The sequence below is a fragment of the Pinus tabuliformis genome, chromosome 9 (assembly GCF_031772625.1).
Source record: "Pinus tabuliformis cultivar Carrire ecotype Pingquan chromosome 9, CPIR1, whole genome shotgun sequence".
NCBI lineage: Eukaryota > Viridiplantae > Streptophyta > Pinopsida > Pinales > Pinaceae > Pinus > Pinus tabuliformis.
The window spans coordinates 1,630,559,807-1,630,631,895 of NC_142307.1; the positions used below are offsets into that span (position 1 = coordinate 1,630,559,807).

The 72,089-nt window shown below is 36.6% G+C and overlaps 1 pseudogene; it reads right to left on the minus strand.

The window, feature by feature from the left end:
* Window positions 1-25,257: 25,257 nt before the first annotated feature.
* LOC149155079 (protein TRANSPORT INHIBITOR RESPONSE 1 pseudogene) lies at window positions 25,258-33,220 on the minus strand (annotated as a pseudogene).
* Window positions 33,221-72,089: the final 38,869 nt, after the last annotated feature.

Here is a 72,089-nt window from a genome sequence, read left to right on the forward strand (position 1 = left end):
TTTATAATATGAAATTACAAATAACTTTGAAAAATACATATAAATAACCAAAAAAAAATTATATTAATTAAAATAAAATAATTTTCAATTAATTGAAAGTTAAAATAATATTATTTTAATGAATAGTTGCTTTCTATTTTCAAAGAGGGTAAAGAGATTTGTAAATATTTTATTTAAACTTTGAATTACAACAAACTTAATAATTTAATAACTTAAACTGCGGTAAATTTGGAGTTTTGGGTGATTTTTCCCTAAACCCTAAGGGTTATAGATCATCTTTCCTTGATAATTGGCAATGTAAAGGCATTGTTTTACATCTGGCACTGTTTCTACCAGGGTAACACCTATCTAAATCTCTGGGAGGATAAAACTGATGCAGATTGTGCAGTTGGATTTTCAGTGGATCCATGTGTTTGGTGCCACATCTCAACCATCAAAGTAATTTGAGAAAGAGAGATGTAGTCATCTGTTGAAACCTGGAAAAAAACAAGTAGGTTTTTAGATTCGAAGTTCCTTGTAATGGAGACATGGTGGGTGCTTTAGATGTTGGTTACATGTATGGCAGTTCAAACCGCTACTGACGGATCAATGGATGTCGAGGTTTCATCAAAAGTCAGTCTTTGACAAAGTCGAGGAAGCCTTCAGATCCGATGCTGGATTTCTCTCACATTGTTGTTGAGCTAAATCAAATATTCAACTTGCAGAATGATTCATCTGATCATTACACACTATGGAAAGGGTCAACTATCTTTCTTCTTGGCCGATCCAGATATTGTGCTAGATCTGGTGAGTAACTCTTAACAAAGCGTGAAAAAACATTTCGTAATTAATTTTAGATTTTTTGGAGTATTTCCATATTAAGTTTTTATTTTTATTAGATTAATTTTTTCATCTATATCTGGAAGATGACAGTGCATGGTTCCAAACTTAGATTTGATATGTTTTAATTATTTAAAACATATTTATTTGATTTTTCTGGAGTTCTCTACGTTATTTATTTCTCTTGGGAGATGAGATCTTCCATATATGTCTTCAAAACTTGGACCAAAAAAACCATTATCCTTTTTCTCTTAAATGTGTTATTTTTTTTGTTGAATTCAAATTGCACATATCGGCAGACATGACATGGTTGCGAATGCAACTTTAGTAGCCATGGAAAAATACATAGGAAAGCATGGCATAAAGTATTATCAGGTTGCTTCTTCGGTGGTTAATCCCATAACAATTCAAGAATTTTTAAAAATAATATTTGAACATTTTAAATGTAATGCCTACATTGATCGCAAAGGAAACCCAGTAAAATTGTTGAACCAATTGACCTCCGTTAATACAATGGAGAATTATGGGTAGGCTCTGGACACAACGGTTATTTCACCAAACAATGTAAGTCATAACCCCATAACAATTCAAGAATTTTTAAAAATAATATTTGAACATTTTAAATCTAATCCCTACATTGATCGCAAAGGAAACCCAGTAAAATTGTTGAAGCAATTGACCTCCGTTAATACAATGGAGAATTATGGGTAGGCTCTGGACACAACGGTTATTTCACCAAACAATGTAAGTCATAACGACTCTGTGTTTCTTACTTGAAATTTTGATGACTATAAGTGGAATTTGAAAAGTTAAAAATTTACTCATGTAAATTTTACTTTGCATATAATTTCTACATATAATCTTTGTTCAAGGAGTAGATTCGTTATTAATTATTGATTCAACATATATATATATATATATATATATATAATGAATCATTGTAAATTGATAGTCATATTTCAGAAAGTGGGGTTATCAAGATCATCTACAAAATATATGTTACATCAACTAAAGCACCTGGAAAAGATCTACGAGCCAGCCACATGCATTCTACAAAGGAAGGTGAATTATGTGCAATGGAGATGAAATAGAAATTTATTGGTGTTGTATTGTTTTAAACATTTTGATTGGCAATCAAGAAGCATACATTAATAATTTTTTTAATAGATTTGTGCATATTCGATACAATTCTGAAAAATTGTTTCAAGAGATCTCTGAATATGAACGAAACAATTTCAGATTTCATGTGAAGATGAATGAGACAGTTTCGAATTTGATGTTAAGATTATCAAGTGGAAAAATTACATTGGAAATATTCATATTCCCTGACCTGGTGAATATATCTTAAATGGGTAAATATGTATTAGTGGATCACAATGGTTGCAATGGCCATGAAGACATCAATTTTCACTTCACTCGGTTCACTATTTCTGGGAGAGTGATGGGGACTGTTGGAGCAGAAAGTTCTCCAGATATAAATGGAGGTCATGCTAATGTGAACGTTGAACTCATTTCCACTAGCAATGATCTCATTAATGATGTGTTTACGTCGCAGGGAGGCAGTTACACGTTTATAGATATTACTCCAAGGAAATATAGGCTAGTTTCTTCCAATCATGAATACATAAACTTCATCAATCCTCGAGCAGTATACAAATATCAGGTCATATCAAATCCCACTACATTTTTTTTTTAAAAAGGAAAGGCCATGATATTTTTCTCTCTTTGCCTTCATTTGATACACATAATAAGTTTGGAGATTCCTTAAGGATGAGTGTCCATAGGACACAGTAGCCCTCCATGAAATCAAATGTGAAGAAGTGGAAAGAGCAGGCTCTGTGAACCAATTGTTAAACAGAGGAAGAATATACAAGCTCATACCTAATTTCGATCCTAGCTAGGATGGTGCTACGCATGAGGTACAATGATTGAGGTTTATAGAGTATATTTTCTATAATATTCTCTTTCAAATATGTGATTCTCATGTTCTCTTAACAATTGTCCAAAGAGGCTCTCCAGAGATGGAGTTGGGCTTTGGAAATCTGGTAGTAGATGACATCTTTTATGTCCCAAGTTATGATATGGATGGCTTAGTTGTTTCTCAGGGTAACCCTATTTTAGGTGTTCATGTATACCTTTATTCATATGATGTCCATGAGGTGAAGTTCCCTCAAAGAAGCTCCTTGGCAAAATCAACCGCTTTGTCATGCAATATCTGATGCTTATGGGAAATTGGCTTGTAATTTTATTCCATGCTGAAAATAAAGGTTTTTTCCATCCTAGAAGGGTGAGAATACAATATTTGATGTTTCACTTCCATCTATAGAGGTTATTGTTGGGCACAGTCATGTTAATATATCTCAGCGATTTCAGGTCACAAGTTTCTTAGTTGGAGGACTTGCGGTGACTTCTGAAGGAGTCTGTTTTGAAGGTGTTAAGATATTATTTGACTAGAAAGAGCTACAACAGATGTCCAGGGATATTACAAACTTGATCATGCAACATCAACACACTACACAATCAAGGCTGAGAAGGATCACTTTGAGTTTAGCAGTTTGGAGAATTTCATGGTTGTCCCAAACATGGCTTCAATCCCAAAGATAGAAGCAACACATTATAATATTTGTGGTTCCCTAAAATTAGTGATAAATGGCTATTATGGCAAGCGTCAAGTTGGCATGAGACATTGGCCAGACAATGTTAAGCCTCAACTAAAGAGGATTTATGATATGGAAAACTTCTGCTTCGAGGTTCAACCATGTTAATATCGAATATCCCCACTAACCACAACAACATAATGTTATTCTGGTCTTCAATTTTCACCATCACATATTGATGTGGCATTAACTAGACCAATGTTTGGCATTGAATTTATAAAGGCCCTTGTTGGTATCCGTGGATCGATAATATGCAAGGAAGGATGTGACTCCTCGGTTTCTATATTAGTTCTCTTGCTATTGAACTCTACGTTCAGAGAAGCTTAACTCTTTAAGTTTAACAAATGAGAGTGGTGACTTCATATTTGAGAAAGTCCTACCTGGTGCATTGCATCTTGAGGTAAAACATGGACCTTCATCAGATTTGTTAGATTGGGATGATGAGTGATGTTGGGAGAGAAAGGTTGTTGATGTCAATGCTGGTGTTTCTGATCATTCAGAGATAGTGTTTATCTAAAAAGGCTATTGGTTGCATATTATGTCTACTCATCCTATGGCTTCTTACATTGTACAACCAAATAAAGAGCTAATGAATTTGTTGGTTGAGAAAGGATGGTAGCAAATATTCTTAGAACTGCTCATGTGCACATGCTTCATTTCTTGAACTCGTGAATTTTATTTGGAATGTCTTCATTAGAATTCAATGTATTGAACCATAAGCCTATATATTTTACTGCTGCAAAATATCTACTGTGTGGTGAAATACATGTTGATTCAAGTTCTTATCCCAAATAAAATGAGTTGTCTCGAAGCATTATTGTAGACATATGGAAAAAGGAGTGTGCATTCATAGAAATGATCAATAATGTCAAACTTGTTTCAAGTGCTAATGGACCAAGCAACAATGTTGTATATCAGTACACTCACTGGGCCAATCTTGAAGATGAAATGGTCTTTGTTCTGAGAGATAAAAGGAATGCTAGTGAGAAAAATAATTTTGAAAAGGTCTTGTTTTATCCAAGAAGTCAACACGTTGTTGTTAAAACTAATGGGTGCGAACCTGTTATTCCTTCTTTTGTTGGGTGCCTAGGAAAGTACATTCAGGTTTAGTGCTGCCAGCAATCCCCAATGTTGACATTAAAATAATTGCTCAAAATGACAATAGCAATGGTCTTCTAAAAAAGGGTGACTTGGTTCTTCAAAATTCGACAGGATCAGATGGTATGTTTTTGGGTGGTCCTTTGTATGATGATACTGAGTACTATGTTGAAGCTTCCAATGGATATCATTTAAAATCACTTGCATAGGACCCCTTTTGAAGCTTAGCAGTATGCTCATCCAATTTGATCGGATGCCCCACTTGACTAGACAAACCATAATGAATATTTGATCGTCAGTATTTGACCTTTTGTGCACTCCCTGCGTTTGTGGTCCTCATTAGAGGAATCACTGAATTTGCATCAAACTGCTGCTAGATATGGATAAAAACTCTTCAATCGCATTGCTTCAAACTACAACCATGTATGTCTGGATTTTAGTATTACTTTCAATGCTTTACAATGAAACCAATGTAAATGCAGGTTGTATGTGGATAAAATATAAACCACTGTAAATGTAGGTTGTCTTGTATGTGTATGCATGGGTATATATGTTAAAATATTTGAGAGTGAATGAGATACTGTTTCAAGAGATTTCATGCTCTATCTTGAGACTCAATATGCAATGTGGAAGTAATTTGACTGTACTGGAAATGGACTCATGTCCCGATAATGCATACAATTTCTTTGTGGACATATTGATTGAGATGATGGGGAGCTTTAAATCATTAAAGGAGCTGGTCATATGTGTTGTGCCTTTTCGTAAAGAAATATGTGTCTTCTAAATTTGTTGTTGGAGAGGCTTCCTAATCTCCGATGTTTGTTAATGGGTGACAAATTTATCTTGGTAAAAACAAAATTCCTGCTTTTCTTTTACATGTGAAATGAACAACATGTTTCAATGTTTATGAATGTTTGCATTTGCTACTTAGTTGTCAGGTATAGCATAATTTTTTTTTTTTATGAAAAGCATATATTGATGTAGCTTAGGTTGAATTTTATGTTTTGGTTCATTATTATGCCTTGTTTGCAGATTCGGTATATCCAATAGATATGAAACAAAACCAAGTAACGACTTTGTTTCATATCTATTCCTTAATGAAAATCTACATTATCTAAATTAAAAAATTTAACCTGCTATAAGATGTGAAAAGACCATAAAATTCTTCCATGGTTTTTTTCCATGATGTTCATAATGAATATTTATGTCTTTCACCTTGTAAATGAGTGCAGAGTTTGCTTATTCTAGTTTTGAAATGCAATGCAGGAACTTTCAAAATATCCCATACCTCGACATCTTAAATCCCCACTCCCTCATATCCCTATATAAAGGTTTATGTAGACATAACTGAATTTCATGATAGGGAAATCAGTGTATTAGGTTGCTTCTTTCAGAGCACCCTAGCTCTAGAGATGATAGAACTTCATTTAATTGATGACTTGAATTATGACGATCCACGATATGTAAATTTTTTGGAGGAAGTGATGTATTTGAATAGAGTTTCAAAGCAAGCAATGATAATGGTATGAGAATCTTCTTTTTAAATACACACTTCAAAATCTTTAAACAATTGAGCAGCAAAAATGATTTCGAGCTTCATTTTCTTTTATTTTTTTCTTTACAGAAGGGTATGACCAATGCAGGTTGTAGGGGGATACGAGGATGAATTCCGCTGTGGAAACAATGATGTGGAGACCAGTGGAATGACCTCCTTAGTCTTGGGCAACATCGAGTATGGAAGAGGATGGTAGTCTCATAGAGTGAGTATGCAACATTTTGCCCTATTTTCATTTTTTTTTATCATTGATTGTTTGCATTGGTTCTAATAGTCAGTTTTAATTATTTATCTTTTTGTTATTTATATCATTAACATTCCATGTTTCCCAGGCATGGTAACATCTTCGGTTGCTTTAGATGAGTAGGCTGTAGGATTAGGATGTTTCGAATGACTTTTGAACATTTCTCCAATATGCCTTGTTGATTTTGGATTGTCATTGTGGGTTATCGCTTTAATTGTTATCTGGTTTGACATTTGATTGACAACGAAATTCCATGATTTTATAAATTATTTGTATGTTAATTTTTAAAAGTATTTAAGAAATTTGTCTTTACTAGCCACACTTCAAACAATGGATTTCACACTACTAGGTTTAAGGTTTGGATTATGTATTTGGTTAAAATTTCCCAAGATTTATATCATATCTCAAGTTTCAAGTTTGGGTTATTTATTTGGTCAAAATTCCCCAAGATTTATATCATATCTCAGCCTTTTGAAATTCATGCATTCATGTCATTCGAATGTAACACATCACAACAAGGATGACCACTATTAAGCTCACCAAATCTGTTACTATGCTTCATGAATCGTAATTCAAATGGACTCTGAATTCGGTTCTTTTCCTTAACTAAACAATATTAAGCAAAATCCTCTCATTCAAACTCAACCCCAAGTCATACTCAAAATTTTGACATGTGAATAAAATTGGCTCTACGAAAGGTTTGACAACCAAGTCCTTGCAAGTCAAACAAGACTGTCCATTTTAAAAACAAATTAATCATATCCTTAAATTGTTAGCCCTTGGACTCCTTCATTAAAGAAAATATCATTCTATGATCTTGATAATTGGTCTATCAAAACGTGGATGGGGAAAAATATGAGTTAAGGAGAAGAGAAAGAATCTTTCCTTGACATTGTCTAGAATATTTTGAACCTTTGGGGGCACATCACATGACACTACCCTCACGACACCAATATTTTTTGGTAAATTTCCACTGCAAGAGGCATCCACTGATTTACGTTCCTCAACCCGTGACTATAAATATGATTCTTCCTGAACATTTTTCCTAGATGATCATAATGATATATAGTCCTTATCATCATAAAGTATGGATTCTCTTTCTTCACCCGTGCTCCACCTTCCCCCTCCCAATTGTATATAAGCATCAGTTTCTCTTGCATGCTTCCCTCCAAATGCAAAGTTATACCCATAACTAAAATCCTCGTCTTGATCTTGGTTCTTATGCTTCTCTTCATCTTCTAAGCTAAGCAATAAGAAAAAAATTACCTCCCTACCACCATAAATAGATAAACCATTTTTCCTACACTCTCTTTCAAGCTCCACAAGAGGAATACTAAACAATTCTTGAGTTGTTGCTCCCTCTCCAATCACCATAGAAACATCTTGATTTGGACCAGATCCATCTATTATGTCTGTAAGATTAGATTAAGAACTATCAGGGTCCTTCAATGGTGGGGCATCTCCACATATTGAATGAAAGGGAGGGACACTTGAATTTCCAAACTGAATAAAGGTAGCTCTCCGTCCATTCACATAAGCATATGAAAGGAGAAACAAGTCTGACCAAACATGGAGAAATTTCATCACTCTCTCCTACAAGGAAGCCATAATATAAATGTAAAAAAATTTACAAAAAGATCCACACAGTCATTACACTAATTATAATATTTTTTTACAAGTAAAAATTACCAGCCGCCTTGCTAATTAATTACCAATAAGGGGCTTGATCCTAATACATGATCTATTTTCATCATTACTATCCTCAACACGTTCTATTATTTAGAATGAGATTTTGTGAATTGGCAGGTGTGTTTTTCCACTTTTCTATTTTTATATCCCACACAATTGGAATCCTCCTACATTTGGCCTCCTCTACTTCCCTAGGCTACATGTGTTAAAGAGGGTACAAAACACTAATGATATGTTATTTTTCCATAATCGCTTCTCATTTTTTGGATGAATTCTGTGGAAATTTTACTCATGCCAATTATGTGGTAGGAAATAATGTTCCATTATTCTTTTTTATCATCTCTTCTTTATGAGTTAGCATGCCTCTATTGTACTAGTTCATTGCGACTATGTCATGTAAAGATCAAGTTGAGTGGGTTTTACATTTGATTTCCACCATAGTCAACAACTGAATATATAAGTTCTCTCTTAGGTTGAATGATGGGACAACACACTTTGATTTCCACTAGTGCTCTCTTTTCCATATACTATCACAAGTACACAAATACAAACTCACTTTTCTTTTTACCTAGATAATAAAATGATGACAACTTTGTATTTTATAGTGACAAGGATAACTATGTATTGGATCTATCCCTTGAGCCCTTCAATTCATCCTTTCCTTACCCAACACGACCATCGCCTATTGGTAATAGAGTTCAATTTCTGATCCAACATTTGTCTTCAATACTATTTCATGATAAAGAAAGAACACAACCATTGTTTGATTTCCTTCGAGCACACAAATATCAAAACCATGTCATTTTTCTTTCCTTGGTTAATATATTGCATCATTGTGTTTGATAGTTAATTCATTATTATTCTATGCCAATAAATCTCTATCAAATAGCAAAGAAGGATGACCTGGCTATTTTAGAGATATATAATATGAATTAATTAAAAATTCACAGGGTTATTTCGATTCTCATCTTTCTATTTCACTTCTTTAGAGAAAACTATATATTCAAATACCAACTCAACTCAAACCAAACTAAAATAGAGAATCCTAGTTATGAATATGTTTCTCTCTCCATACCTTATAATGACATTATTTTTTTGAATTATACTTGAAGTTCACTGATAATAACCTAGATTTATATATTTCTTTTAGCACCAAATTGAAATCATGGTAAAAATACGAATATCCCATTAAATATGACCTAAAGATGATTCAAAGAATATCACCTTTAGTCTGAGCATGTGGCAGAGTAATTTCTAAGGTGTGAATTGTTATTAGAGGCATTGTTTGTTTATTTGTTTTCGTTAGAAAATGGTTTTCTCTTGCTTTTATGCGACTTTCAATTTATCGTATCTAGCATGTTGAGAAATGGGAAAGAATAATGTGTGATATTTATCTTGTAGAAATTGATGTTGAATGAAAGGATAAAGAGTTTGACCAAGCTACAATTCATTTTGGTAAAGGTAGAGGGACATCTTAAAAAGTTACGTAAGAATACACCATATACATAGTTTGAACATAAGTAATATATGGTTTTTTTGTTTGCAGATATGTTCTTTTTTTATCCAATATATCACAATAAAACAAATATTGATATTGTAGAAATTGTTAGAGGACTTCATTGAGGTCAATTTTTCTGATGTTGTACTTGATTGATACATTCTCATGATAGGAAGGCTTTAAATACAAATTAATATGTTACCAAAACAAATTATATTCAAAGTTTATACATATAAAAGATAAAAACAAATGTCAATTCCTTCATTTGATTGTTACTTGACTCTGGTGTGGGTAGGTTACATGAAATGTGATTGGAAAAAGGATGGGGAGACAATATAGAGATCATGTCTTGGATATGATTCATTTGTTGTTGGAGATCCTTCAGGCACTTCAGCCATCGACTTTGGAAATGTTTCTAGTAAGTATTCCTATGGTTTTTAATGTTGTGATTCTTTCACCTCATGGTTATTTTGGGCAAGAAAATGTTTTAGGAATGCGTGATAAGATATCGATGGACAGGTAAACAATTTTTTTATAATTTCAATGTCCATTCCATGATATCCTCTCTTTATTGTTTGATTGTATTTTGAACGTTTATTTTGATTTTTCTTTGTATTTTAACTATGAAATTAAAAGTACTTGGTATTATGTCTGTTTAAACAACCAACAAAGCTTGAAGATGAAATTAATATTACACGATATTGATTGGACTCCTTTTAACTATTTTGTATTGAAAGGTTTTCATGATTATTAGAAAAGTTTACTTTCATGTTGTTATTTGAGAACACATTGTTTATATACTTGACCAAGTTCATGCATTAGACAAAAAAAAATTGTTGCGAATAAAATGACAAGTATTAGACATCACACCTCAGATTATTTGTTTTAACAAGTTATTTACAGCTTGAGCTTTTTAGCATGTAACTTAGTTGGCATGATTGTGCCTAAGCTTTCCCTAAAGGTTGAAAACTATGTTACTAAGGTCTTCTTTTCTATGGTGACTTTAATTTGTTTATACAGGTCATCTAGCCAGATAGTGGCCACTATTGCTCAACTGAAGAAAACTTGTTCGAGTTTCTTGCTCTTATGGGGAAGAATGGTTTTAACATTGTTGATATTGAGGTATATGTAATATAAATAATTTATAGTCTATTTTCATTTATATTCTAGTGTTCATCGTCTTTCATGTCTTACACTCTTCATTCTAGGTTCTTTTCTTTTTAGAAAAGGAACTCAGTATTGATGGTAAGCAGTAGGATTTGAAGAAAGAGGATAACACCAACACTGGAGTGACAAATGCAAAAAGAGAGAGCAGAGAACCAATCTAGCGGTACCCTTAAAGCCAATATCCCGCATAATAAACACACATAGAGACTGATGTTCAAGTCTTCATAGCTGGTGAATTCACCTGCAATGACTTGACATCACAATGATAATGTTTCATATCATGTGATGAAACAACATTTCATGTGTAAATTGTAGTCCAACCAATGTTAAGTTGGAAACTCATATTGTAATAAACGACATTTCATATAATATAATTTTTGTGGTTGAAGTTATTTATAGTTGCACTTGATATTGTTTAGTATTTTAACTAACATATGTAATTTTTAATTTTCATATTAGATGAACCAATTTACATTGTATGATGTTTTTTTAATTTAGTCGCAAAATCATACTAATTAATCTATGTTGATTAATAATGAACACATAAAACCAATCTAAATCTACTAAATTGGTAATTTATATTGATTAATGATGAACACAAAAAAATGAATATACGACTAAATTAGTCCTTTATAATGATTATTAATGAAAATAAATGAAATGAATATAAACTATTAAATTAGTCGTTTATATAATGAATATGAAACTACCAAAAAAATATCAATGACTACTGGAAATGATTAATTTTTCATTAGAAATGACAACTAAATTTTGCATATATACAACTATTATTAGCTAATCTACAGTATCTTATAACATGACAAAAATTTAGTCATATTTCTTTGGTCATTAATTGGTTTCAAACGACGACTAAAATTTGCATATATATGACTACTAGTAGCTAATTTACAGTATCTTATAACATGACCAGCATTTTGGTCACATTTCTTTGGTCATTAATTGGTTTTCTCAGACAATCACATAATAATATATTTTGTTGTATATTTGGTCATTAATTGTGGCAATTAATGAGTAAATCAATAACATAATTAATGACCAAATTTATGACTAAATATACTGCTAGATGATAAAATTGAGACAACCAATTAATGACTAAGCTAAAAACAACTAAAATTTGGTCGCGTTATAAGATACTATAAATTAGCTACTACTGGTCACTGACTGAAAAATAGTCATTTATATGCAAATTTTAGTCATTGTTTTAGTAACTAATTACCCATTTTGTACTAGTGGTACCATACTTGGATCTATAAAAAACCACTGATCTTGCTCCACCAACAGATCCTCCATCTTGAGCTTCCACAACTCAAAACTATGACCATTAAATTTCTCGATTTCTATATTTCCATTGTTTTCCATCTTCTTTCACTACAAGAATCAATCTTGCAGATCTTCCACTGAACAAGGTCTACCACAGGCTCGACCAGACCCCTCAGCAACATAGGCGTCTACTTGAAGCCGAAACAACGTTGATACCAAATGTAGGGTTTAACCTTGTACATAAATTACTTACAAAGAAATTATTAAAACAAAAAAATATACAATGGTGAGAACATAAAACAAATATACACAGAGATTTTCCCCTCAATCCAAAACTGGGACTACCAGATTGATTTTTTATTATATTCCTTTCAATGTTACAATAAATATATATGCATGGCAAAGAATTCATAAACCCCAATCCACTAACCCTGGATTAGAACATAACCGTACTTCCCTTGACAAAATCTACAAAATACAATGGGCAGAAAACCATCATGCCCAAAACCATGCATGAAAGCCATGCACAAAACCACCTAGATTTATTTATTTATATTTATATTTTATTTATTTATTTATTTTTTTTTATTTTTTTTTTTCCGGGCGCTGCCTGAAACCCCAAAAAGGTTATTCTGAGGATAGTCATGGAAAAAATATCAGATATAACCAAAAAATATTTGAGTCCACCATGATTTTTCATGAGCGTGAACCTTTTATCGAGGGGGAAATGCCTCCACATATTCAATGCATGAATAATGGAAACTACCTCTAAGTTATGAGTCACATACTTTGTGTCATGCTCATCTAATTTGCGCGACTCATAACAAATAACCTGTCCTTCCTACATCAAGACTCCAATAAGCCCTTCTTTGTAGGCATCTATACAAACCACAAAAGCTTTGTCTAGATTTTCAATCCTCAATGTAAGTGCAATAGTGGGCAACAACTTAAACTACTCAAAGGTTGCTACACATTTAGTTGTCCACTCAAACTTCTTTCCTTTCTTCTACAAGGATCTAATAGGATGGCCTATCTTGGAGAATTTTTTTATGAAACTTTTGTAGTAGGCTACCAATCCCATGAATGATGTAATATCATTCATGTTCTTTGGTGTTGGCCATTCCATGATGGTCTTAACCTTTTCTGGATCAATTGATATCCCCTCATTAGAGATAGTGTGCCACAAATAGTGTATCTATGACTGAAAGAAATAACACTTCCTAAGATTTGCATAAAGCTTTTGTTCTCTCAAAAACTATAGTACTATAGCTTGGTGTTTCTCATGTTATTCTTCAATCTTCGAATATATCGATATATCATCAACAAAGAAAATCACAAACTTCTCAAAGTAAGGATTCAACACACTATTCATCAAACACATGAAAGTGTCAGGGGTGTTAGTAAGCCCAAGGGGTACCATTACAAACTCATAGTGCCCATACCCTATTCAGAAAGTAGTTTTATGGACGTATTCTTCTTTGATGTGCACCCGATGATACCCAAAGCGCATATCAATCTTCAAGAAGACCGTTGCTCCTCTAAAATAATCAAATAAGTCATCAATTTGTGGCAATGGATACCAGTTTTTAATGGTCATTTTACTTAACTTCCTGTAACCAATGGAAGGTATGAGTGTCCCATCGTTTTTCTTCACAAATAATACTTGAGCTCCCCACACACTTGGCCATATGTAACCTTTATCAAGCATCTCCTTAAGCTATAGTTTTAACTCAACCAACTCAGACATACTCATCTAGTACGGTGCCTTGGATGTTAGTTCTACTCCATGCACCAATTCGATAGAGAAATAAACTTCTATATGAGGAGGTAGTCCTAAAATATTAGTTAGAAGCAAGTCCTTGTATTTCTACAACACATAATACTTCTGTGACACTGCGATTTCCTCTTGCCTAGCACTGCCACTAGATTTTTCATCACTAAAAATTTGGCCAACAAATAATTTGCCACATTTTCAACAACCACACTTAGCTTGCATGGTTGTAATTAGTCTCACTGATGTTGTTTTTCTCTTACCTCGTAAAATATTTTTTTCTTCAACATCATTCAGGCATGCAATTGCCTTATCATAACAATCAACTTTAGTTTTTTGTGTGTACAACTAGTCCATACCCAATAACATGTTGTACACATCCAATATCAACAAATTTAAACTTTTTGTTGTTGGCATATTGCTGAGCTCAAATGCACATGATATCTCCCCAAAACTGACTTTCCTCTTTGTTCCTCTTTCCAACTGAACTAACCATGGTTCTACGTGCACTTCTTTAGTTAATTTACATTTTTCCACAAGGTCCAGGCTGATATAATTGTAGTTAAATTCATGAACAATTAAAATACAATTAATTTGATTGCACAACTTACCTTCCATATTAATAATGGATGCTTGGTGGTATGTCTAATGATTGTCAACAACTGCATAGATTTTGGGTAGACTCTGGACTACATACCCCACAGTACAAGCTTCATGTGTGTTGTATATTTTTTGACATGAATTTTTCTATTTTAGGAATCTCTTTTCCAGTGGTCTCCTTCACATGTGTAGAAATTCAGTGGCTCTTTACCCTCGGACCTATCTTGTTCTCTTTTTTCCCAATGTGCACTACCTTTAACAATTGGACTAGATTTTTACTAAAATCGATTTCCACTGGCTGTGTGCATTCCTTCCTTCTTATCCACACTTTTCTTGGGAAACTTCTTCTTGTCCTTACTATTGTTCCTTGTTTTCCAATCAATTTTGAATTCTAGCCTACACTTTGCCTGTTCATTACAATGTTTTAATTTCTTTATGGAATCATTCAATATTTGAGGTTCTTGAGGCACAATTCAGTTTCTGTGTGCCATATATATCCCACTAATAAATCTTTGGATTTTCCTTTCTCATATCTAAGATATTTCACACAATTTAGCAATTCTAGAAACTTTGTGACATAGTAATCATCCGACGTTTGTCCCATTTTCAACTTATAAAAGTCCATTACCTTTCTATCATAATATCTTTCTGATAAGTATTTATATTTGAAGAAGACATCAAACTTGATCCACGCAAACCTTTCTTTAGATATGCCTTTGACATTCTTCAAATATTCCCGCCATATATTTGTTTTTTCATTCAAACTATATGTGGCCACTTTTACTTTCATGTTTTTAGAATAATCATGGATTCTAAAAAATTTCTTTATGCCAAGAAACCATGCCTCTACATATTCATATTTATTCATCTCTCCATCAAATTTGCGTGGTATAGACTTCTTAAATTCTTCAGGCATATACTCTCTTTCCTTATTTCTCTAATGATGATGATGACGAGAATAATGATGACACCTCATTGTGTAAAGCTATAATGCCTACGAGAGTGATGCCCATGACTATTGGTTTTTCTTGATGGGATGATAAATGGTTAATATCCTCTCACTGCATCCTCACGTTCCCTTTTGTGCCTCTTTCTAGACCTACCACCATCTACCCAATTTTTTTTTATCTTCTGACTTCAAAGGGCTTTGATTTTCTCCATGACTAGTTCCCAGCTCATATTTCCTTTGTCGCTGAAATTTTGAGAGGTTTTACAGTATGATTGCATTAACCTCAACTTAATTCTCTTGAGCCTTTATCAACCTTTTATTATCTCCTTTCAAGCTTTGTATCTCATCCTTCAGGCTTCTTAATGAATTCATCTAGTAAGGAGCATTTTCCCCTCCCCCTTGGCCAACTGATATTTCTTATTCATTTCTCTTGGCTTCTTCATACTCGTGTTGTGACTAATTAGAACTATATTGTACCATTCCCATCCTCATTTCTTTTCCTTTCCCCTACATTTTTCTTATTATGATGTGTTTTTATTCACATGCAGTTTTTAGATGCACGATAATATAATACATATCTATAAATATTGCTATGAACTTGCTTTTACATGCTTGTTGTTAGAGAATTATATATTACAGAGCAATGGAACACATAAAATAGTGTAGAAATATAAACACAAAAAACGCATAAAACAAGAGAGACACATATATACGTGGTTCACCTAGTTTGGGCTACATCCACAGAGAAATAGCTAGTCCTTCTTTTTATATTATCCAGCAAACTTAAGAGATACAACCTACAGCAGATCCACTGTAATTCCCTCTTCGCTCTCAATCTCCTCTCTCTTGCTCACTCAGAATACAGATCTACATAGACACAATACAATTCCATCATATATAACGAGGGGTTGCCTTCTAAGGAAAAAAACACTAAATTAAACATAACTTCTACCATCAGATCTCCGCCTAATGAATGGCCCAGATTGACTATGAAATTACAACATTTTACAAGGCAATTTTACATATGTTCTTAGCTTCGGGGGCGATGCCCCTAAGCTCCCCGCCAGGGGGGGGCTCCCAAAGGTCACAATCGCCCCCCCCCCTCGACCCCCCTTGTAGCGAATATTTTACGGGCGACGTTTCCACCCCATTACGAACTGGGGTCCAATGCGGCAATACCTTTGAATAGAGAAGATAACCAGACTCCACACCCAACAATCTCCCACTTGGAGACTGATTATAGCAACTCCACCGCTGCTTCATTTGCTAGACAATGAATCCACTTTGGACCTGGCTGTTTCTCATCTTCTTCATCATACTTGAAGACCAATTGAAACTGAGAAAATTCTCAGTTTCTCCCTAGTTACAACTTTTGTTAACATATCTGCAGGATTCTAGCTAGTGTGTATCTTTTCCAGCTTCAACTATCCATCTTCCAACACTGACTGTATGAAATGGTACTTGAGCTGTATATGTTTAGTCTTGGAATGAAATGTAGAGTTCTTTGCAAGATGTATGGCACTCTGGCTATCACTGTATAACTTACCCAACTCTTGCTTCTTACCCAATTCATCCAGAAACCTTTGTAACCAAATCATTTCATTACTAGCCTTTGTAGCAGCAACATACTTTGCTTATGTTGTTGAGAGTGCAACAACACTTTGCAGTTTTGAGACCCAACTGACAGTTGTTCCACCTACAGTAAACACATACCTTGGTGTGCTCCTCATGTTATCTCTATCACCCGTGATATCTGCATCAACATATCCCTGTAGAGCAATTTTTCAACCACCAAAGCATAATTCTTGATTTGTGGTACCTCTCAAATACCTGAGAATCCACTTCACCGCCATCCAATGTTCTTTTCCTAAATTGTTCATGTACCTACTTACAACTCCCACTGCATGTGCAATATGAGGCCTTGTGCAGACCATTGCATACATTAAGCTTCCAACTATTGATGCATATGGAACTTTAGACATATGAGCCATTTCTTCCTAAGTCTTGGGACACTCCTCCTTACTTAATTTGAAATGGCTAGCTAAAGATATACTAACTGGTTTTTCATTCTGCATATTAAACCTTTTCAACACCTTTTCTATGTACTCACTTTGAGACAATGTTAATTTGTGATTCTTCCTGTCTCTAGTTATTCTCATACCAAAGAATTTTTTTGCAGCACCCAAATCCTTCATTGGATATGAGTTTGCCAATTTTCTTTTGAGCACATTTATTTCCTGCATGTTAGAACCTGCAACAAGCCTGTCATCTACATACAATAACAATATAATATAGCTCCCATCATTTTGCCTTTTGAGATAAACACATTGATCAGAGTGACATCTAGTATAACCTTGTGAAGACATAAACCTATCAAATTTTGGATACCACTGCCTTGGAGCCTGTTTTAAGCCATAGAAGCTCTTCTTCAACCTGCACACTAGTTTCTCCTTCCCCTTTACCTCATATCCTTGTGGTTGCTGCATATATATCTATTCCTCCAAATCCCCATGGAGAAAGGATGTCTTTACATCTAAATGCTCAAGGTGCAAACTTCAGCTGCTACTAGACTTAAAATAGTTCTGATTGAGGTCATTCTAACAACAGGAGAAAATATCTCATCAAAGTCTATACCCTTTTTCTGTGCAAACCCTTTCACCACAAGTCTAGCTTTATACGTTTTTCTACCTCCATCTTCTTCCTTCAACTTGTAAACCCATTTATTCTCCAATGTTGTTTTACCTGCAGGGAACCTAACTAAGTCCCAAGTCTGGTTATGTGCTAAGGATTCCATCTCTTCTTTCATTGCTTGCTCCCACTTCTTCCTGGTTTCTACTTGCATTGCTTCTTCATAACATTCTGGTTCACCAGAATTAGTCAACAATACATAATATAATGAAGGAGAGTATCGTTCAGGGGGTCTACTTATCCTGGTAGATCTTCTAACACCACTTTTAGGTGTTTAAGGTACTTGTTGATATTGTGGTTGTTCTTCTAGCTGTTGATCATTATGAATTTCAGGCACCATCACTTTTCATGTGATCTCGTCAAGCACTGTTTATTATCTGTTTTCTTTTCCCTGTTTCTTTTCCTGCAGCTGATCCTTACACAAAACCTTTTCATTGAATATGACATATCTGCTCCTAATTATTTTGTGTTTTTCATAATCATGAAAGTGATAACCAAAATCATTAACACCATATCCAATAAAGCTACATTTCTTTGATTTCGCCTCAAGATTTGTTCTATTTTCTTTATTAATATGGACAAAGGCTTCACAACCAAAAGTATTTAAAAAGGAGTAGTTTACCTTTTTACCTGTCCATGCCTCCTCTGGAATACCACCATCCAAGGAACTTGAAGGCCCTCTGTTTATTAGATAAACAACAGTATCTACAACATTTGCCAAAAATTGTAAAGGCAATCTTGCATGCAATCTCATGCACCTTGCATGCTCCATGATTGTCCTGTTCATCCTTTCTGACAGACCATTTTCTTGTGGTGTTCCTAGAACTGTCTTCTATCTGCGGATTCTGTTCTCTGAACTGTAACTATCAAACTCTTTGCTGCAATATTCACCTCCATTATCTAATCTGAGACACTTCAACCTTTTTCCTGTCTCATTTTCAACCAAAGCTTTCCATTTCTTGAAAGTATCAAATACATTAGATTTATTTCGAATACAAGAAATCCAGCTTTTTCTAGTTGCATCATCAATAAAAGTAACAATAATAATGAGAGCAACCAAGAGATGATACCTGAGTAGGTCCCCATACATCTGTATGCATAAGCTCTAATTTTTCGATCTTCTTTTCTTTCCCCACTCTGAGGAATATGAATCTCTTCTGCTTTCCATAAAAACAATTATCATAGAATTTTAAATCAACATGCTTCAAACCTAGCAACAAATTTCTTGAGTGAAGGATCTGCATCCCCTTTTCACTCATGTGCCCGAGCCTATGATGCCACAATGCCGTATCTTCTCTTGTAGAGGTTAAAGCATTAACATAATTATAAATACCATTGCATAAATATAATGTACCAACCTTTCCTCCTTTTGCTATTACCAGGGATCCTTTAGTGACCTTCGAAGTTTTATTTGTGAAAGTATTTACGCAACCTTCACCTCCCAACTACCGTATTGAAATCAGATTTTTCTTTAGATCTGGAACATGCCTTACCTCCTTCAATAGCCACTAATTTCCATTTTGTTGTTTTATGAAAATTGTACCCATTCCAATGATTTTATAGGGTTTATCATCACCCAATCAAACCTGTCCAAAATCTCCTTGAACATAATCATAAAAATGTTTCCTATCAGGTGTGGCATGGAATGGGGCCCCTGAATCAACCACCCAGGCATCAATAATATTTTCTAATGAAAGAATCAAAGCATCTTCCAACACATCACCTGTTACATTCGCTTCATGATTAGTTTCTTGCTGCGCGTCTCCTTCTTTTCCCTTTAGAGACTTGCAGTCTTTCTTTAGGTGTCCTTTATTCCCACATTTCCAGCACACTATCCCCGATCTCGACTTGGATATGCCTTTTCTTGACTTACTGTGATATCCAGGGCTCTTTCCTCTTTCCATTTTTCTTTCCCTAGTCTCTGCAGTCAAAACATTACCTGATGTCTCACCGGAGTTTTTCCATCACATTTCCTCGCTAAGGATTGCACGAACAACATCATCAAACTTTAAAGTACTAGATCCAAAGACAGAGTTACTAATGGCCATAACTAAACCATTCCAACTTTCTGGCAATGAGCACAGAAATAATAGAGCCCTAACTTCATAATCAAAAGTTACCACTACAGAACTTAACTAACTGGTAACTGTATTAGACTCATTTAAATGATCAACAAGAGATCCACCTTCTGACATATTCATATTAAATAAAGGCTTCAAAAGAAATACCTTATTTGAGGCTGAGGGTTTTTCATATAGTTTGGTCAATGTCGACATTAAACCCTCTATTGTCATTTCCTTTGAAATATTAAACGCTACCGACGCCGTTAGGCACAACTGTATTGTTCCAAGTGCTTTTCTGTTGAGAATATCCCATTCTGTGTCTACCATACTTGTCGGCTTATTTGTCTTTCTGCTCAATGATTGGTACAGATCTCTCTGGCACAAATAATCTTCCATCTGCATCTTCCACAACTGGTAGTTTTGGCCATTAAATTTTTCGACCCTAAACATACCATCTTCCACCATTGCTCCCACTCGAACCAGGAACCCTTCTCTCCTGCGAGTTTATCAGCCAAATAGACCTCCGACTCTGATACCATTTGTTAGAGAATTATATATTACAGAGCAATGGAACACACAAAATATTGCATAAATATAAACATAGAAAACGCATAAAACAAGAGAGACATATATATATGTGGTTCACCTAGTTTGGTCTACGTCCACAGAGAAATAGCCAGTCCTTCTTTTTATATTATCCAGCAAACTGAAGAGATACAACCTACAACAGATCCCTTATAATTCCCTCTTCGCTCTCAATCTCCTCTCTCTTTCTCACTCAGAATACAGATCTACGTAGACACAATACAATTCCCTCATATATAGCGAGGGGTTGCCTTCTAGGGAAAAAAACCCTAACTTAAACATAACTTCTACAGTCAGATCTCCGCCTAATGAACAACCCAGATTGACTATGAAATTACAACATTTTACAAGGAAATTTTACATCTGTTCTTAGCTTCATGGGCACTGCCCCAGATCCCCCTGCAAGGGAGGGGCTCCCAAAGGTCACAGCCACCCCCCCTGGACCTGTCTTGCAGTGAATATTTTATGGGCAGTGTTGTTGCCCCATTACAAACTGGGGTCTAATGCGGTGATACCTTTGAATACAAAAGATAATCAGGATCCACACCCAACAGTTGTTATAGTAAGGCCAATTGTGACAAAAAACCATGTTAGCAGCAATGTACAAGCATGCACTTCCAACAAGACATTTCTATCAAAACAAATTGTTAGCTCCTTAATAACAATAAAAACATATCAACCATGCATGCATTCAGCCATTCATTGAGTCAATAAAAAATGTTTGTTTTTTCTCATGGAAGAACCTGGCTGCCCTCATACCACCTATAAAAACACCCTCACTAACCCCAAAACCCAACCAAATACTACAACAAAAAAGGTCATTGGTTAGGTTCATGCCTATGATTTGACTTTAAAGTTCGTCACCAGTGTTGCATATGGTGACAGTCCTTAAAAAATTGTTATTGTAAGTGCATATAGTGATGGTACTTTATGGTTTGTCACCAAAGCAATTTTTAGTGACACTTTTTGTGAGGGTTGTTAAAGGACCGTCACTAATTCTCTCTTTGGTGACACTTCTAGTGATGATCTTTTATTGACCCTCACCAATGTTATTTTTTGTTACTTTTGGTGATGGAAAAAAAATGTTTGTCCTAATCGATCGTTCCATTGAGTTTTTGATGATGTTATGTGACCGTTGCTATATTTTTTATCAAAAGATAATGATTTAAGACCATTGATACGGAACCTTTTTCATTATGTGTTCAAGGCCATAATGGTTAGAGTAAATGAATTTTTCAATAAGTAATTAGTGTTTATCATTTTCCTCAAGTAATGAGAATATATTTTTCCTATGAGTCAACAAATGATTCATCTCTATTACATTTACTATCTAGAAAATTCCCTTAAAATGAAGTTCGACTAGTGTATGTAGGAACCATAATATCTTATACATAATCAAACTTGGCCAATTCTTGACACACCTTGACATACTTTGGCACACACTAACATTCCTTGGCACCTCACATGTCTTGGAACATCTTTGTACCTAGAACATATTTCCATGACTAGGATGCCCAAGCACATGGTGGCATGCCCCAGCACAACATAACACTCCCTTAGCATGTTGTGGCATGCCATGGAACACCTTGGCATCCATTGACATACATTATCACTTGGGATGAATTAGAACTTGGGATGTATTAGAACCAATTTTTAGTGTGTCGAGAATGCCCCTTTTGAAAAAGGTAAATTCTTGATTTATTAACCCTCGTATTTGTTCATTTCCTTGCAATTTAACTTGGTTCTTTGTTATTTTGCCTTGATAGTCCTTAACACATGTTACCACACATTGACACCCTACACATCTCGGCATGCCTTAGAACCTGGCATGTCTTGGAATGCCTTAGCACCATTTGGCACCTGTTAGCACACATTGGAACTCCCTAACACACTTTTTCACTTCTTGACATGCCTTGGTAATTTGTAGCATTCCTTATACTATCTAGAATAGCTTATCACTCCCTCCTTGGTCCACCTAGCACTCATTGACACTCCCTGGAACTCCCTAACACTCCTTCATATGCATTCACACTCTTTGGCACACCTTAGCACTCTTTGACATGCCTTACCACTCCATAGCACGCATACCACTCCCTGACACACATTGGTGCTTGACATGTGTTGGCACTTGATAATTATTAGCATGCTTGGCATGCATTGAGATTCCTTGGTATTCTTTGTCATGTGTTGGAATGGTTTAAGATTAAAGTTGTTTAAGATCAATTATTGGAAAGTAGGAGAGAAGTAAAAATGGAAGATTTGACACTTAGAATGAACTACACTTGGCACTTGGCAGATATTGGCACCTACACTACTACAAAAAGGGCCTCTAGTGGTGGTTTGGCTTGCGGTGGTCATGCCAAAATCGTCTCTAAAAGTGGTTTTATGGATTTAGGGGTGGTTTTTGAAATGCCCCCCTCAAAGTCATGAAAATTAGAATTTTTTTGGGTGGTTTTCAAAATCCCACCTCTAAATTTTTTTTCTCATGACTTTTGGAAGGAGTTTTTAAATTATTTCCCCTCAATATATTTTTCATGGAAAATTTTTGAAACACCCCCCACATAAAAAAACAAGTCATGAAAATTGAACTTTAGGGGGGATGGAGGGTTTCTAACAATTACCTCTAAAAGTGTTTTCTCATGATTTTTTGTTTTTTTGTGGGGGGTGGGGTTAAATGAGTTCTCCGAAATATATTTTTCATGGCATATTTTAAACCTCCCTGTAATATCCCTTCCCTTAATAATACATAATAAATAATAATATAATAATATAATAATAAATAATAAATAATAATAAATCATAAATCATAAATAATAAATGAATTTAAAAATATAGAAGAAAATAAATAAAAATAATAAAATAAAAATAGTAATAACTATACTAAAACTCTAAATAAGAATAAATAGAAATAAAACAAGAAAACTATCAAAAAGAAAGAAATAAAACAAGAAAGCTAAAAAAACAAAAGAAAAGTAAAGAAATAAAACAAGAAAGCTAAAAATCAAAAGAAAGTTGCATGTAGACACATGGAGTGTGTGCATGTGGTTCCCCTTCCAATGTTGTTCTATTTAATAGATGGTGAGGAAGATGGGAGGCATTCCTGCATTCTATCATTCCGAGATTCTATCTTTCATTCTCTTGGGAGAATGGTATACTAAGACTTAGGAGCACTGGCAGTAGTACGTTGATTGAGGGCTCAGGGGTGGCCAGTTGTAGCAAGACGTTGCACAATTGAGCCTATGGTTGGGTGGAGAGTCGTCCCCAAAACCTTGTTGCAGATAGCAGACTTCAACCGAAATCACAGATAAGTGCTCTAATCATAATTTTGAACTTGAAGTTAATTAGTTGAATTGCATGTTGAATATAAATTACTTGAATAATTACATGTTTATTTTGAGCTGTTACACTCCCTCCCCCACCCATGATCTAGATCTTGGGGTCAATATTTGAGAAACTTGAATGTGGAGATAGCAGAAGAAAACACCCAAAGAAACTCTTTATTAAAATAAAGAAACATAGTTAGGAAGCAATGGTCCCTATTGTGTAATGTTCCCTCCTAAGAAGCGTTTGTTAAAAATGAGCCAATCAAGAGAAGGGTTTTTTGTGGTTGACCCATAACTTTGGATTTTTTTATGACTCAAAACCAAGTGTTGTTGACGAGAAGGGTTTTTGTGGTTGAACCATAGCCGTGATGAATTAACATCCAAGAATTGAGATACCTTGTAATGCTTGTGGGTGAACTATGATGCTAATAGAGTGAAACGTAGCAGTTGGACTTAAGTGGAAACGGTTTTGTGTGGTCGACCCATAACCATGATGAAGAAGGGTCCAAGGATAAAGATACCCTATAATTCTTATGCACCAAGTATGATACTGGTAGTGCATGGCGTAACAAATGGACCTCTAGATATTTCACTTGCCAGTTTACTTTGTGCAAATTTGGTGGTTTCTCTTTGCAAATTATCACTATCCAATGAGATGTTATAAAGGCTTCCTTCAAGTACTCAAGTTTGAAATTTTTGATTCCCAATGTTGTGATATGATAGTCCTACAATGAAATTACCTGGGTATCAAGAGGGATATTTTTTTACAGCTATAAGTATGCATCGAGATGGTTAGAAAAGATAGCACAATCACAATGGGTGCCCCTAGCTTCCAAATGCATAGCTAGAAAGGTAGAATACAAAGCTCCAACATGCTTGATCTGGCTTGCAAATAGATAATGTATCAAGAAGTATGATGCTCAAAGGATGTAAATTGTTGCTAACCGACTTAAGGAGGATGATTTAGATGGACATGCAATGCCAGTAACTTTTGAGCCTAACATGTCACAAGCACCATGTACCTCCTGCATACAATTTACATAGTTTCCATTGCCATCATAAACATCTTATGACTTATTTTCAAACTTCCCATCCTTAATTGATGATTTTGTCTTTTTTGTAGAAGCGTTAATTGATAATTGATTCATGCCCACTCATCATTCACCTTTAAATAGAATAATAGCATATCCTTGAATACCACCTGTGATGGGTATAAAATGAAGAGTCCCATGTGGAAGATGCATGGATTAACGAAGACATCGATAATGAACTAACTACATTGGAAAAGTTCATTAGTTTGTTGTAGAAATAAATTTTCTATGTCATTGTCATCATTGTTGTCTTCTTTTATTATTTTCACATTAATCTTGGGCTTGTCCTAAGTAAGGTACCTACAACTAGTAATCGTAAACTTGTAGGAAGACATCCATAATGAACACATGGCTTCATAAGATTCAATACCTTATAGGATGCAAACATTTCAAAATGGACTTTCCCTTATCTCATGCTTCTGAAGCTTTGGACATCCATGTAATACACATTCCATGCCCAAATCACTACTTCCAACAAAACCGACAGACAAGGTTAATAGTTTCGTTACATAAAGACCAATGTAGTCAAAAGCCTTATGAGTAATAAAACCTGATACTGACAATCATTTTAAACCCTTACAAATGTTTACAATTCCACAAAAATCCTCATCCATAGCTTAATTTTTCAAATGATCTGGCCATCATCGATTCATGATACAAAGGAAAATTGCGTTAACCTAGGGCTATTTTGAGCCACTGCAATAATTGTTTCATTTTTCATTTTCCTACATAAATACAAAACATAACTATGATTAGGACATCCTCAAGAGATTGCAAGGATGTCTTTTTCTATGACACCAACTCGATCATGGCCAAATGGTTCCATTAGAGAAACCCATAATTCTGTCAAGTTTTTACAACTTGATTATACAGTTTCCAAACCTTTGTCTCAAGAAATATCAAGAACCCAAAGCCATAATAGATGATGATAATTAAAAACATTCCATACCAACTCTATAATTCGTATATTGGAATAGCTTGAATAAAAAAAGTAAAGTTTGGGCACACAAAATACAAGGCAAGAAAATAAAACGGTGTAACTTTCCAAATCATTGACAAAGTTCTAATTCCTTACAATTTTTAAAAGATTCTCCCAAATCTATATATTTCTGCCAATTGAACTCTTGAAAGAATGAACCTGTACCCATCTCCATCAGCTAAGGAGCTATTACAAGAAGCTGCTTCAAATCTTCTAAAGGAAGAGTTTTATTTTGTTTCAAACTCCTTAGAGAAGTACATATAGCCACAAGCCTCTCAAGGGCATCAAAATTCACCTCAATTTGTAGAGAAGAAAAATTCACCAACAATAGAGAAACATGACTTTTTGGAAAATAACTCACCTAGTAATCACCTTGATCATCCACCTCACTCTCGTGTAGGTCCAACTTTTTCATATTCCTACAATGGGTTGCAATAACTACCATGCCATCAGCGTTGAAGCCTTCACAATTTCTGAGCAAGAGACATGGAAAATTTTAGGGGCTAATATTTGCAAGTTGTTAGGATATTCCGACACATAGGATATAGTTAAGTTCAACTTGGTCTAGCATAGAGTTAGGTTAGAGTTAGGTAAAGTGTGTTTCTTTACCGTTGTACATTTTGTAACTTACAATCCGACGGTCACGATATGTAGTGATCCGACGGTTCACTCTCACCTCGGTATTACCGACACTTGATCCGTGGCTTGACACCCGATTGGTCCATGAGTTCTATTTAAAGCGCATGGAGGATCATTGTTTGGGTAATCCGTGCATGAGAGAAGCTTATGTAAATTTTCATTCTTTGATTAATAAATTGTCTGTACCCACGTTGGGACAGGCCGTGGACTGTTTCCCTCCTTGCACTCTGAGGGTTTTAACCACGTCAAAAATACTGGTGTATTGATTTGAGATCTGGTTGTGAGCGGTGTCCTTTTGGTATTCTTTCTGAGGAACTTACCCTGTAAATTCCTACATGGTATCAGAGCTATTTGAGGGCCGCGTCCGTTGGTGATCCAAATCTGAAGCCGGTAGAACTGCATGCGGCTGTCGTTTCCTAGATCTGCTGTTTCTGACTGCTTTCGGGCCGAGAGGACTGCTCTGTTGCGTTCGGAGCATCTGTTTCAGTGAGGAACCCCTTTCGTTTCACGCGAAAAGGTTTCCGGTAGCCCTAGCTGCGTCATTTTTCAGATCGGGAGGTATACAGTGTTTTTTTGCAGTTTACTGTCATTTTCTCTCTGCTTATTTCGGTTTCGGTTTATTTAGCCTTTTTTTTCCCGGATCTATACCTTTCATTTCTGCGTATGCTCTTTGCCCTGCGACTCTGTGCGATCTGGGCAAATCAGAAACAAAAAGAAAGGATTTTTCTCATGCGTATGCTCTTTTCCCTGCACCTTAGTGTGATCTTGGAAAATCAGAAACATTGAGAAAAATATTTAGTTTTTCGGTTAAAGCTAACTTTGAGATTTTTTTTAAAATTCTAGTTTTTTGGCTAAAGCTAACTTTGAGCCATAAGGTTCGTTTTTCTTTGCATATTCGTGTTGGGTTTTGTGTTTTGTGTTTTGTAGGGGAAAAGAGCCTTCCCAAGGCAAGCACGCAAATCGAGGCCCCCCCCCCCCTCTCTCTCTCTCTCTCTCTCTCTCTCTCTCAAATATTTTGTATAGATCAATTGGTTCAAAGACTTTTTAAGAGAGTAGAGGTCTTGGGTTCAAGTCTCCATTTTGTGGGGGCGGATTTTTTCATTCCCGCACATTCGCGCACTTTGCCGGCAACGTCAACAATTTTTTTTCAAAAAGCCATAACTTCTTCATCCGGAAGCCTTTTTCAGAGCCGTTTTTTTTAAAACCGCCTATTTTTTCGAGATCTATCCATTGGACCACTTACTTTCAGCATCTTCAGCTTCAGTTTTTTTCAAAAAATGGAAAGTCCATGCCAAGTCATTCTTGACAGCACTAACTACTTCCAATGGGTAGCCTACATGGGAGATTTACTTAGAAGTAAAGGTCTCTTCAGAATAGCCACAGACCAAGAGAAGAAACCCAAAGATGAAGACAAGGCCGAAAAATGGGAAAATAGACAAGATCAAGCACGTGGTTTGATAGGAATGTCTGTTTCTCCTGATCTTAGATTCCACATTGCAGAAATTGAAACTCCTCATGAAGCATTAGAAAAACTTGCTAAAGTTTTTGGGATTAAAAATGAAATTAGAGCCCATCAACTTGAGAATGAGTTGCTTACTTTGGATCCTAATAATTTTTCTTGCATTGAAGATTTCTTGTCCAAATTCAAGACCCTTAGATATCTCTTGGAAGGTGTTAAAGTTAAGAAAGAAGATGGTAACCTTATTTATTCCATCCTTACTAAGTTGGGACCAGCCTACTCTGTATTTGTTTCCACTTTCCATTCTACAAGGGAAGCTTTCATTTGTCAAGGCAAAGACTACAAACCCCCTTCCTTTGACTCCTTTTGTGATTCCTTAATAAGAGAACAAGAAAAACTCTTACACCTTGGTCTTCTTAATCTTGGAAACTCTTCCTCGAAAGCGTTAGCCGCCCAGCAGCAACCAAATTCAAAGAATCCTAAGAAGTCTTATCCTCAAAGGAATGGTCCTAAACCAACTCAGCCTCAAGATGAAAGATCATTTCAGCAAAATGACAAGACCAATAAAAACAAATGGAAGAAGACTGACAGACATTGTAACTTTTGTAATCGAGATGGCCACTTAGAATCTAAATGCTTTAAGAAGATGGAAGCCTTGGAAGCCGCAATGAAGAAACATAACATCCATCTGGAGCCTACTTCAACTTCAACTTCCGGAACGGCACTTTCTGCATGTCATCGTCAATCATCTCAGTCTGGTTATGCATTAAATGTATCTTCTTCTTCTTCTCATTCTCATGAGTGGCTCATTGATTCTGGAGCCTCTTGTCACATGGCCAAAAACCAAGCCATGTTTTCTTCTTTAAATGATTGTAACACCAAAAATATATATGTTGGTGATGATAGATCTCTTAATGTTGTAGGGACTGGAACTGTTCATCTAGACAATGGTCAGTTCAATGATGTATTATGTGTTCCAAACTTATCCTGCAACCTTCTATCTGTCTATCAGATAACTCATTCAGGTGAAGGTAAAATTGTTGAATTTTCACCTCATGATGTTGTAATCAAGGATCTAAAAGATCCTAAACAGATTCTAGCTACTGGTCTTGCTGATGATTCCAAAAGGTTGTATAAGTTTCACAACTTTGGGTCATCCCATCTTCCCTCAGTATTTGTTGCTCATAATGATGAAGTGAGCAAACTTTGGCATGAGCGGTTTGGTCACTTAAACTATCGCTCCCTTCAGCATCTATGTAAAGAAAATATGGTGACAGGTCTTCCTATGGTATCTTGCAAAGATGGTGTTTGTTCCGGATGTGTACTCGGAAAACATCATCGGGACAGTTTTGACAAACGTGCCTCTTGGCACGCCTCAGCCCCTTTACAGCTTGTGCACAGTGATTTATGTGGTCCTCTTCCTGTTGCTTCATTCTCTGGCTGCAAGTACTTCTTAACTTTCATTGATGATTTCTCTAGACGCACTTGGGTATACTTCTTAAAACTCAAGAGCGAAGTATTTAGCACTTTTTTGGCCTTCAAAGCATTTGTTGAAAAACAATCTGGACATCAAATTCTTAAGCTAAGAACTGATAATGGTGGAGAATATGTTAAAAACACATTCATCAACTTTTGCACCGAAAATGGAATTCAAATGCAACATACTGTTCCATACACTCCACAACAAAATGGTGTAGCTGAAAGGAAAAATCGCACCTTAAAGGAAATGGCTAATTGTATGCTGCAATCTAAAGGACTCAGTCTTAGTTTTTGGGCCGAAGCAATTAATTGTGCAAATTATATAATCAATCGCACTCCTACTAAGGTTCTAGAGAATATCACTCCAGAAGAAGCTTGGAGTTCCATTAAACCAGATGTAAGTCACTTTCGTGTGTTTGGAAGTGAAGCATGGGCCCATATTCCAGATGAAAAGCATAAAGCTTTAGAACCTAAGAGTGAGAAATGTACTTTTGTTGGATATTCTGAAGATGTAAAAGGTTATAGACTTATTCCATTTAAGTCCAAAAATGTTATCATTAGAAGAGATGTAAAATTTGATGAAAATAAATCGGCCTGCGAGCCTAGTCCGGCGGATGTGCCACCTCTTCCTATCTCTTCTATCTTTGAAAACATTTCTTCTTCTGATGATGAAAGCGAGGATGATAATCCTCCCCCACCTTCTCAGGATCCTCAACTTCCAAGATGGGTCCGTGCTACTCGGGATGCAGCAGGTGATCTTGCCGGTGATCCTACAGATCAGCGACGTACACGTTCTCAGTTTGAAAGAGCCTCTTCTTTACTGGCTCAAGCTCCAGTAAATCATGATCCTGACACTTTTGCAGAAGCTTCAGGCCATCCACATTGGGAAGCAGCTATGAATGAAGAATATCATTCATTGATGACAAATGATACATGGGATCTTGTTCCTCTACCAAAGGGACGCAAACTTGTTAGATGCAAATGGGTTTACAGAACCAAGTATGGACCAGATGGGAAAGTTGATAAACATAAAGCTCGTCTAGTTGCTAAGGGCTTTTCACAGGTTGAAGGCATTGACTACACTGAAACCTTCTCTCCAGTTGCCAAAATGAACTCTATCCGCCTTGTTCTTTCCCTTGCTGCCTCTTTAAAATGGGAAGTCCATCAAATGGATGTTAAATCTGCCTTCTTGCATGGGGACTTGCAGGAAGAAATCTATATGGAACAACCCATTGGCTTCATACAAACAGACTCCAGCCTCGTTTGTCGACTTAAGAAATCCCTTTATGGCCTCAAGCAAGCTCCTCGGGCTTGGTATGCCAAAATGGATAGCTTTCTTTTAGAATCTGGCTTTTCTAGGTGTCATTCTGACAATACTGTCTACACCAAGAAAGTGGGCAACTCTCTTATCATCCTTGTTCTTTATGTTGATGATCTTATTCTTACTGGTAGTGATCCCAACCTTATAAACCATGTGAAGTCCAGCCTTAAAAAGAAATTTGAAATGACAGACTTAGGACACTTACACTATTTTCTCGGTCTTCAAGTCTTGCAATCCCAAGAAGGTATTTTCCTTTCCCAGTCCAAGTATGCTTGTGATATTCTTCGTCATTTTCACATGGAAGACTGTAAGCCAGCCCCTTCTCCCTTTCAGTCTGGAGTCAAACTTTCAGTCTCTTGTACTTCTCCTGAAGTTGATGCTACCTTATACCGTCAACTTGTCGGAAAACTCTTGTATTTAACCCATACTCGTCCTGATCTTTCCTTTGCTGTTGGCCTTGTTGCTCGTTTTATGCAAAACCCCCGTGAAAGTCATTGGAAAGCAGCTAAAAGAATACTTCGTTATGTTCGAGGTACAGTACAGTTTGGGATTCATTACAGTGCCAAAGCAGCTCCTCTGTTAGTTGGTTTCACTGATTCTGATTGGGCTGGTGACCTTGATGATCGGAAGTCTACTGCCGGTTATGTCTTCACTCTTGGTTCAGGACCTATTACATGGGCTTGTAAGAAACAGGCTGCCATTTCTCTTTCGTCAGCAGAAGCAGAGTATCGTGGTGCCGTGGAAGCTAGTAAGGAAGCCTTGTGGCTTCGTCAGATCCTATCAGAATTTGGCTTTGAGCAGCAGCATCCAACCACACTTTGGTGTGATAATCAAAGTGCCATTCAGCTATGCAAAGATCCAGTCCAGCATCAGCGCAGCAAACACATTGAACTACACATGCACTTCATCAGAAAGCTCATTCATGACCATGTTCTTGAAGTGCAATATTGTCCAACGGATGATCAGGTTGCAGACATCTTCACAAAGGCTCTCACAGAGGCGAAGTTCACTAAACTTCGATATATGCTTGGAGTTCAGGAAGTTGTCACTAAGGGGGGATAGGCTCTAGTGCCTCCTTCCTTCTCCTATTGTGTCATATTTGTAAATCCTTCAATCCTATCCCAAGTTGTTCTTAAGGGGGGATGTTAGGATATTCCGACACATAGGATATAGTTAAGTTCAACTTGGTCTAGCATAGAGTTAGGTTAGAGTTAGGTAAAGTGTGTTTCTTTACCGTTGTACATTTTGTAACTTACAATCCGACGGTCACGATATGTAGTGATCCGACGGTTCACTCTCACCTCGGTATTACCGACACTTGATCCGTGGCTTGACACCCGATTGGTCCATGAGTTCTATTTAAAGCGCATGGAGGGTCATTGTTCGGGTAATCCGTGCATGAGAGAAGCTTATGTAAATTTTCATTCTTTGATTAATAAATTGTCTGTACCCACGTTGGGACAGGCCGTGGACTGTTTCCCTCCTTGCACTCTGAGGGTTTTAACCACGTCAAAAATACTGGTGTATTGATTTGAGATCTGGTTGTGAGCGGTGTCCTTTTGGTATTCTTTCTGAGGAACTTACCCTGTAAATTCCTACACAAGTTAGCTAATTTTCCATGCTTTTTCCAAAAAAAAGATTCGCCAATTTCCATTTTTTTCTAAAATGATTCTCCCAAATTTTATAGTACACTATTATTTTAGGTTAAAATTGCAAAAATATTATATCAGCTAACATAAAATCATTGGAAATATAAATATTTCTCCAAAAATATCATCTCAAATTTTACAATTTTGAATATTAGGGACTAGTAAGATTCGCCAAGGTTTCTAAATTTTAAGATAAAATTCCATCCTTAAAATTTTACATAGCAAGAGAGCACAAAAATTGACAAAAGAGTGTGATATGATATCAAGGATTTCATCTGCGATGGTCATTCTCTTAAGCCTAAGCTCCCAAAGCCATGGATAGGCCCTGTGCAAGACTAGGAGCTAGGGGTGAATTTATACCCCCTAGTGGGGAGGCATAAGGTTGAAATCTTAGAAGCGTGGCTTCCCATTGGGAGTTATGGTCATTATCTTGTGCATGTGCCTCACCAAGATCACCGATGAGATGGAAAAAATATTTCCATTGAAGACTTTCTAGCGGCTCCATGCCTTGCATACCAGCCAAACTGCACACTTCGCCTTGATCGGATCCATAAGAAACATGCTCTAGCACCTCATATGGGAATGAAGATCAATAATCCCCTCTCTTATTCATCATTTTGACCCCTTCACACTATTGGCCTTCTTTTGGAGGTCTACAATTCCATTCCTCTTCTTTGTGTCAACAATCTCATCCCCATTCCAAAGAAATAAACTATGAAATGACTCGGATTTCCATGTGAAAAACTGCAATTTATAGGTGGATCCCTTATAGTTGTTAAAGATTAATTATGCCTGATCTTTGTAAGTAACCACTGAGGGAAGAGGGGATTTGAGTTTTAAGACCCATGTAGATATCATATGTTGAGGGATTCCATGTGATGTAGTATAATCGCAAAACGCTCCAGTGTGTTGTTGGTCATGGTCTTCTGAAAGAGAGGTTCACACAATAGTGGACACAAAAACCCATTGTAAGTCTTACGAAAACCCGAAGGCATAAATTCCAAATTCCATAGTTATTTATAGTGATGCCAAGGTTTCACCTAGAATATGGATGTAAATTTATACATATGAACAAAAAACAAGTATTTTACCCCATTCTCATAACCAAACCTTGAGGAGCATGTTAACATAGTAACTTCCCTAGTTACTGATCTAGTTAAGGTGGGGTTTGTTACAAATGCATCCTAATGAAAGAATTCAATGTGAGTTACAATAGTCAAGAATTTCTATAAGGTTAGACAAATGGCACAAGAAAAAATAGAAAAATTAAGGGAAAAATGACAAGGAAAATAATCTACTTAAGCTTATAATTTTGATGAAGGACAACTTTTAACACTTGAAATTATTGTCAAAGTCTCAATGCTGCATACAAATTCAATTTTATAGTTTTAAATGAACTGCATCAATTCAATCAAAGTTATAAATGAACTCAATCCATAGTTAATAAAAATACTAAAACTCAATTTGAGAATTTGTCATTCCTTGTTCCTCTTGAATAAGAGTTGTTAATATAATAATCAATGGTTGGGATAGTAATTTACCAAGTCATTACTATCAATCATTGACCAATGCAATTCCATTTCTCTTCCAACATATGAAAGTTTTAAGTTTGTCTATTAAATACTCACATCGATTACTTCTTCGCTTCATCTTGATTTCATAATCAAGATCAACCAAAATTGATTATGGGAATAGAAAATAATATGCTTCTCTTAATTCTTATCCATTGGGAATGAAAAAACTTACTTAATTTTTTTTTATGTAACCCTTTGCAACCTTCACTTGGCCATTAAAATATGCAAGTAAACATGTTTTTCCATTCAATCCTATATTCTAAGGTAGTAATTGCGGTTGACCCTGCCAATAAACAAATTCTCGTGGGATTCCACAAAATAAGAAGATAATATTAAGCAAGAACATAAACAAGCATAGAACTTACCTATTTTATTGAGTCTCCAATTGTGTCAAGAATATGTTGTGCTTATGTCAATGGAGTTTGTTTTGGCAAAGCCTATCTAAGACTGAGGAAAATCTGCTAAAAAATTAATAGTTTGCATGAATAACATGGAATGAGAAGATGAAGGGTTAAGCTACAAAAAAAATGTTTCATTGATTACACATCCTACAACAATGAAATCATGTTCATATTGGTATTGTGATTCTAAAATCCAAATATCCAAAGATGCCATATATCAAAAATTAAATAGTCTAGACATGTAATTCTTACAATGTTGGCTGATTTTGGATCAACTCAACCATTTTGTTTTCCCACCTTCGTGGAAACTTTCCATTCAATTAATTTTTCAATAGATTCTTTCAATATTCCAAATTACTTGTCTTTTTCTCTCAATTTCTCTTTTGTATTATGAAATTGCTTCTTGTAAGCACACTCTTTTCCAAACAATTCAGTTGGAGTGACTCCAAATCCAACCCCACGTACATGACCCCTCGTCTAAGACCCAAAAACTATTGTAATGGAATCCTCCTTTGTTTCATATTCATGAGACACTAAATAATTTTACATCGATTCAATTTGTTTATAGGACTGTCAACATTTCAAAAAATTCATGTAAGAAACATCATTACCATTTAAAAAAAAAACTAAATAGATAAAACATTAGGTCATGCATTGTGGATGGTTCCACAACTAGATGATAATATTTTTTCTCTCTAAAAGGAATTATGATGTGAAAAAAATCATGGAAGGTGTGTGCACCTAAAAAATAGGATAATGAGGTCATTGTCTATTCACCCTAACCATCATGGTAATGTTTAGTGTTATGCAACCATCTCACAAATCAATAGATCAACGACTTAAAAATTATCCTCATCGAGGGGGAAACCTCCTTTAAATTACATAAATGAACAATTCTTTGATGATTGAAATGAAAAAACCTCCTTTCTATATATAAGAGTCTAAGGGGTCACAATATAATCATAGCCTACATAATAATAATAATGTAAGGGAACAATAATAACAATATTAGGCTTCTATGGGGAAAAATAATAAGAATATGGGGACTAGATGGGCACAACAATAACAATAAGGGGCTACACTAGTATTATAGGGACCTAACATTCCCCTCTCCTTCAAAAAAATGTTGTCCTCAATGCTTGAGTAGTTATCTTTTGTATAAAATTCTCATCCTCCCATGTGGAATCTTAAGTGGGTAAGTTATTCCACTGATGAGATACTATAAAATTGACCGATTTCGTAGCTGTCGAGTTCTTGTTTCCATGAATTCTACACGTTCCAATATGATTTTTAATTCCTCGTCAATTTTTGGCAATATCATTTGAACTGGGAGCTTGTCACATGTAACTTTCTTTAAGCATGAGACATAGAAAACTAGGCGCGCTTGTGAAGATGCAGGACGCTCCAATTCGTATGCCATAGTACCAATTTTTTGCAACACTTTGTAAGGACAATAGTACTTTGGTGAAAATTTATTATCCTTCTTAGCTTGCTTGAAGGACATTTGTTTGTATGGTTGTAGTCGTAAAAATACCCAGTCACCTACATCAAAACTTGTTTCGCTGCGATGCTAATCTTCCTATTGTTTCATTCGATTTTGTGCCAAAGTGAGGTTATCTTTTAAGAGTTGGAGAGCTTGTTGATTATGCTTGATGTGATCTTCCACTGCTTCAATTTTAGAATTTTCTCTTAAAGATGATGTGATGGATGGTGGCTGATATCCATAAAGTGCCATAAATGGGCCATTTTTGCTGTAGTATGGAAGCAAGTGTTATACCAACATTTAGCCAAACGTAACCACTTGACCCACTGTGTTTTCTTATCAGATAAAAAACAACGAAGATATCCTTCCAAACATTTGTTCACTATCTCATTTTTCCCATCAGATTGAGGATGTTAGGATGAGCTATGAGCTAATTGAGTACCTAGGAAGGAAAATAATTCTGTCCAAAAAATTCCAGTGAAGATGGGATCACTGTCGCTTACAATAATATTTGGGTTTCCATGTAGATTTTGAATTTTTTCAATAATACAGTAGCAACTACACTGGCTTTAAATGGATGAGATAATGCACAACAGTGTGCATACTTGGTAAATCTATCAACTACCACCATGATGATAGTCCTTCCTTCGAACTTGAGTAAACCTTTGATAAAATCTTTTGAAACCTCCTCCCAACATTGCTTTGGAATGGATAAAGGTTGTAATAGACCTGAGGTTTTAATTATCTCAACTTTATTTTGTTGGAAAACAAAACATTCTACCACAAACTTTTGAATATCAGATTTAAGGCTACCCCAAAAAAATTCCTTCTTGACGTTGTGGTAAGTTTTTAAAAATCATGAGTGCCCTTCTAAGGGATAGGTGTGCAATTCGAAAAGAATATTTTGTTTGACTTGGTTACAAAGATATAAGATATCTTTGTACCATAATGAATCATATTTCCAGCTAAATGTATCAGATGCACTGAGATCTTTCTGTAACTTTTGAATGAGTGTCCACACTTCTTTTTCATTCTTCCATTCATCCCTTGCTTCAGTTATCCAATCTACTTGGATAATAGAAATGGCACAAAGAAATGCTTCCACATCCTCACCCTTTCTTGAGAATGCATCTGCAACAAGATTTTGTTTCCTTCTTTTGTAGATGATTTCAGAGTCCTAACCCAACATTTTTGTGACTCATTTCTACTTCTCTTTTGAAGATAATCTTTGTGCCAAAAAGCATTTAAGACTATCATGATCTATTTTTACCTTGAAGTTTCTTTCGATTAGCTAAGTTCACCATTGCTTTAGTGCATGTAGTATTTCCAACATTTCCTTCTCATAAATAGTTTTGTGTAAATACTTTCCTTTGATTGTACAACTTTAAAAAGCAATGGGCCTTCCTTCTTGCATTAAAACAACACCAATTCTATTTACTAAGGCATCACATTCCACAATAAACTTTTTTGTGAAGTATAGTGTAGCTAAGACCTGTTCTTCGCACATTTCCTAAATAATATGTTCAAAGGCATTCGTTTCTTTTGGTGTCCAAAAAAATGCATCTTTCTTTGGTAATGTTGTTAGAGGTGCTGCCATTATCCCATAATTCTTAACAAACTTGCAATAATACCTTGTCAACCCAAGAAATCCTTGCAAATTCTTTATGGTTGTGGGGATTTTCCATTCCTTAATGGATTTAATTTTGTTAGGGTCTACCTTAACACCCTCATGAGATAAAATATGACTCAAATATTCCACCTCTTGTACTCCGAAGAAAAATTTGGAGGTTTTTTCATATAATTGTTTCTCCTCCAATAGTTGGAGCACCCTGTCAACATGTTCAACATGATCCTTCCAAGACTTGTTTTAGATTAGTATATCATGACAAAATACTAATAAATATTTTCGAAGGAAGGGTTTGAAAATGAAATTCATAAAACCTTGAAATGTAGAAGGTGCATTGGTAAGGCAAAAGGCATGACCAAAAATTCATAATGACACTCATGAGTTATAAATGATGTTTTCATAACTTCTTCAGTCTTCATTCTAATTTGATGATATCCTGAACGAAGATCCAACTTGGTGAAGTAAATTTATCCATGTAACTCATCCAATAATTCATCCTTCTTGTGTGGTAATACTACTGGAGCAGAAAATTAACTTTGACTAGGTCAACTTATACCGACCTCTAGCATTTCTGCAACCATATGTTCAATTTCACTCTTTTGGGCATAGGGATATCTATAAGGCCTGAAGTCTAGAGGAACACTTCCTCGAATAAACTGAATAGCATGATTACGATAAAAAATAGGTGGGAGACCTTTGGGAGTCTCAAATACCTTGGAATGATTGTCCAAGACGTTTTGGAGATCTCGAGAAATAGATTATTTTGATGTTTGAACCTCTAGTGAGCATAATTATGCATTAATGCTCCATTGTTATTTCTTTAGAATATTTTTCATACTACTAGATCTAATTATCTTTCCTCATTTCTCTATGATACCCCTTAATTCAACTTCCTTTCCCTCCTAAAAAATTTCAAGAAAAGTTCTTGAAAATTAAAGCTATCATAGCCAAATATTGTAACCATTGGACTCCTAGTACAACATCAACACCACCCATTGGAATGTATAGCATTGGACTATTCAATACATATTCTGCCATGGTTAGCTTAATATTATGACACTTTATCGATCAATTCAGAGTACCTCCATTTGCAACTATCAATGACACTTTGGTGTTGCGTATAGGAAGAAATTCAATTCCTTAGCTATCTTAGAGTTAATAAAATTATGGGTACTACCTGAATCAATAAACACTATTAGCTTTTTCTTCTTGATATACCTTCTATCTTCAGAGTTTTAGGAGTGGTAATTCCTTCCAATGCATTATAATATATGGCCATATTAATTTCTTATTTCTCTAGGGTTGGTTCTTCGTGTATATCTTCTTCTTTTGAAGTTTCTTGTTCCTCTTCTTCCCCCTTTTCATAGGCTATGTAAAATAATTTCTTCTCAGCACACTTATGACATTTAGTGTATTTTATATCACAACTGTAGCAAAGAAATTTTTCTCTTTTCTCTTCCAATTGTTGTGGTCTAACCCTGTAGGTTGCGGAATGGTAGGAACAACAACACTTCCATCTCTATAGTTGTGAGCGATAGGCTTCCTTGTTGCCATATTTTTTCTTTCAATTTTTCTTTCCAACCTGAATGGCTTCTCCAATGAATCAGGTTCCCAAAGGCGAAGCTCATATTGGATGTTATCCATTAAATTCCTTATGATGACATCAATCCTATGCTCCTATGGAATGTCATTTACCCTTATATTCAAATTTTGGAAGTCATTAATGTGCTCTCCCATTGAACCTTTTTGTTTGAGATTTATTAACTAGCTAAGGAAGTTGTTGCTATTTGTATCCTCATAATGTGTTATCATTTCCTCCATAAAAATTGACCATGCAACAAGTGGTTTACGAGAAAAAATCCATTGATACCATAAAAATGACTGGGTTCTAAATATAAAGTTGCAATGCGTACCTTTTGTGTGTGCGGCACATTATGGAGATCAAAATATTGCTCCATCTATAGTATCCATGTTACCGGATCCTTTCCATCAAGCTTCCACATATTGATATTTAGAATATGGTGGGTCTCCAACCAACATTAGAGTCTATGAAATCATGATTAAAATTTCTCTTATTGTCATCATGAGTTTCATCTAATACCTTTTCACCATTAGGAAGAATTTATTCTAGCAACTTTGTCAAAACTTCCTTCAAACCTTCCATGTCTTCTTTTAAACCATTCTTCAAATCTTCCATGTTTCCTTTCATTTTTTCTTCTGTACCATCCATATTAGATTTCATGTCATCCTTCAAACCTTCCATGTTTGAATTCAAAATATTCTTCAAACCATCCATCATATCTTTCATTTCATTTTTGTTTACTCTTTGTGAGACCGAAATTTGTTGCACTTGGTCTGGTAATTTTCATATATCATGTTGCATTTCTTCCTCTTCTTCATGTGTCATAGTACATATTTTTGGTTTCTTACTAGGTGTTTTGATTTTCTTGCTTCAAGTCATTTTTTTATCAAATAATGATATTTATGCTTCACTATGCCCCTTGAATCACTTCAAACTGATTTTTCAAACAAGACTTATGCAGTTTAAAAAAGTACACACCTTTTTGTTGCATTTTAGGAGCTAGATATTGAAGTTGTTGTATCTCTATAATTGTAAATAAATTTTTTTTCCTATAGTGTCCCTATGAGTCTTATTTCCAACCCAACAAGTGAAACCAATATTGGATTCTTCAAGAAATAGTTATGCCCAATCTCCCATGATGATCAGAATATTGAATGGTGCAGTACAAATTCTTTTTACGGAGTGCCATGTCTCACAGTTTCGACCTTCGGCCCTAAAAATGATACCAAAAAATCCAAAGTTCGTCCTATTTCTGTGACTTTTTACGAAATTCAAATCCGATGCTCAGAGAGAACGTTTTGACAATTTTCCCCAGGTCACCTATTTGAGATGTAATTCTGAAGCCTGCAAAAACCCTAATTTCCTTGTACAATATCTCCAAAAATATGGCGATACAAGATCTTAAATCGTATGAAAAGTTCACCAATATTTTGACTCCATGTGGTTGCAATTTCAGCTTCTCAAGCTTCATAGAAAAACAGTTATAGCTAGATTGGCACAATGACCTGTTTGAAGCAATGAAACCCTATAATCCAAAGCTTTGATACCAACTGTTATGAAACTATCTCACAAATAGATAGATCAGCAACTTAAAAATTATCCTCTTCGAGGGGGAAACCTCCTTTACATCACATAAATAAAAAATTCTTGGATGATTGAAATTTAAAAACCTCCTTTCTATATATAGGAGTCTAAGGGGTCACAATATAATCAGAGCCTAAATAATGATGATAATGTAAGGTCACAATAATAACAATAGTAGGCTTCTATGGGGAAAAAGAGTAACAATAAGGGGCTACACTAGTATTATAGGGACTTAACATTGAGGCCATATAGAGTAGTTTGTTAGGTTATTTTTCTTAGAAAGAGGCTATCCAAAGCATGATTTGGAAATGAATAGTGAGGCTTAGTAGCTCCATATGTATGTATGTATCTTCCATTCTTAGTTATATATATATTACCAATCAGCTCCAAGGAAACCACAATTGTGGGGAGAACCTAGGGAACGCGTTCTCAAAGATAGGCTATAGAGTGGGGCAACAAAGTCATTACAAATCCTGGGATTATAGTGAATATGCTTAAAATTCTAAATTTTTTGGAAAAATACATTGATTGAAAGAAACATTCTAGATCCAACACAAAGTACATGTTAGGGAATGGGTTGAAGGAACATACTTAACGATCCTATAGGTAGGAGGACATAAATAATTTGAAACATTAACCAAGAAAATGATTCTTGAACTTACTTATAGCATGGACCAAGTTGTTGGAGATGATATCCACCTCATTAAAGATGGATTTTTATTCATAAAACTGTATATCAAAAGGATCCAATCCTTTTAGTAATGGGTTATTTAGTCTTCTCTATATGACATGCTCATTAGGATCATGGAATCTTAAACTACCAACTTGAAACTCTAAGTGGAGCACCACCCTTCGCTAAATTATTTGAATGAATTTGGTTCTATCCCATCACTTCACTAGTGTTTTAGGGGTCATTGGTTTCTATATAATCTTATGCTTTCATTTGTATCTCGTGGTTTTAACACATTTGGAAAGCTCATATCTACTTACTCAGTGCGACCTATTCTGGTTATCAACTATAAAATTCCTCCATGGATGTCAATAAAGAGGGACCACATAATACTAGCAATGATTGTTCTGGGTATTTGTTTAGAATACCTTGAAATGCCTTGTTCATGAGAAAGTTAGTCAAATATAAACATTGTAAACTTTTACAATACTGAACAGCTGCTCCAAACCCTTCAAGTAGAGGTTACTTATCACATGATCTAATCTTTTGGGATCAATAATACACAAGCATAAGAAAGTGAGAATAGAGGAATTTAGTTTCTTGGAACAATAACCAAAGTTGCATTTTTCATTTGAAAAATAATTTAGTACAGAGGTGAGCCTAAGAAAACCCTTAAAACTAGCTATAAGGCCTTCCTCTTTTTATGCTACTTGACCACAAGGCTCTAATTGAAAAATGCACAGTTTGTTGGGTCCCTATAATACTAGTGATTACCCCATTACTATTGTAGTTATACCCACTATTTATATTGTTGTGCCCCTATTACCCCCATATTGTTATTTCTGTGCCCCATAGAATCCCTCTATTGTTATTTTTGTGGCTTTATATTATTATTGTTAGGTCGGCTGGATTATATTGTGACTCCTTAGACTCCTATATATAGAAAGGAGGTTTTGTCATTTGTATCATCCAAGAATTGTTCATTTATGTAATGTAAAGGAGGTTGCCCCCTCGAAGAGGCTGAATTCTAAGCGTGGATCTCTCTTTTCTATCTTTTTGTGAGCTGGTTTCATAACATTTGGTATCAGAGCTTTGGATTCTAGGGTTTCGCTGCTCCAAACAGGTCATCGTGGCATTTTCGCTATAACTTTTTTTCTGTGACGTTTCAGAAGTCACAAAAAAAACCCATTTGAGAAGAAGTCGCGCTGAACCTTGGGTCCGAATTTCAGAGCTTTTTGCGTGATATTTGTGGAGATATGATCTGAGGAAGTTGGTCTTTTTGCAGACTCCTGAATTACATTCAAAACAGGTGACCTGGGGAAAATCGTCATAACTTTCTCTCTGGGGATCAGATTGAAATTTTGTAAGAAGGTACAGAAAGAGAACAGACTTTAGTTTCTTGTATGTGTGTTTCAGATTCAAAGGTTGAAACAGTGACTCGTGGCACGTCGTACAAGTTCGCTCTACTGAACCAGTCTAAAAGAAAGTCACTGTGGGAGATTTCACATAACTCTTCCTTGGAGAATCCAATTTGGCTCAGACTTGTGGCATTGGAAAGAGGACATAGAAGGCTACTACAGGTAGAAATTTCAGAATTGGATGATTTGGAATTACAGAGATACATCAGATTCAATATCAGGCTTCTATAAAGTGAAAAAAGGTGTGTAGTTTTTTTTTAATTTTTGTGTAAGCTTGGTTTAACGAAATTCAAAGGGCATAGTAAAGCATTATTATCGGTAACTGATGCCCCGAGGAAAGAAAATGCAAACACCTAGTAAGGAACCTGAAAGCTCTAGCATGACTCATGAAGAAGAGGAAGAAATGCTACATGATATATCAAAATTACAAGAACAAGTGCAACAAATGTCACGCTCACAAAAGCTAACAGAAGCTAAGGTAAATGGCGTGGAATCTAAGATAAAGGGCATGGAAGCTAAGATGGAGGATTCGATGGCAAATTTGAAGATAGATTTGAAGACAGACATGGAAGAATTGAAGAAGTTGCTACAAGAAAGGGTCACTAATGGTGAAAAGGTAGTAAAGGAAACTCATGATGAGAACAAAAGAAATGTTAATCATGATTCCATAGACTCTAATGTTGGATCGAAGACTCACCATGTTCCAAAAATCGATATGAGGAAGTTTGATGGCAAGGATCCCGCCACATGGATATTACAGATGGAGCAATTCTTCGATCTCAATAATGTGCAAAACACACAAAAGGTACGTATGGCAACTTTATATTTGGAACCAAATCAGTTTGTATGGTATCAATGGCTTTGTTCTCGTAAACAATTTATCACTTGGGCAATTTTTACGGAAGAATTGATAGCACATTATGAGGATACAAAAAGCAACACTTTTTTTAGCCAATTGATAAGTCTCAAACAAAAGGGTTCAATAATGGAGCACATTGAGGAGTTCCAAAAATTGAACATAAGGGTAAAAGATATTCCAGAGGAGCATAGGATTGATGTGTTCATAGGGTCTTTAAAGGATAATATCCAACATGATGTGTGCCTTTGGGAACCTGATTCATTAGAGAAGGCATTCAGGTTAGCAAGAAAAATGGAAAGCAAAATTATGGCAACTAGGAAGCATACCATTCACAACTATAAAGACGGAAGTGTTGTTGCCCATAGTCTTCCACAACCTACAAGGTTGACACCACAACAATTGGAAGAAAAAAGAGCAAAAGGGCTTTGTTACAATTGTGATAGCAAATACACAAAAGGTCATAAGTGTGCTGAGAAGAAATTATTCTACATAGATTGTGAAGAGGAAGAAGAAAAGGAGCAAGAAAGGTCAAAAGAAGAGGATATATTCCAGGAACAAAGCCTAGATGAAGAACAAATAAATCCGACCATATCTTGTAATGCATTGGCGGGAATTACCACTCCTCAAACCATCAAGATAGAAGGACAAATCAAGAAGAAAAAGGTAATAGTGTTGATTGATTCAGGAAGCACCCACAATTTTATTCATTGTAGGGTAGCAAAAGAATTGAATTGCTTCCTATATCCAGCACCAGAGTGTCAAGTGATGATTGCAAATGGAGGAACAATAAATTGTTCTGGAAAGTGCCATAATATCAAGCTATCCATGGGAGAATATGTATTGACTAGCCCAATGCTTTCCATTCCAATGGGAGGTGCTGATGTTGTACTAGGAGTCCAATGGCTACAATCCTTGGGTACAATAGCTTTTAATTTTCAAGAACTTTTCATGAAATTTTCTGTGGAAGGAAAGGAAGTTGAATTAAGGGGTATTGCAGGGAAACCAGGAAAGATAATCAGCTCTAATGGCATGACAAAGCTTCTAAAAAAGGAGCAAAGAGGTGTAATTGCACAATTATGTTCGCTAGATGTTTCCACATTGGAATCATCTATTTCTCCAGATCTCCAAAAAGTCTTGGACAATCATTCCAAGGTATTTGAGACTCCCAAAGGTCTCCCACCTATGCGTGATCATGATCATGCTATTCATCTGATTCCAGGAAGTGTTCCTCCAAACATCAGGCCGTACAGATATCCCTATGTCCAAAAAAGTGAAATTGAACGTATGGTTGCAGAAATGCTAGAGGCTGGTATAATTCAACCGAGTCAAAGTTCTTTCTCAGCTCCAGTAGTATTGGTGCACAAGAAGGATGGATCATGGCGCATGTGTCCAGATTATAGGGAGCTCAACAAGCTCACTATTAAAGATAAGTTCCCCATTCCTGTTATTGATGAATTACTGGATGAATTGCATGGATCAATTTACTTCACCAAGTTGGATCTTCGTTCGGGATATCATCAAATCAGAATGAAGATTGAAGACATTCCGAAAACGGCATTTAGAACTCATGAGGGTCATTATGAATTTTTGGTCATGCCTTTTGGCCTTACCAATGCACCTTCAACATTTCAAGGTTTGATGAATTCAATTTTCAAACCATTCCTTAGAAAATTTGTGTTAGTATTTTTTGATGATATACTAATCTACAGCAAGTCTTGGAAGGATCATGTTGAACATGTTGACAGGGTGCTACAACTATTGGAGGAGAAACAATTATATGCAAAAAGATCCAAATGTTTCTTTGGAGTCCAGGAGGTGGAATATTTGGGTCATATTGTATCTCATGAAGGAGTTAAGGTAGACCCTAGCAAAATTAAAGCCATTAAGGAATGGAAAATCCCCACATCCATAAAGCATCTGCGAGGATTTCTTGGGTTGACAGGGTATTATCGCAAGTTTGTTAAGAATTATGGGAGAATAGCAGCACCTCTAACAACATTATTGAAGAAAGATTCATTTTCATGGACTCCGGAAGCAACAAAGGCCTTTGAACATCTTAAAGAGGCAATGTGCCAAGCACCGGTCTTAGCTACACCGGACTTCACAAAAACCTTTATTGTGGAATGTGATGCTTCAGGAAATGGAATTGGTGTTGTTCTAATGCAAGATGAAAGACCCATTGCTTTTGAAAGTCGTCCAATCAAGGGAAAGTTTTTAAGCAAAGCTATTTATGAGAAGGAAATGTTGGCAATACTCCATGCACTTAAGAAATGGCGACCCTACCTAATGGGAAGACACTTCAAGGTAAAAACGGATCATGATAGCCTTAAATACTTTTTAGAACAAAGATTATCCTCTGAAGAGCAACAAAAGTGGGTCACAAAGATGTTGGGTTATGACTTTGAAATCATCTACAAAAAAGGGAAGCAAAATGTGGTGGCAGATGCACTCTCAAGAAAGGATGAGGATGTGGAAGCATTGTTGTGTGCCATTTCTATTATCCAACCAGATTGGATAAACGAAGCAAGGGAGGAATGGAAGAATGACGAAGAAGTGTGGGCACTTATTCGAAAGCTACAACAAGATTCCAGTACTTCTGATACATTTAGCTGGCAAAATGATTCGTTATGGTACAAAGATCGCTTATACCTCTGTAAGAATTCCCAGCTAAAACAAAAGATTCTTATGGAATTGCACACTTCTCCCTTAGGAGGGCACTCAGGATTTTTAAAAACTTACCACAGGGTTAAGAAGGAATTTTTTTGGGATGGCCTTAAATCAGATATTCAAAAGTTTGTGGCGGAATGTTTGGTTTGCCAACAAAATAAAGTTGAAACAATTAAGACACCAGGTCTATTACAACCTTTATCCATTCCAAGCCAACGTTGGGAGGAGGTTTCAATGGATTTTATCACAGGTTTACCCAAGTCTGAGGGAAAGAGTGTCATCATGGTGGTAGTTGACAGACTTACCAAGTATGCACACTTTTGTGCATTATCACATCCATTTAAAGCCAGTACAGTTTCTACTGCATTTATGGAAACAGTTCAAAAGCTACATGGAAACCCAAAGATTATTGTAAGTGACAGAGATCCCATTTTCACTGGAAATTTTTGGACAGAATTATTTTCTTGTCTTGGTACTCAGTTAGCTCATAGCTCATCTTATCATCCTCAATCTGATGGGCAAACTGAGATAGTAAACAAATGTTTGGAAGGATATCTTCGTTGCTTTGTATCTGATAAACAGACACAATGGGTCAAATGGTTGCCTCTGGCTGAATGGTGGTATAACACTTCCTTCCATACAGCAACAAAAATGACCCCATTTATGGCACTTTATGGGTATCAACCACCATCCATCACATCATATTTAAGAGAAAATTCTAAGGTTCAGGCAGTGGAACATCACATCGAACATCAACAACAAGTCCTCCAACTCTTAAAGGATAACCTCGTGTTGGCACAAAATAGAATGAAACAACAGGCAGATCAACATCGCAGTGAAAGAAGTTTTGATGTAGGTGATTGGGTATTCCTACGGCTACAACCATATAAGCAAATGTCCCTAAAGCAAGCTAAGAAGGATAATAAATTATCACCAAAGTATTATGGTCCGTACAAGGTGTTGCAAAAGATTGGTACTATGGCATACAAATTGGAGCTTCCTGCAGCTTCTCGATTGCACCCAGTTTTCCATGTTTCATGTTTAAAGAAGGTTATAGGTGACAAGCTCCCAATTCAAAAAATATTGCCAGAACTTGACGAGGAAGGAAAAATTATATTGGAACCGGAAGCAGTCACAGAAACAAGAACTCGACAGCTACGAAATCGATCAATTTCAGAGTATCTTATCAAGTGGAAGAACTTATCCGCTGAAGATTCCACATGGGAGGATGAGAATTTTATGCAGAAGTATCCAGAACTATCAAGCGTTGAGGACAACACTTTTTTGAAGGAGAGGGGCATGTTGGGTCCCTATAATACTAGTGATTACCCCATTACTATTGTAGTTATACCCCTATTTATATTGTTGTGCCCCTATTACCCCTGTATTGTTATTTCTGTGCCCCATAGAATCCCTCTATTGTTATTTTTGTGGCTTTATATTATTATTGTTAGGTCGGTTGGATTATATTGTGACTCCTTAGACTCCTATATATAGAAAGGAGGTTTTGTCATTTGTATCATCCAAGAATTTTTCATTTATGTAATGTAAAGGAGGTTGCCCCCTCAAAGAGGCTGAATTCTAAGGCGTGGATCTCTCTTTTCTATCTTTTTGTGAGCTGGTTTCATAACACAGTTCCTTTAAAGAATTTTAGGATGAGGCAACTACTTCAACCCCAGGAACTTAAATATAATCCAATATTTTCAATTGTTTACAATAATAAGTCCATTATGCACACTCCTCATCTTAGAGTTGGGTAGAGAGGGAGAATACTTTATTGATGCAAACCTTGTAAATGAACAACCTTTCCTACTCATTGGTTGGACTCTCCACCACTAGTTGAAGAAGTATATGTGCCCTAAATCAATGATGATATCGTAACATGAGTTATCAACACTTGAACATACCTTCCATGGATCTTATTGATAAAAGATGAAGAGTCTCTTTGAATCTTAGGAAACATTTTCTAATACTCTACTCAATCTATAGGTGGTAAGGCTTCAATTTTTTCCTTTACTAGTAAATCTCACCCAAAAAGTCAATCATTGAAGAATCAGTCCTATGCTAAGTCACACCTACTTCTAATTTTTTAAGATCTTTATGATATTTCAAATATAACCCTTAAAGTTAATTCCCTTTATCACCTCAAATTATGGAATAAAAGGTGTTGTAATACGAGGTAAAATCCATTCCCCTTCACCTTTTTCAAGACCTCTAGATACGCCTGCAATCTATACCCCTCCTTCGGCTCAACATGAAATTTTATTTTTTTCCTCTTCTTTTACATACCCTCTTGTGAAGGGCATCCTCATAGGAAGAGATTGTGGTTGAAATATAACAAAAACAAAATAGGGCAGACCATCTCTTTATAGGGTTTCAAGGGAGGGGTATTGGAAAGTAACCATCTTATCCCCTATAGCCCTTAAGATCTTCTAAACACTTAAATTAAATGAGAAACCGATAACTAGAACCAAAGATATATCTCAATGTTCAAGGACAAACCCAAATAGAAATAATCACACCATTGATTAAGCATTGACATTGAGTTTTAGTAAAATCAAGGACCTCCTTTCAAGATCATGACCTCATTTTTAGCATTCTCAAATGGAAGGTTTAAAATCCACATTAAAAAGGGGAGATTTGCACCTTAGCCTTTGCAACCTTTGTCCAAGACGAATCTATCTAATGGCCTAGCTTGGATATGTTAGGTCTTGGATTTCTAGAGTACCCAATCAATGATTTTGAGGCCAACTCCCTAGATCCAACTAAAATTTAGTCCTATTGAAGAGGAAAGTTGAAAAATATTGCTAATATGAGACATTTTTCCTTCCTTTTGATTGATTTACAACAAACCTCAGTGCCTCTCCTTTCTTATATTCCTCTTCCATTCTCCAACAAAAAAATCATTAATCATATATCATAAAAACTTTATATAGGTAAACATTGCAACCATTTTCCTCAACTTATGAGTACCTTTACACCTCAACCCATGCAAGTGGACCTATCTCCATGGTACAACCCATTACACTCTAAGATGGTTCTGATTGTCTCATGAAAACACACCTTGCAAGTATTGCATCTCTATTGAATTAATGAAGTTAGTTACACACCTTACAGCTCTTTATGCTATAGAAGAAGAAGAAGAACAAGAAGAACAAGAATATTAAATTAATGAAGGTAGTTGTAGGGACGAGAACGGGCCAAATATTGTTTTTATTTTTATTTGGGGATGGTGCTAAAGGTAGAGGGTAGAATTCTAGAGCCTTGATTTGAAATTGACCATTAACTTACGATTCTTCTTGTGCCGATAAAATATTATTGTTTTTTTTATTTGGGGATGGAGCGAAAGGTACAAGGTTGAATTTTGGTGCCTTCGTTTGGAATCGACCATTAATTTGCGATTCTACATGTGCAAAACGTCTAACTATGAGGTAGATTTTTGCGTCATTTATTTCCTTTTCTTCAATGTGTTTTTTATTGGGTGGGGTCGTTTAAGGGTAGGTTGCAATGTATTCTAAGTTTGTATTGATATTTATTTTATTTAAAGAGGTTAAATCTCTGAGGTGGTTTTAAGGTCGAGAATTTGAGCTTCCTTTCCCTATTTTTTATTTCCCAAGGAGGAGTTTGAGAAAGCCCCAAAAAACACAGTATTGTTGACAATATTTTGTTATGTTTCTTGTGTAGATGAATTTTGGCCATTATGATCTTTCAATTTCTAAATGAAGTTTGCATTTGTGTATTTGTTGGTAAATTATTTCCATCTAACCCTACATACCAAATGGGTAGCTGCACTTTCTCGTGAGCTTTTCAATCTCAATATCTATTATTATTTTAGGGTTGAAGCTAACGTAACCATGATTCATTTTTAATTTTACAGCAAGAGATCCATAGTGGAAAATATATGTTTTGAGTAGCTGGAGAAAATTTGGTCGAGTCAAGGGATTCAAGTCTGATGAGGGGTATTGAACAGGTTAAAGATGTTTCTGTGTTAGGCACAGGTTTAAGCAGGTTTTGAATTTAAAATCAATTTTTATGAAATATATAGTTGACTACATGGAGACTAAAAGAGAAGCCTATTTATTTCACGAGGACCTCTTATGGAGCATTCTTTCCACAAAAACAACATCAAATGCATCCACCTCGACAAAAATCTAGGATTCCTATCCAACCATCTTCTCTTTCTCTTGTATCATCCAAAGCCTATGGATCAACAGATCTACGAGGGCCTATTTCCCATCCTCACAATGTGTGTGAGTCTCCCTAAGAGAGTGAAAGCTCACAGGAAACATGACCTATTAAGCATACATGTGTGGAGGTGGTAGCAGAGCACTCTCATCACAAGAAGGAAATGGAGAGGGAGAAATAAATAGAGGAAGAAAGTGAATGACCAGAGAAGAAAGTAGTACATAGAGTATCCAATTCAAATCAAATATGTCTTCGAGATGTAGCAGTGGGAGGGTTTGATGTAATGGTAGAGAAAATGCATGAACAACCAAAGGAATTTTTGGAATATTTGAAATCATAGCTTTGGGTGATCCTTGAAGGCACAGGAGGTCTTCAACATAGGGAAATTTTTTCCCTTTTGCAAATGCTTGTACAAGGAAAGAGTGATCTTACACCCACCCGAGTCAATGGCTAGGGCACACAGAGTTCAACTAAAAGTATTTTTTGTTATAAAAACAAGGATTCAAGCCTTTTCACATCGAGATATCAGTGCCACTCAAATGGTCCTCATTGAGATCTTTTCCATAAACAATGTAGAAATATAGCATTTCAGAGTTAACTTTCCACGGATGATTGTAGATGTGAAATTTGTAGCACCAAGAGTGGATTATGTAGCCTTTGCATGTGTGTTTCTTGCAACAAATTTGACTTTGAAGTGAATACTTACCGACGGGTGGGTTGTGATACTTGTTCTCCCTAGACACACACAAATTCTGCAATCTGTTCTAGACAAATAAGCATGGGTACTAGTCTTAAGGGTGGTATAGGGTCATCTGAAATGATTGTCAGGTGTAGGGACTATAAGAGGATATCAGAACTATTAGGGTGGGTGAAGGATGTGTTTCAACATTGTGCCCCTAAATGGTATAGGGAATCCCTCATGAAGTAATTTGATTTTGTTTAGAGGATATTGCACGGAAGTGAGGACCCACGGAGCAGAATACTATTTTTGAAGTCTAAAGAATTATTGGAAAGTTTGAATATTAGATATGTTGATGAGGCTACAGTTCGCAAAGTGATGCAAAATTTCTTTAAAGGTTTATTTTCTCGCAACACATGGCAATTTTTTTTGTTATATAAATTCTTTTGATGCACAATATTCAGTTCGTAAGCCTACTTTCCCATCTAAATTCTCTATTTTATTTCATTGCATTTTCGATTTTTCATGCTTATAAACTCATGTAGCAAGTCTTAAGCATCTTGGCCCAACCAAAGGAGTTACAAAAATATTATTTAGAACTGTGAATTGAATCTACCACTTATATGTGTGGTTATACGACAAGGTGGGTTGCACGTTGTAGTAAAATGCCACCTTTTGAACTTAAAGTCTAAATAAAACATTTATTTTGAAAGAAATTTCACTTCACTGTGATATTTAGATTTTTTGAAGCTTCTTGTACTTTTACAAGGATGGGGCTAATTTCTATTGTGTGACTTCCTTCCCTCTAGATATCAATGCATGGAATTTGTGGGTTTGTTATAGATACTAAGAATTTTATGCAATCAGATATTGGATACAATGTGTGAAGACTACAACATGACAATTCCTAATTACCACTTTCCTGCCTTAAAATTCTCCCTTTTCTGAAGTGAAATATTTTGCACTATTTTGAGCTCTTGGGAAGTCATCGATGAAAAGAAAGAAAATTCAGTTGTGACTGTTTTCCCATTCCACTGTAAATGATATTTCCTATTACACTATTTCAGTTTTCCAAATAGCCACAAATAATATATTACAAATACATAGACAAATACATAATTTCTCCATTAGAAAATAAATTTTTTGGGGCCAAACCTTTCCAACATAAACATTAAATCAGTAGAAATCTTTATTTTGATGGTTCTTTCCACAACCTTTCATAGAAGATAACACTAGTTGTTCTTCTTTCAACCATTCCATGAGAATTCTAAATTTAAGAGTAAGCATTTTCTCCATGAAGTTTAAAAAATGCTTCCATTCGGAAATATTTTGCTCCATTTTCTTTTTGTATATTTCATGTACCACAACATTTTGTTTTCATAGTGAAATCTGTGAAACTTCAGAAGACAATAACCAAGTGCCACCATCAGAATTTATAGGAAAAGTCATTGAGTTAAATTGTACTGAATTTCCCACTTTAAACTCAATCAAAAATTTTCCCTAGAATTATTTCTTATATAAGAATGTGAAATTGAATCTTCAGCTTTTATTGATTGGCTTTCCACAGATGCATATTCTAAATTAGCAGCAATGCTTTTAACACGAAAATAATTTGTTTCGATAATTTGTCTTCGAACAGTCCACATGATAGGTTTGTTATCTTTTGTTCCTTTTCTCTGGAATTGCAATGAAAACTATATGAAGCATTGATTTCTAATGCCCGCTTCAACTAAATTTGATGCCAATGAAGGTACCATAATTCTATCGTTATTTATTTACCCTAAATAAGACTCTTTAATACCTCTAGTTAAATCCTTCAGGCTTATTTTTTCATTTATTTCTCTGAATGCTTCCTGCGAGCAATATACAAAATCATCAACACAACTAGAATGAAAATTAACTGTTTTAATTTTAGAATTCAAACATCCAAGTTCCTTCTCCACCCTATTAAACTCACACTCAACTCTATATAGTTTCTGTAATACTTCACTTTTATATTCCAACTGCCACTTAGATGGATATTGTATTTGAAAGGTGTCACTAGTATTTGAATTTACTAGTGCAAAAGGCTTACTATCCAAATACTGAGCATTCAAATGAGCTTCTACATCAGGAATCTAAGAAACACAGACTGGAAAAGTACCTTCTTCTAGAAAACTGGTTTCTCCAATTTTAGAAATTCTTGGAATAATATATCACAACTTTTCACAATCATCCAACCTAAAAGAGATACCTTTGAAGAAATATGCATGTTAATTTGAACTTGGTACAACAATTCTAAAATCATATATGTGAAGAATAAATTGACATTTCACATTTTGGTTTTCTAGCTAAGAATCATGTGGCATCGTTAATCATCATATTAAATGTAATGTATTGATAAACAATAAGTAAGAAAAATACCATATATTAATTGGAATAAATGCACCCAAGGAGAAACACATTTTATGGACTTGAAATGGAATCCGAAATATGAGTAAGGACAACCAAGTCATTTGTAAAGGACTGAGAAGTATGAAAACTTCACTGATAGGAAATACATGGTGATATTGGCATAACCCCAAGGGTAGGTTCAAGTGGTCTTGCAACCAGACGTGGGTCCTTTCAAAGTTGGGAGGTTAGGGGTTCAACTCTCAATTCCCCAAGGGTTAAGCACCATAATCAGTGCCAATGGTTTACCCCATTACTATCCATGGATCACAGAAAAGTACTCATGGATTTATGCAATTTGTTCCTTGGGAAGCACAAAAAAAAGTGGTGATATTGGCGAGTTTGATCCATAAGTGGGTTGAAATTGAAGAAAAAATATTGATGGGATCAATCTAATAATATTGAAGAATAGCTATCCCAGTAGACTATCTGAAGTGGTTGAGTACTTTGAAGCTTGAACTTCATGTATGAGTTCTTGAGGTAAATCCCATGGGGTGGATGCCTCTAGTGCGTGCTTTAATATATGCCTTTACTAGGTCAGACACCATAATGAGAGGCTGATAGGTTTCCAATAGGTACCATCCACAAAATGTGGGCAACCACCCTGGTGATTCCCTGTGAGGTTTTATTTGGAAAAAGGAAGTTTGAAGAATAAGATCTACAACACTAATAAGAATATCATAATTGAACATTAGAGAGAATGTAATGGATCAAAACGAAGCAAAAAGGAGAAACTAAAGAGGTATAGGGGGAATTAAATGCACCCACCCATGCCCTTTAATGACATAGGTTCTTATCATGATTGGAGAATATATACATATTTTCCAATTTAGGTTTTCTCTATGCTAGATTATAAAAAATGTTGGAAATGTCTATAAAACACTACACTATTAATATCAATCATGATGCTTCTTGAAATATTATCCCTTCCCCACTTGATAAGGTGGTGTGCATGGGGCTCTAATATCATAAGAAAAATACTCAATAATTTATAATTTTATAAAGAGGACTCTTTCTATCTATCATCATACAAAATAATAACCAAGGGAGTGAGCATATAAAAATTAACACGACAAAACCCAAAGCGCAAGTAGGAATTGCATGGAAATAATTTCACAACTTAGGATCCCCTCCAAAATAAATGTAAATAAATAATTTGAAAAGCATGGATCCAGCCCACTTGAATGAGTGGGGATTTTTCCAAGTGACTTTAGTAAATAACAACATATCATTTACTATTGGACTGTAACACATGAGGTAAATCCAAGCAGTTTGAAAGATAAGGTATGTATTCTAGCAGGCTACAGCGTAGCCATGCTGCCATATATGCTAACGAAAAATGACAAGGAAATTGAGTCGAGGAGGAATGGATGAAAAATAAGAATGAAGCAATAAATCAATGACACATTCTCCTTCATAATATAGCTAGAACATGAGCATTTTAGGAAATTTTAACAGGAGGTTCCACTTGTCTAAATTGATGGATTGATCAACATATTTGAGAATGTGTGAGATACCATATTTCATCTCCATATCAACCAGAGTGCCTCTGGAAATATTTTTACTTCACTTTTAATCATACATCACCAGTTTGACTTCTGCATATGTCAAAGTAATCAAATGATATGTCCAGTCACTTCTAGTCTCTTCAAACTCCATCTGACTGAGTAACCAAGGTATTTTATAGTTATATATGTAGGAGAATTAGAGTGTTTAGGATGCCTTTAAGTAAATCTCCAGTAGTAAGATATTTTTCCATTTGTAGAATGATTTATTTTCAGTACTCCCATACTTTGCAACACAAAACAAATGCATACTATTTGACAATAAATTTGACATAAATCGCCTACTGCCACTAGTTGTGAAGGCTGCTAGATAGGTGGTTGCTTTATCATATGGTAAAACACTTTTAGAAAGTGATTACTTGAAGGAATTTCCTTCCAAGCCCGACTTATTGAGGACTGGAAGGGCTAGACTCATTTAAATGGAACAATTAGAAGATATGAACTTCTCAAATAAAGTTCAATTGTCTGTAATTCACTCATACGAGGAATGTGAATCTCAATCTCCGAGCTCCACTAGTTCTACACCTACACATGAAAATGAGTTTAATATATATAAAAAATGTAGCCAACTCTTCTATATCCCCTTTGCAGAATACATATAACATAAAGGAAATATCTAGTTGACAAATGGGAAGAAGGGCTAGGATAGCAAAGTCAGCAGAGAAGACTACAAGTGTGGCTTCTACAGTTTTTCCTACCTGTTCAACTTGGAAGGGAAAAAAGTTTGCTGCATCTAAGGGTCATATTTCTGACTCAATCCACCTGTTGCGAGACTTAAGTGGTTCAAAACTTTCAATTGCTAGTGTGGAAGTAGAGCTCTCATGGGGAATATAGGTATTTTTTTTCAGAACTTTCTTTATTTTCTTTCTTAATTAAGTAATCCTATCATGTGTTTTTCACCTATGTATTACAACACTTAGGTATGGAAACATTTATGAGATATTCTCTTTTTTTATAGTGTCATATGACTAATGCCAATATTCTATAATGTGAAACTAATTTTATAGGATATGAAACTATTATTTAGGAAATTATTTCTTTTTGTTTTCAATTTTAAATAAATTTCATTATTTTGAAAAAAATATTCAATATATACATGGATGAACTTAGGGTCAAAAGAGGATGAGGGTAAGTGTTTGGTCATGCTTCTATATTGATTCTATATTTAATGTGTACTATTAGAATTTATTCAATGTGTACTTTCTAGTGTTTTAGGCTTGCAAATTTCAACCCTTTGGTTGATTAGTCGTATGGATCATACCCAACCACTTATTGCAGTTCCTACTCTAAGTGGAAGGGAAACAATTATAGAAGAGAACCCAAAATTTTGTACCTAAAGTCTATAGTGAAGTGAGTCTCAACCAAAGATGATTATTTTTTGATATTATTGAATACGAATGTGCCTTCGAAGAATATTAATCGGTATGCCTTAGAGAATATGATATGGATCTAGGTTTTCGATAAATTGGAACCTTGTAGATGGCATGTGTATGCCACTAGCAACATGAGTATGCATCTTACCTTTCAACCTAGAAACCTATAAGCTGAACTTTATCAATTTATAAGATTTATATCCATCTAGTAATATTTGAAACGTAGATGTCGGAGAGCGAAGTAGGAAAACCCTGCACCTAGGGTTTAACACTGTGCGAATCTGGTTCTGTAACAGTTCTAGCAGTGCACAAAGATCGATTAGAAGACCTTCTTCTCATAGGCCAGGTTCTGGCCCGACAAATGGCAGACGGGGGGTCCACTGGGACCCCAACATACAGGCAAATAGTCATGCAGCACCATAAAGCTCACAAGGGTTTCAACATCCCGGGATATGAAGCCCGAAAAGACAGCTCTGGGATAAGCAGTGGGAAAATCATCCAGGGGCAGAAATATCCTTCCCATGGATCAGAGACGCCAGGAAAAGCCAGAGACAGACAGGAGGAGCACAGGAATAAACCGGAAGCGGGACGAAATAGTTCAGAGCCGATAATCACTCTGTTAGATGAAGAGAATGAGCGCAGAGCAGGAAAACGCCCTATAGCAAATGAGAACAGAACAGAAGCTGCTAACCTCAGCCCTAAGAACGCACATCAGGGAGCCTGTAAACCCAAAAAGAAGGAAGCTCTTCGTGTGGTTTTCTCAGATCTAGATATTCAGGCTTATCGTGACCACATGATGGAACATGCCATCATATGTAAATTCATGGGTCTATGGCCAACGAAAAGAGTCCTTTGCGAATGGATCAAGCAGCACTGGCGACCAAAAGGTGATGTCAAACTGCATCTTGGAGCTAAAGGTTTCTTTATTGTTGTCTTTTCTAACCTAGAAGACAAAGATAGGATCTTCGACGGAGGGCCATATTTTCTGTCTTCAGCTGGTCTCTACATGAGGCCGTGGAAGGCGAACTTCGTGCCGGAAAAGGAAACTTTCACCCAAGTTCCTGTGTGGATCCGACTCTTTTCTTTACCTATTGACTATTGGGGCTTAGCAACCCTAAAAAACATAGGAGACTGTCTTGGCAAGTTTAGTAAAGCCTCGGAGGCAACTATTCCAAGGAAATATACTTCATGTGCCAGGATCTGCGTTGAAATGGATGTCTCAGGAGCCTTACATGAAGGACTGTGGCTAGAGTTCAGAGATGAAGATTACTTTCAACCCATCGACTATGAACAGATCCCCTTCAGGTGCAGGAAATGTCACGAACATGGCCACCTTGTCCGGGAATGCCCATTAAACAAACCAGCGGAAGAGGCCCAGCTAGAGCAGCCAGTCAAGAATCAGGAGATCTTCAAAAAGCCAAAATCTCGACAAAGGGCATACAGGTAAAGAATAAACAAAGCAGTGATAGATCCTAGCATAACCCTTAACCCCTTCAGCATTCTGGACTCAGAAGCAAACTCGGAAGGAAATAACAAAGAGACAAAGCAAACAGAAGACCATCAAAAAAATAAAACAGATCTCAGATTAGCGGATGCAGGGGAAACCACCGAGAACACAGAAATACCACCGCATGAAGCAGCAGATGAACGAGATGAAGACACAGACATGCTAACAAGCGATGGGGGAACCAAAGACCTGGAACTCAATGAAGTTCTAGAAAAAGAAGGGGTAAACCTACTAGATATGGAAAAGCACTGGAGAACACAAGGGCTAGAAAATATCCCGGAGGAAGAGTTAAAAAAGATCAGCGACCTCTTCATAGCAAGACAACAAGCGGCGTTTGATAAGCAAAAGAAAAGATTAGGTACCATGAAAGGCACAGGAAATCAATCCAAAAGCCTCTTGCTTCATTCATTAGGGCGGAAGCAAAACAAGAGAAGAGGTCGAAGGACGAATGGAGAGGTTCTCCATGATTTAGGTATCCTAATGATCAATTCAGGCAAAATGAAGGACCTTCACGCCTTCCTGTCCCTCCAATAATCCCATCGTTTATAATGAAAATCATCTCTTGGAACATAAGAGGGCTCAATAGCCAACTCAAACAAAGATTACTTAAGAGGAAGTTACAACAGGAAAAACCAGACATCCTGCTTATTCAGGAAACGAAATGTGCTTTTGATCAGCTGGAGAACATCACAAAAAAGCTAGGAAAATCCATCAAATCCATCGACATAGCCAGCCAAGGATGGGAAGGAGGCATTGCAACTTTCTGGGACTCCAGAACCATTGAAATCATTTCTATGGAAGCTACCAGATCATAGATTGCCACTGAATTTTAGCTCACAGGTAATTCTGAAACTTACCTTTGTGTTAATGTCTACGGGCCTCAGCGTTTAGAAAATAAAATTTCTTTCCTGAACTCGTTAATGAAGTTAAAGCTAAGATACCAACGTTCAAAGATCATAATGGGAGGGGATTTCAATATGATTACTACCCTCCTGGAAAGGAAAGGAGGACTTAGGCGACTTAATCGATACTCAGAACACTTTGTTGCCTTCATGGAATCTGCTCATCTGGTCGACACCCCCCCAAAAATGTGCTCTTCACTTGGAATAATCGAAGAGGAGGGGAAAGCAGGATAGCCTCTCGTCTCGACCGCTTTCTAATCTCTGAAAACATTTTAATGGAAGGAACAACAATTGACTCTGATATCCTCCCCAGTGGGGGATCAGACCATTGGCCCATCGCCCTGGAAGCTGCCTTTCTTAAGACCCCCAAAAATCGGCCCTTCAGATTTGAGAAATTCTGGCTAACGCACCCAAATTTCCCTGCTCTCCTAAAAGAATGGTGGGAAGAACCCAGGAATATAAGGGGGACCAAAATGTTTAAACTCCAATCCAAACTAAAACACATCAAACTCAAAATCAAGGAATGGAACACTGCAGAGTTTGGCAATATCTTCCAGGAAAAGCACAGTATTGAAGACCAACTAAGTCAAATATATAAGGACTGGGCCGCGGGGATCAACAGAGAGGACTCTTATGAACAAGAAAAAACTCTGATGTAGAAATGGCAGCTCCGCTGCCAACAGGAAGAGATCCTTTTGAAGCAAAAATCTCGCATCCATTGGTTGAAGGAGGGAGAGCAAAACACTAAGTTCTTTCACAGATCGACGATGGACTACAGGGGGGCTAACAAAATACTCAAGCTTTCCAATGCTTCTGGAGAAATCATTCAAAACCATAATGAGATCTCAACTCTGCTTACTAATCACTTTAAGAAAATTTCCCAGGAATCTCAGGAAGACCGATCGGAAGCCAGAGAGGAAATAATTCAGGCAATACCTCAAATCATTACTCCTGCTCAAAATGCCTCTCTGTTAAGAAAGATCTCCATGGAGGAGGTGGAGGAGGCTGTAAAAGACATGCCAAATGATAAAGCCTCGGGCCCTGATGGCTTTACTATGAACTTCTACAAAGCCTGCTGGAAAACAGTCAAAACCGATGTCTGGGAAGTAGTTGAAGACTCAAGAAGATCAGGCTCAATTCTTAAAGCCCTGAACTCTACTTTCCTAGCACTAATCCCCAAAGAAGAGGAAGCCAGAAGTCTGGAGAACTGCGTGGGTACGCAGAGCAGAAGAAGGAGAACTGCGTGGGTACGCAAAGTGACGAAGGTTCAGACGCGTACGCACAGTAACTGTACGCGGCACGATAGTATCTCTGGGCGCGTACCTACAGCAAAAGCATGCGGCGCAGTAGTGTCGTTGGGTGTGTACCTGCAGTGATAGTGCGCAGAGCGGTTGAGGAAACAGTGCGTGGATACGCAGAGAGGTAGAAGGATATCTGCGGGTGTATGCAGGGGAGCAGAAGGTGAAGTGCGTGGCTACGCAGGGCAGATAAAGAAAAACTGTGTACCTGTCTTAAGGCATTTATTGGCTGACTCTTCTTATTGATCAGATCTGACAGACGGCACCAGTTTAGGGGGAGCATATGTTCTTAATGCATTGTTGGCATTATGGTCCTTGGTGATGATGCTTATGATTCATCTTGCCATGGTTATGAGTTGTTCACATGGTTCTTGGATCAGATGGTGCTTGCATGGAGTCTTTATTATTCTTAGCACATATATGGATGAGGATTGTTGGCTGGGTGATTACTCAAAGTTGCATTGTTAGAGACATGATGATGATGAGATCTTACCTATATGATAGGTTGTTTCGTACATATGTTGATTGATGCAGATGCTTCCTTTTGATGGCTCTTAGTTCATGCAGATCTGGATGACTATGGTGTTTCTCATACCTTGGAGATTCATGCACTAATACAAGTTGATGTTGACAGATACTATGAAGCAGATCATATAGTGTTGATTGCTGATATTTATCTTAGGTGATTGGTCTTTATGTAATAGTGTGTCTCCTTTTTAGTTATCTCTTCAAGTCATATAACGACCTTTGTTTCCCCACTATGCCTGGGATGAATGATATCATATGTAAACTTTTGATGTATCACCATTGTGATGAATGTATGCATTGAGTCTTTTGGTGATAGGAAGGTCATTTATGATATATAGAGTCATGTTCTTCTTGTAGAACATCTTTTTGCAGTCAGGGGGAGCTTGAGCATGAACAACACTATATAGCAGAGAAGACATCTCAGCTTGTTCTCAGAAAGAGCATTATCAGATTGGAGCACCATGGCATATACAAAGGGGGAGTTCATTCAGAGACTTCAGCAGATCTGGTTTATAGAGCATGTTCTTAAGGGGGAGCATAACCCTTTGCCCTTGATGTCAAAGGGGGAGAGTGATTTGGTGTTGTTGCCATCAAGTCCAAAGGGGGAGATTGTTGGCATTATGATGCATGTGTTGTACTTGATGGAAACCCTCTCATAGAATATCATCTCACTTATATACATTCAGATGAATCTGCAGAAGAGATATCAGATGTGACATAATACATAGATGCAGGACAGCTCAAAGGAATCAAATGGAAAGTTCTTAGTAAGCTTTGCCATCAAGTCCAAAGGGGGAGATTGTTGGCATTATGGCTAAAGTGTTGTCCTTGATGGCAACCCATTCAGGTGATAGATCACAGTACTTCAAGTCAGCAGCAGAGATTGATGATCAGCTATCAAATATTGAAGAAAATAAGGGGTACGCAGGTACACCTTACATAACGTGCGTACACGCAGGTCGGTGTTACATAAAGTGCATACATACCCGCAGTTATCCCGTTCAGGGGGTGCGTACCCCCAGTGCACACATTTCAAGGCAAAGAAATTCACATGTGGGGTTTTCTTATGTTTTACTCTTGGTATTTAGCCGACGGTATTGTGTTATTATGGTGTCGGCCCGTGGTATTGATCCATGATTTGAGGAAGAGCTTTCCTATATAAAACAAAGGAGATCATTTGGCTTGGGCATGTGCTTGGGTTGAACATCGTATGAGAGCTAGATCTGAAATATTATGATCTCTTGGGAGTAATGTCTAGATCTAAATAAGGCGAATCTACTGATGGATTGAGATCTCTTCGACGCATGATCAGATCTGTAGATCTGACTGTCTGGGTTATTCTTGAAGTCTTGAAATCATCTATGCCTAGAGGTACGCAGGTACAGTGAAAGAAAAGTGCGTATATACGCTGGCACGAAGCGTTTCAGGTGCGCCGGTACGCAGGCACAGAAGGGTTGCAAGTGCGGAGGTCCGCAGGCAGTTCAATGGACACAGAGCGGGGTAAGCAGGTGAGCAGTTGACTACAGTGCGTACGTAAGCAGGCGAGCAGTTGAGCAGGGTGCGTACGTAAGCAGGCGAGCAGTTGAGCAGGGTGCTTACGTAAGCAGGCAGTACATGGGTGAAGCTGCTTACTTCTCTTAAAATCTCCGTTTATCATTTTTATGATCTGGGTTGTTGAAGTGAGGTTTGGTTCTGATATTATGTTCAGATAACAACAGTGATTGAGTGAATGATTATGATTAACTTCAGTTTTGGATCGGTTTAAAATGACTTATCTTCATGTGATCTGATGTACTAGATCTGGTTGATAACTCTCATAATATCATTGTATATGTATGGATCTGATGATTGGGTGATTCAGAAGGTTGTTTGATTATGAGCTTCAAAGTTGTTGTTGGGTCCAGTATGAAAATTGGATGAAATGTGGCCTTTCAGATTATGTGTTGTGCTTCAGTGTATCCAGTCTGAAAATTGATGAAACGTGGTACCTGGAGGAGAGAAGATTGTAGGCCAGCGCCTACGTACTAGTATCTAAGCTAGTACAAAAGCTAAGGGAGTTCTTTGGAGCATTATAGCAGGTAGCAGCCTGTGTACTAGTAAATGGATCGGCTAGTACAAGAGTAAAGGGGGTTGTAGCTCCCGTACTGGTATAAGACTGCACCAGTACAAATATTGTAAAAGGATTTTCTTATTAAGAAGAAGATTGAGATGACTTGCACCAGGTGGTTTTCTCCCGCATTGGGTTTCCACCTTATATCATGGTGTTCATGTGTGTGCCTTATGTGTGATGATCTATTCTATGTTACTGCATTTGTTAACTGATAATATGGTTGATAAAGTTCTAATGCACTCATTGAAGACTAATTAACTTAATCATAAGGAGTTGTGGAAGTAGCATATATGAATCTGATTATGGAAATGAAAAAGTTTTATTAATGTGATAATACTGATTCACCCCCCCCCCCCCCCTCTCAGTATTATTTCCAACAAATAATACCATTCAAGACCTGCTCCAAGTTCTTCACAAACGAAAAATTCGAACAACCCTAGAAGTAGACAGGTTGAGATGGGGCATGAAGGGCAACGGAAACTTCACCTTAAAGGAAGCTAGAGAGCAGTTGGAACTCACAGAGCAGGGGGAGATTGCGCCATGGTCCTCCAAGGTTTGGGATCCCTTATTCTAGCCTAAAATTCAAACCTTTCTTTGGCTTCTTATGAGGCGAAAGACTCTTACTTGGGAGAACCTGCGAAGAAAAGGCTTCGCAGGCCCCCCCGTTTGCCCTATGTGCCAGAAAGCAGAAGAGACCATGAACCACCTCTTTAATACATGTGACTGGGCTAACCACATTTGGCAAGAGATAGAAACTACCATGCAGCAAAACAGACGAGATATGGACTCAATCCACAATACCATATCCAATTGGCCAAGCAATTACTCTAAAAATCCTCAAATCAATAGCATATGGAAACTTCTGCCAGGTTTCATCACATGGACAATATGGAAATAAAGCAACCGAAGAATTTTTCAAAACGAGCACAGGAATATAGAGCACCTGAAAATTACCTGAATCGAGAACATCCGCCAATTGATTCTGGTAAAAAGCAAAGTCGACCCATCCAATCAAGCCGCAGCGGAAGATCAGAGAATCCTGAAGGCGTTCAACATTAGCTACGATCAAAACCAGATACCCCAAGCTAAACAGCCGAACTTCCTCAGCACATCGAAGGGATGGACTTGGCCTCCGGATGGCTTCCTGAAACTAAATTTCGACGGGGCCTCGAGAGGTAACCCGGGACTAGCGGGTATAGGCGGCCTCATTCGCAACCAAAGAGGTGAAATAATTCATATCTACAGTCAAGCATTGGGCGAGGGCACTAACAATGAAATGGAATTCGCAGCTATGGAAAAAGGTTTAACAATTCTACGAAGAAACCAGGTCGAAAATGCAGTAATTGAGGGTGACTCTGAGATTGCCATTCTGGTGGCAAGGAAAATCTATAGGGGAACGCCGGCCAGCAAGGTCACCAAGCACTGGTGTCTGGCTATGGTCACAGAGAACATAGGAAAACTGCTCGGAACAATGAAAGGCCTCATCTTCCAGGTGGTTAGAAGACAGGCGAATTTAGTGGCCGACCATCTTGCAAACCATGGCATCGATAACCCAAACGGAATGGTGGACAGCTGTTGGCATCAGGTCAAGAGTAATCAATTGAGAGATTGGTGCTCTCACCTCGCACGAACCGATTTGGAGGCAGCTGACAAGGAAGAATGTGAGGCCGCCCTTTCTCTACTATAATCGTATGGCAAAGCAGACGGGACGAGCGCCATCAATTCATAGCAAAGAACGAAGGACAACCTGGTTGAAGGAAATTATGTGCACCGCAGGCCAAAAAATTTTGTACCACAACATGCCCCAGAGTGACATAAGCCGCCGCAGAACCGCTAGCTAGCAGGACACTTGGCACACCCAGAACCGTGTAGGAGAAGGCGATCGCAAACAGTCCCAATCATCGCAATTACCCCCCTCTACTCTGAATTATAGCATTTATGTTGATCGGACATGCAATTTGCATGTCACGATCCGCTCTACCGCCCAAAATCTCCTCGCCATTTACTATATATCCGCCCTTGCTCTCCATTGGAGCCTCATTACTCCAGCACTCAAAAATTAGTTTCTTTCGATCTGCATTTTTCCTCAGGCAAGTAACAACCAGGAGAGAGCTCCCATGGCGGGGGAAGGCAGCCGAAATCAATCTGCTAACAGAGACCTGCAGCGGGCTAAACTGATGTACGAGTGGAGAACTTCCCAGCGGAACAAGAGGAAAATCATCGGTCTAGAGGCATCGGCTCAAGAGGAAGAGAGCAAGCTCTCTGACCATCAGCTAAGCCAGGAAGTAGACTGGCTGGAAGATCCGGGGACGCCCAGCACTCGGGCAACCCAGTTCGTTCGCACCCAAGCAGAAGCGTGGCGTATGAAGACTATCTTGGCTAAGGCCATGGACGTCCAAACTGAGCAGGCCGAGCAACTGCGAACTCTTCAAAAATTTGCCGCCACAATGACCAAAGACCACATGGCTGTAGTTGAAAGCAGCGAATTCAAGCTCAGTGCTATTCACCAGGAAATGGATACCATCAGTACTAAGCTCACTGTCCTGATCAAGCTGCTCAAGAAAGTCATCGAGCCGGACAACAAACCTCCAGAACTGCAACGAGGAGGTCCGTCGAAGGTCAACCAGGACAATGAAACCAACGGCAAAGAGGTACCTCCTCCCCTGAAGAAATTTTGATTAGTCTTCCCTGTCCCTCTGTCAGACTTTGTCATGCTATGCTTTATTCTCAGCTTCTCAGTTTATGTGTTAGTCAGTCGTTTTGGCCTACGTCGCCCTGCGTGGTGTACTTTTCAGCGGTTCTCTGTCACTTATGTTTTCTACTCCTTCAGACCTCTGTTTCAAGCTGTTTTTAGCTGGTAAGGCCTGCCTAAACGCGGCCAGTCATCTGCTTTGGCAGAATTTTTGTACAATATGTTACTATTGTTAATACCAAAGCTTACTTACACAAAAAAAAAATATATATATATTTGAAACGTAAGATTTGAACATTATCAATTTGGAAAAAAATATAAGTTGTCAGTCTTCCGTACATGGGCTACATGCTGGATGTCACCGTACACTACTAGAAGGCTGGAAGGCCAAGTTTCTCATTTAGAGTTTTGTCTATACCCATTTTTTTCTTGTCCATTTTCTTCTCTTTGCAGTTTGATCTATGTTAACTTTTATGTTTTGTAATTAATATATGTATATATATATATATATATATATATATATATATATATATATATATATATATATATATATATATATATATATATAAATTCCCTTTAACATGCCCCTTTTGTAAACTAGTCATGAAATGATATGGAAATTGGAACTGATTATACGTTTCCTTATCTTTCTTATAAAGACCAGTTAGTCATCAATCATAAGATATTGATTTATTGCTGGTAAAAATGTATTTACTATTATTATAGAGATAATCCAATGAATTCTTTGTCATTAGGTTGTCACTTAAGGTTATTTTGATGCCTGTGCAATGGGGCTTATAGATAATTCTAAGTATAATAATTAGTTAGACATGTTTAATTGTAGGATATATGTAATTTATAGGTTATTTTGATGTCCTATGCCATGGACATTTCTCACATGTCTGACCAGGGAAGGCAGAAATGTGAAGTCCATTATGGGAAGCTATTAGAAGTGTATGGTGGCATAGGATTGCATATTTTACAGTTTCTCTGCTAGGAGAAAATAGAAGCCTAAGGGAAGAAATTGTCTCGAGATGTTACCTACCATTTTGGTAATCTTGGATAAGACATTCACAACTAAAAAAATAATAATAACATTCTTTAATATCTCTTAATAGAGAAACAATGACGTGACTATTTGATGAAGAGATATGAAGACAATATAATTATACATGAACCTATTGTAACAATCATTGGATATGTATCGATAAAAATCCCATTCACTCTATGGGTTCTCTCACCTTTGGTTTATGAGAAATTGGCTCTAAGGATGGATATTTTCCATCATTGGGCCATACACACATTTTCTCTTTCTATGGACAGATCAATTCATTATGATTATCTTTTCTATAGTAGATCCTAGCTGCTAAGAGTCGGGACCATGTATTCATTACAAACTCCTAATATGATTGGTTCAAAACATTATTCATGCATGGTTATTTTGCAAAAGGAGCCAAGTAGAGTAGTATATTTTGTCAAAAAATTGATTTTTTAAGGATAAAGGAAAATAATTTTATTTATTTATACAGAAATCCTAGATAGGAGGTTTGGCTAATTGCAACCCCAAAATCCCAAAATTACAGGTATAACCTCCTCACTCAAACCCAAACATCTCTAGTGGAATATACCCTTTGGTTTGAGGCTATGGTCTTTTTCCAACAGTTTAAGAAGTTCTGCCTCATCTCTAGTCTAACTTTTATTTCACTCCCTTGACATTGTAAATAAATGCACTCATTTTGTTCATGTCTCATCCAGATTTTCTAGTAAATTTTTGACTTGCATGTTTTGTTCCTCAACACTTTTTTTATGTTTAATTGCATTTTATCTCAGATGATGTTGTTGGTTTTCCATGCCCTGCACATACGCTCCAAGCTTTACCGTACTCCATAGTTTGATCACAGTACCATTAAATTCTAAAAACTTCTCGCCTAATTCCCAAGAGAACTTTTCAAGCTTCATCTTGGACATATTTCACAAAGTAAAAGTATTTTCCCTCATTCTAGAATGAATTAGGTCGTCCTAGTCCCTACCTCCTCTTGAAATCCCCCATGCTACCTCCTTTCCTACTCTGTTGTTTCCTTCAACTTCAATCCCTATATCCATTTCTTCTTCTGGTTTTGGGGCATTATGCATTCTCCATGGCCATTTATTTTCCTTCATCCTTCCACTTGGATTTTAACAACGTTAATATTCAAGCTTATTTCTATTGTTTTGTAAGAAAATTCTTAAATATTATTGTGGAATTTGATACTGACACTGCACATCAATACACATACTTGGAGTGTTTCCTTATTAGGATATATTTTTCTACAGGTGTCCTTGTTGGGATACATTTTTCTATAGGTGTCATTATCAACATTAGATTTTTGAATTCTCTATAGCTCTCCTTGTCTAGTGAGTATTTTTCTTTTCCTTCCTACTAGATTCCTTTCTATAACTACATATCCCATGCACTTAAATAACCTGTTCTTTATCTTTTTTATCTTTCCCCACAAATCTTGAGATGGAAATTTTTTCAGAGCTTCTCATAATTTTTTGCCAAGTGGAGGGGGTTGTTCCCCATTATTATAGGATCTAGAGGTGAAAACAAATATGCACTAGATGTGTAGTTGTTGCAACAAATAGATGTGTCTGAATTTCTTATGATCTACCACTAAAGGGATCTGTGAAAGTGTTATGGTCCTTGTGAATTCACCCATGTTGTTCTTAGTTTCTATGTACCGATTTGTATTTTGACTTCTATCATCAACTATAAATATAATTTTTTCTTTCCTTTTGCATTATCATATTGTTAGGATCAAAGTCTCTGTACATATGTTGTTGATGGAGACGATGATAAATTTCAATTTCTTATAAAAAATCCTGGGTACTGGAGGGTATCTTTCCCGTTAGATAATTTTTCTTAACCTTTTTTCACATTTTGACCATTTTAGTAAACACAAAAAAGCATAATAACTCTAGCAAGATACCCTCTAATGGATGCTACAGATGTATAGCCCATGTTTTTTTCCAAAATACTTCTTCCAACTTCACTTAAACACCACAGATACAGATTCAGACCATGGTCCAGTACTATTAAAAAATTTTGGCATTAATTTTTAGGTGATTAATCCCAAATAATTAATAGCCCCGAAAATTCCTATCATCTATTACTATGTGGAACACAAAAGTATTTTACAAAATTGCTGACTCTTACTATATTCTTGTATTAATATTTTTCTGTGTCCCATTTAGGATATTGAGAGAATCAATAGAAGTAACTTCTTCAATGTAAGCATTTCAGGAGTGGTAGAATTTAGGGCAACACCTATGCATTCCTGGTGCTGACTTACTAATTAAAAAATTACTAGTATATGAAAAGAAGTAAATGGACCCAACATTTAATATGTTCCTTTCCCATGGTTGTGTTGACGGTGCTAGACCCACCAACATTCAGGAGATCTCCCCGATATGAAGTCTCAATCAAACTTCACATTGTTTGGTGTAGGCGGCGCATCTGATATAAAGGCCTAGTTGCCAAATCCTTAAAGATTTGACTTGGCTCTAACTATTAGCACATGATAGTGATGCAATGGTATCTTCGAGAAGCAAGGGGAGTGTGCCTTGTGAGTGTGTAGTGAAACTATGTCGAGGTTCTTCTACTGCAAAGGGGGAGAGAAAAGTGAGCCTTTAAGTGAGAGGTAACCTACCACCAAGGAAGAGGCACACGTGAACCAGAAGGACCTGTCAAAAACCCAACGGAATAGTCCACATCGGATGCGACAGTCGTTAAGACCAACAAACAAAGGAATATCCATGTAACATCTAAGAGAATAGTCCACAGAAGATGCAACTATTGTTATAACCAATAAACAAGGAAATATATGTCTATTATCCTGTATAATAATCCATAAGGGTGGGACAACGATAACAACCACTACAACACATTCTCAACAAGATAAGCACTAAAATAACTAAAATAGTTCAACTATCTTAGTACATGTCAAAGCAAACATGAAATACAAACGTCCATAGAATAGTATTAAAAACATTCATAGTTCATGCATGAAGAACGTGTTGGCCTTAAAAGGCTTATGTTATTAAGAAAAAGTTCCAAGACACATATTTACATTGTTCATCACTATCCCTAGTAGTGGGACATTGGAGCCACTCCTTGCTCCTCAAAGAACTAGCTGATCTATCTAATGTCTTGAGGGAGGAGGCAAGGTTAAAATTCCTTTTCCCATACAATGAGGTGGTATATATAACCAAAATAGTGATTCTTTCCCCTTGTGACTCTTTGACTACCCTCATGATTCTTCAACTTCCTATGGCTTCTCAACTTACATGACTCTTTTATTTTCATGTGTGTGTTTTGGAATTACACTTTACGATACATTTGATTACAATGTAAATGGTCTACAATAGTGATGTGGCATATGAGAAGTCATGACATGACTTGACATGACACTACTGACATGGACTGATGTGATGATCTAGCAATTTCAAGTCATTGTTGCTATTGAGTGCTAGATGTGTTCTAGGATATGATTTCTCTTCTCCTTCGCGTACCTTGGTGATGCAGGTTCTTCAAAGATCTTTGGTCTTGGAAGGCAGTTGAAAACTTGGGTCCCTTTGCTTTCTCTTGATAGTTCCACTCATAAGTTTAGCTACAAGTGAGACTTTAGGTATGCTTCCCTCCTTCTTCTCCTTCTTTATCATCTCGCCATGACATGATAGTGTCCATGTTCCTACATTTCAGTCATGATGGGACGAAATCAATCTAAAAACTCCCTAGTATAAGGTGATGCATTATTACCCATGAACTGAGCCTGGGACAAGTCATAGACTAGGAGGAAGGGCTTAGTGACTGTGCATTTCGTAGTTCCAACTGATAGGGAGAGAGCTTGATCACTTAGACTATGCAGAATGCATCTCAGGCTTGACCGAGGATTTTTTTCTACACAATCCTCACTAAGGAGAAAATTTATGCAGTGCGCATTGAGGGTCAGGATTGGGCAGTTCAAGTAAGAAGTGCCTGCTACGAGATGGGACCCTGGGAGGACAGACTGTGCAGTTTCAAGAGGCAAGGGGGGACTAGACAGTAGAGAGGCCTAAAGGGAAAATATGAGTAGTTTATGGGGTAGTGAGCTTCAGCTGGGGAAGAGAATTAGAGAAAGCATTTGCGTAGTTTTAGAGGCCAAGGTAGGTTGGGATATATATTCATTTTGTATTTCCAATAGGCAAGGGAAAAGCTTCATGGTTGAAGGTGCGAAGTGTGTAGTTCAAGGAAGACTAGGAAGCACAACTACGCAATTCTGGAGGTCAAGGGAGGTTGCTGGACTCTGCAATTGCGTAGAACCACAACCCTGGAGGACACTGACTACAATCTACGTAGTTCTATGTAGAAAGGTGACTTCAATGAGGGTTGAGATTGAACAGTACATAGCTCAGGCAAGGCCTAATGAAGCTAAGTTGCTCGATCGAGAAGATTTTCGGAAAATGGCTAAGTGCGGGAGGGAGATGGAATCATGATGAACTTGAAATGTTATCACACTCCTAGCATAATTTGACAAAAATAAAACATAGATGATCAGAATAAAAAAACAAAGAATTCCCCTCTGTGTGGTTGTCTCATGACAAGATGTGGCAAGTGCGACACTTAAGATATACTTTGGGACGACCGTGACAACACTTGTGCGACATCACTCAAGACTTTGTGTATGAGTGTGACAAATGTTTACATGGTTAGGAAAATTCATTTACATAAAGACCGGCCTTTGAAACCACCAAAAGAGGCTCGTGACCATTACATAATAGTTAAGCATGCCTGAAGATGATAGTTAATCTAATAAGCAAAATGGGTTTAGGAACTTTAAGAAAACTCATGGGATGAGCTTGATTTTTTGGAAAAATAAAGGAAAATACCAAGGAAGGCTCTAAAATTTGAGTGCAAGCCAAAAAAATTTAGGCTGTTGCAGCAGCTACAACACTTGGCGACACACTAGTTGAATTCCAACTTCTCTATCTTGGTTAGTTTCTTATGTGTAGGGCCTTGGTTCCTAAGGGAGTATTGATTCATTGTGAAGATCATTTTAGTTTTCTGACATACCCCATAGGAAGGCACGGTACCCTCTATACCTTCTCATTTGAACACAACATAAGATTCATCATAATCATAATGTTTCGAGCTAGGAAGGGTAGTTTAGCTTGTGAGCTTAGTATTTTCAGAGTATAGTTTTTCATTGCTCCACTGCCAGAAGGCCTAGACCATATCTCGATGAAGTAATGAAAGAACATAAGCATTTCTCTACTACTAGCGCACCTCGACAGTACCTCAGAAGAGTTGCTTTATTCACCTCTCTCGGCAGG